The following is a 72,089-nucleotide window of genomic DNA, read 5'->3' as shown; positions in this document are numbered from 1 at the left end:
GACCTGTCTCACAGAAGATATTAGAATTGGGAAAAGCACAAAGGGCAACAAAAATGATAAGGAGCATGGAACTGCTTCCAATAAGAGGACAGATTAAAAAGACTGGGACTGTTCAGCTTGGAAAATAGATGAGAGAGGTCTATAAAATCATCAATGGTGTAGAGAAAGTGACTAAGGAAGTGTTATTTACCTCATCACATAACACAACAACTAGGGGGTCACCTGATGAAATTAATAGGCAGCAGGTTTAAAACAAACAAAAGGAAGTACCGTAGAACGTCAAAGTTATGAACACCAAAGTTATGAACTGACTAATCAACCACACACCTCATTTCGAACCAGAAGTATTCAATCAGGCAGCAGCAGGGACAAAAAAAAAAAAAAAAAAAAAAGCAAATACAGTACAGTACTTTCTTAAATGTAAACTACTAAAAATTAAAGGGAAAGTTTTAAAAAAAGTTTTGACAAGGTAAGGAAACTGTTTCTGTGCTTGTTTCATTTAAATTAAGATGTTTAAAATCAGCATTTTTCTTCTGCATAGTAAAGTTTAAAAGCTGTTTAAGTCAATGTTCAGTTGCAAACTTTTGAAAGAACAACCACACCCATTTCATTCAGAGTTACAAATATTTCAGAATTATGAATAACCTGCATTCCCAAGGTGTTCGTAATTCTGAGGTTCTACTGTACTTCACACAATACACACTCAATCTGTGGAACTCATTACCAGGAGATGTAGTGAAGGTCAAAAAGAACTAAATAAGTTCATGGAGAAAAGGTCCATCAATGGCTATTAGCCAAGATGATCAAGGCACAACCCCATGCTCTGCGTGTCCATAGCCTCTGACTGCCAGAGCTGGGGGAGAAGGACAGGATAAATCACTCAATGATTGCCTACTCTGTTAATCCCTCTGAAGCAACTGGCATTGACCACTGTCATGAGACAGGATACTGGGCTAGATGAACCATTGGTCTGACCCAGTCTGGACATTCTTATGTTCTAACATAACAGTGCTAATAACTTACATTTTTCTACAATTATAACACTAGATGTCCACTAGATCTGTTATAAATTGATGTCATTCTATTGGAATTAATGGAACTGATGGTTCTGATCCATAATCTTTTGACTTTGTTCCAGGAATGGCATTAAGGCCCTAGAAGTGTCAATTATTTATTGGCATTATAGCATCATTCTCAAAATTACCAACCATCAGAGGGAATGACACTGACCTGCCGTAAGCCAGCAGCTACAGTAAGTGGCAATTAGGAAAGTACATATAACAATAGAACTTAGCCCTATGTAGTAACTTTCACCTATATATTATAAAGTTCTTTACAAGAGGTGGGTAAGTGTTGTTATCCTTATTTTAATCATTGGTAAGCAACCCCCCAAAAGTTATGTGGCTTGCCCAAGGTAATACAGAAAGGCAGTGGCAGAGCTCAAAACAGAACCAAGTTCCTCAGAAGGTCAGTCTTTTGCTCTAACCACTAAGCTAGCTTGCTTGGGCAAAGGTACCAAACTGAGCAAAGGTACCAAATCAGACTTGCTTTTAGCTTCTAAAACATAGTAGATACTTTATATTTTATATAATGACATTGTGATATCCTGGTTTCTTTATTGGCTATGAGAATTTCATGTTTGAAACTAACACATGGAAGTGGCAGACCAACACATGAAAGTATCATATACAGGTGGGAATGGCCCTTCACCCTCATCCAGTCCTGACCAACTTGCTGATCCAATTGTGAGATTGTCATTCTCCCTCATTAGAGCCAAATTGTGCCATTGAGGTGTTGGCTGGCCTTGGGGGCAGTACAGGGCTGTACTACCTCAGAAATGCTCTAGGAGTGAATCCTAGACTGTATGGGAAACACGCATCCTGCATGGTAGGTACTGTGACATTGCACTCCATATGTTTTATGAAAATATGCTAATGAGTGTGAATATAATATAACTCAAATATGCTTTATGCAAAAAGTCTCTTGTAAGGTATCATTACAAAGCCTATAATCTATTGAGTGTGTTCATTTGATTTGTATGAATGTATCATTCTTATATCTAAAACTAGAAATATGAAGTATTACTCTGACGTCCTATTGTAATTATGCAAAGTGTTGGTCATTAATGGTGGCTTAGGATCTTGATGGCTCCCATTAACGAGAACAGTTGGTTGTAAATGGCTCTGTTTACTTGTAAGCCTTCCTGTGTTCCTGTGAGTCAGACGCGGACAGAATGGAGGCTTGGGGTCTCACAGGACATGTGATCATGTCATCTGGTACTGGAACCTATCTTAAACCTGGTGCTTTTCCGTTTAGAAGAAGGAGTGGGAACCCAGAGAGACAAAAGATTCCCACCTTGTCCCAAACCTATAAAAGGGGATGGAACAGAACAAAGGGGGCCACAGTCATGAAAAAAAACCTAGTTAGCACCTGAGACAGAACTAACAAGAACTGTACCAGGAGAAAGGATTGGGCCCAGACTAAGAAGGAGTATAGTCTGTGAAAGAAGCTTAATGGAACATCTCTGAGGGTGAGATTTACCTGTAGTCAGTTTCTTAAATGCATTAGGCTTAGACTTGCGTGTTTTGTTTTATTTTGCTTGGTAACTTACTTTGTTCTGTCTGTTATTACTTGGAACCACTTAAATCCTACTTTTTGTACTTAATAAAATCACTTTTGTTCATTGATAAACCCAGAGTAAGTGATTAATACCCAGGGGGGCAAACAGCTGTGCATATCTCTCTATCAGTGTTATAGAGGGCACACAATTTATGAGTTTACCCAGTATAAGCTTTATACAAAGTAAAACAGATTTATTTGGGGTTTGGATCCCATTGGGAAGTGGGTGTCTGGGTGCTGGAGATAGGTGACCTGCTGAGCAGTTTTGGTTAAAGTCTGCAGATTTGGGGGCGTGGACCAGATCTGGGTCTATGTTGCAGCAGACCAGTGTGTCTGGCTCAACAAGGCAGGGTTCTGGAAGTCCCAAGCTGGCAGTGGAAAATGGGCTCAGAGGTAATTCCAGCATGTCAGGTGACAGTTCCAGCTGGGTCTCTGTGACCGAACCTGTCACAGGTACCAACCCCATTTATAGAGGGCATGGACATACTCCCCTTTTCCATGACCAGCCAGATCTGTGGCTAGTGTGGAGTAGAAGGGCCTGGCCCATCCAAGGTCCCTTTGGGTTTTGTGTGTTTCTCAGGGCTTCTCTATGCTCTCTCAACTTCAGGGTCTGCCACTGTCTCTGTTTTGTGGCAGGATATGCAGGGGTAGGAGGAGAGATTTCTTTCCCATCCTTCCCCCAATATAATTATGCCAGAACCATAAATAAGCTGGCCCTACATTTTATTTGAGAAAATCTCCCCTAAATAGATTTTTCTGGACACTGTAGAGTATACAATTTATTACCTGCAAACATGACCATCTACCTCACAGCTAAGGTAGGGTAGACTTCTCCTTTCCTCGAAAAGCTGGTTTCAGTTCAATCATCTTCTTTCCTAGCTGTAAAGGTATTGCAGACGGCATGAATTGAGCATTTTTGGCAGGTGACTTTCATCCTAATATTCACAGGTCAGACTGTCAAACATGAACATTGAGTCAGCCAACTTCTTTTTCAACAATAATAGCTATATACATTTTTGGTTAATAAGGATTTGAAAGTTTTTGTTTTGTAGCCACTTAATTGCTGTCTTCCCCCCACAAGGAAGCTATTAAATGATCATTCATCAAAACAGGATGTGCTATTGTATTTATATTTAATATTTTTTCTATACTAATATTTTAATAGCTTTTTTTATTACTTTATTGTGCCCAAGCTCCTTCAGCCAGATCCTTAGCTGGTGTGAATCATTGGAGGTCTATTTTCACCACCTCAGGATATGGCCCAAACAAAAATATAGTTCTACATAGCAAGGTAAACATAAAGGCTGATATTCAGAGGAGCTGATCACTCGATACTCCAGTCAAAGTTAATATGAGCTGCAACTGGTCTGCACCTCTACGAAGCAGAGGTGAAACTGTAGCGCCACTGAAGTCAATGGCAAAAAATCTCATAGGCTTCAGTAAGGCCAGAATTTTACCCCAAGCTCTTAATTTTTAATTAGATTATTTTAGTCAGAAGTATAACACACATGTCAGTATGTAGATTTTGCTAGCAAATCTGTATTATTGCAAATGGTGGTTTGACCTTCTTGATGCCCAAAGTATTCCACTCTTCCCTTTTTCCTCTGAAACACTGTGTAAGAAGGACCAACGGCAAACACACTGATACATCTCATGGAAACGATGGCAATAGTGAAACACAAAATCTTAAGTATTGGCATGCTTTTGGAAATGGGAACCCAAAATTTCAGAAGGAGGCCTACAAGCTTCATACCAGGACAATATTCCTTATTGTAGCTCTGAGTTTGTAGATAGGTTTAAAGAATAAACCTTAAGGATACAAGAGCCTATTGAAAAACTGGTATGAAATTCTGGCTCCAGGAGAGTCAGTTGGGAAATGGGATTTCTGTCTTCCAGCAATCTGATGGTTTTGGGAGGTGAGGAATTGTCTGGCATGACAAGTAAAAACCTCAACATTTTTTCACAGGACAGAAATTCTGGGAAAAAAAATAAATTGGAAGAACTAAAATGGAATTTTTCAGCTTGCTGTGCAGTCATAAAGTGAAAATGGTAAGAGCCTTCCAGGCAGGCTACCAGAGGCTGAGTGACCTGGAAAAGCAGCCTGACTGTCTGGAGGAGAAGTGCTGAGATCCTCCACCTCCCTTCCTCCTTCCCACCCTCGCTGCCTTGCTGCAGGAGAGCCAGGGAAGCACTCAGCTTCCCTTCAGCCTGGCTGAAGCTCCTCTAGGTAGATAGCTGAGAAGTTCTCATTTCAATTTTCCCAATGGAAACGCTGAACATTTTCAGGACATTTCCTTGTGGAAAGTTTAAATTTTGCAGAAAGGGCACTTCCCATCTGAAAATCATATTGACAAAAATTTTCTGACCATCTCTGCTCAATAGGAGCTTTGCTATTGACATAAATGGAGACAGGATTTCACATTCACAACTTGGCTTCTGATAGCTTTGAGAGATGAAACTTGTATTTTCAGAGTGCTTACAGACAATGCCTGATCAAAACCTTTTAGCAGCAAATCGATAGTTTTACATACAAGACAGACAGGAGATATGATCCCCTGGTCTCGATACCAAAGGAAACATTTCTACAAGCTTTAATAAGTAGTAAGTACCAGATATCCTGGAATTAAGGACACAGCAATACACTTTTCAAAATCCTTTTTTCCTCAGGGTCATTTTGACTTTTCACAGATTTCCATATGGGTAAAGCAACAAGGGCTGTGTTCAAACAGCTAGGGGTCCCTCTTACACACCTCAAGCCCCCACTCAAAATTTCTTGGTCACTGAATACCTTCACAAGAACTAAGTCAATGTTTAAAACAGAGAGATTTTTATTAGTGGAAAAGGGTACACAGCATCAGCTTGGGAAATATAGCAACAATATATCTATATGAATGATAAGTAAAAACACTCCTCCATGATAATTTTGGCAATAGTCCATTAACTTTGCTCCCCACCCACTGGTATGAACATCCTGCAGAAAAATGTCTCTTTACCACATCACTTCCCCTTTCCCCATCCCTAACCCACTTACGGTTTGATGTCAGAAGGGATTGTAGTCCAAGAGCCCTGAAGTTCATTTCGGCAGGCCTTTCCCCAGTTTCTTGGGAAGTTCTGCTTCATCCTGGCCTGAGGCTCCACCACCTAACCCAACCACAGCAATTTCAACTTTGTTTAGTGAGTATGTAGGAGGGTCCTCAAAAGAATTCACTCAGCTCTGCTGCTGTCCTCTGCAGCTTCAGAAAAGAGTGATGCATTCCACCAGAAAGACACTTCTGTATCATCTCCCCTAGCAAAGTCCTCAGTCTACATTCTCTTTGTCTCTGCTAAATCCTCTCCCCAGGATCTCCAGTGGAAGGCAACCTTTAACATATACAAACCCTGAGCAGAGTCCTTGCCGCAAAGCAGCAGTCCTTTTCCCTCCTCTCCTCTTTCAATTCAGTTCATACTACCTAACCAGTTCTGAGTTTGTGTACAGTTATGATGGCGCTCAAAGTATCACTGAAAGAATTCTGTGTAGAAAGTTTATACAAATTAAGTTCTCTGTAGCTATCCTTCCCCCTGTTCACCAATAGGTGGGACAGAAAGTTCGTCCCATATGGAGCTTCTGTCCATCTGGAGTTCTAGGTAAATAGCTCTTGCAGATGGAGCAGCTGATTTCCTTAGCCCTGAGGAGCTTTGGCCACAGTGCTTACACTGATAATATCTCTTGGACTCATGCTGTTTTCTCTTTAACAGAGATTTGCTATAGGTCAGTGTAAAGACTGTGAGCTACAGTTTCAAAAGTGACCATTAAATCTGGGTGACTTGGTTTGAGACCTCTTAATATGTTTCAGCATATCAAATTAGGCATCTAAAAATTGACACACTCCAGCTCTCTACTCACTTTTGAAAATGTGGACCCAACCTTCTTGTGTGATATATGTGCTGAAAGAGCTAGGCACATTTGCATAAGGGAGCTGTTTGAGAACTCACTTTAACTTTGAATTTCCTGGCTTTCATTGGTTTTTAACATAGCCTTTCAAATATTGTAACATTGGAGATAAAAGTAGCTATTTAACAGAGGACCAATCATTCTTCTTTAAATGAATGGAAAATTTAGCAGTCACTTAATTTGAAACTGTATCATAGATTCATAGCATCATAGACATGTAGGGCTGGATGGGACCTCCTGAGGTCAACTATTCCATCCTACTGCTCTTGGTAGACAAAACTTTATTTTGCTGAAACAAAATACAGGAAAAGGCTATCCCACAGAAGAATTTAAAGATATTCTCTTTCTTTTAATGTCCTGTATCTGCAGGTCCCTTCCGTATCAACTTTTTATTTAAAGCTAAAATCTGCCATTAATGAGCTGGTTCCTCATTATGCTAAGTCATACTTATTATTTCTCAGGCTTCACTTAATTATATGGCCCACCATGTGTTACTTTTCACCATCATAATTGGTACCATCTTATTGCGAGGAATATTAAACAATGAAACCCAACTCTTTCATTTGGTAATACAGCTTGCCTTGTGGCACTTCAGTCTCTTTTCACATGTCCCTTAAGATTCTAAATGATATCCTTTACAAATGTTTTGAAGAAGTGCACTTACCACTGTGGTGCTTGCTCTGGAATGGTAGGGTTGGCATGTAGCTTTTTTTTGGTTATTGTATCCCCAATATTGCCCTTCTAAAGTCATACTGAAATAGAAAACTACAGAGTTACAGAAGTTTTATTTCAAGTTATAGTTTTCTTACCTTGACAGAATCACAAGATAGTAATGAAGTAAAGTAAAGAGGTATTGGGGAAAGTTGAATATCCCTAACGCCTGGATACCTTAGAGTATAAAGATGTTCAAAGATCAGAAGGAACAGGCAATGACCGAAACTTCCTACACACCACAGATCCATTTCTACTCCAGCTGAAGTGGATGGGAGTTCTAGTGAAACCTGGTACATATCACCCTTTTTCTCAGCATTCCCGAAAAGGCAAAACCTCCAAGTGTGATCCTGTGGTGTTAGAAGAGTTGAATGATGAAAGCGTGACCAGCTAATCCTCAAGTGCTACTTTTATATAACCAGTATTTTCAAGAAAGAAGGGGCCTGACCCTGGGAGGTGCACTCACAATGCCCCATTGATTTAGACTGGATTTGTGTGTGCCGTCAGGTTCCACCATAAAAAGTTTGAGCCACAACCCCTTGTAGTCCTTTGGGACCCTGCCATTGACATCAGTGAGCTTTGGATCAGTCCCAAAGTGAAGATATTTTAGCAATAACCATGGACCATGAGCATTCCAGCATATGCTCATTTCTACACCAATGAAAGTTCAGTTTCTATTTATTTTACTTCCTGTCTTGAATTGCATTGTATATTGTATTCCTGAAGCAAAACATCTTCATAGAAAGAAAATGTCCAAAACTGAATCTTATTACTAAATCAGCCTGCAGAATAAAGCAACCTATCAATCATTTTCAATCAGTCAATCATAACATTTAATCATAAGCCTATTCACACTTCAATGTGTATCTACTTCTGTCCTTAAGCTCCTAATTAATAATGTGTTGTCAAAATGCAGAAACATGAACAGTCCTTAAAGCTCATCCTGTATAGGAGATTACGAATTCTGGTACTGAACCATGAAATAGTTTATACACACATTGAAGACGATGTGCTTTTAAACTATGCTGAAATGTTCTGCATTGCAGGCCTAATTCCATTTCAGTTCTTCAATGTACATTTCATGGAAATTTTTCAAAATATACATTTTCCCTGTAGTATGCAGGGCTTCCACTCTTAATACCGCAGTCATTATATAATATGGTTTCAGAGTAGCAGCCGTGTTAGTCTGTATCCGCAAAAAGAAAAGGAGTGCTTGTGGCACCTTAGAGACTAACACATTTATTTGAGCATAAGCTTTCGTGAGCTACAGCTCACTTCATCGGATGCATTCAGTGGAAAATACAGTGGGGAGATTTATATACATAGAGAACATGAAACAATGGGTGTTACCATACACACTGAAACAAGAGTGATCACTTAAGGTGAGCAATTACCAGCAGGAGAGAAAAAAAACCTTTTTTAGTGATAATAAAGGTGGGCCATTTCCAGCAGTTGACAAGAACGTGTGAGGAACAGTAGGGGTGTGTGTGAAATAAACATGGAGAAATGGTTTTACTTTGTGTAATGGCACATCCACTCCTAGTCTTTATTCAAACCTAATGTAATGGTGTCCAGTTTGCAAATAATATGGTGTATTCATTTTTGCGGTCATTATGGGACAGATTCTGTTATTGTTACTCACAATGAGTAGTCCCTTACTTTGTGAGTAGTTCCACTGAAGTCAATAACCTTCAATGGGACTACTAGCAGAGTAAGGGTCTACTCGATGCAAAGAAAAGATGGTAGGATCTAGCCATATGGTAATTATTTTAAATGGAGAGGGAAGATTTAGCAAAATGCAAAGACTAGAGATGGTCACAAACATTCTTATGAAACACTTTTTTTGGTCAGGATGTTCCAGTTTGTCAACATCAAAAATGTTTTGGGGGAACAGATCAATTCTGACAAAGTTGAAAGATGAAAACCAGGCAGGGTTATGATAGGACCGTATCTGCCGGGCAGGTTCAAAACCTTTCTGCTGGGCAGGTTTACATTGGAAACCTGCCTGTTTTTCTAACAGCTTCCAGGCTACCAGCTGCTCAGCAGCATGGCAGGAAGACTACCCATGAATCAAACTGCCTCAGGGTTAGGGGTGTCAGAACTTGAAATCAGGGACTCACGAACTTGCAGGGTCTACAACGAAAGCTTGCCATGTGGACTGCTCTTGAGCCAGGGCCTCATTCCCTTTCATGGAGAATTTTGGCAGAATTGTTTTCAATCAGAACAAAAACAACTTTCAAGATATTGAAATTGTCTATGAAACAGCTCTAAAATTGTCTCCTCCCAGCTCTAAAAAAGATGAAGGAATACAGGATCTCTCTCTATCTATCCATCTATGTTTCATTCTTCAGAGCTTCTTTCATGCAGATTGACTCTTGAAACCAATACCGTATTTAAATTTACAAGACATTGCACAGTAAAACTGTATGAATTCAGAAAACATTTTTATAAATATTTTGTATGGTGGAAGGAATAAGGGTTTCATTAGACAATATGCCTGCACAGAGACATAAGGGGCAATAGCCCCTGCCCTTACATCCCAGTGCAGGCTGTCTAGACCTTGGGTCATGGTCCTCTGTGGTAAATAGCTGTTGTATGTTAGGGGCTTATGCCTTCACCCACTTACTTCCCTGGTCCTTCTTGCATGAACAGAGAGCAACAATACCCAAAGTCCAAAGGTGCAAACAATTCAATGTTTGTTGGGATGAACTTCCAGCAAGCATGATTCCAGTTTCCTTCCTCAGAGTCCCCCTTCCCAGCTCTGATACCACAGAGCGTTACCTATGTCCCTGTTCCCATTCTCCCCCCTTACCAAAACATGATTCCAATTTCCCCATTCCCATTCCCATTCCCCGTTCCCATCCCCCACCCACTTCCTCATTGACTGCAGACTATATTGTAAAACTTGAGTTCTGCTTAGCTATACTTTAACCAATCATTTTACTGAAATTTAACTAACCAATCCTAACATATTGTAACATGATTAGCCAACCAATTATATCCCACCACCTTAATTAGTTTACACCCAGCAAAATGAATTATACAGCAGACAGAAACAATCACAGAACCCGACAGAGATTATACAGACAAGCAATAGGGAAGTGGAGACTACAATGATAGAACAACAAAGAAATGAGGATTTCACACCCCTGCTATTGATAAGTGAGTTCTTGCCAGACAGGATGCTATCAAACTAAGTTTTCTTTAAATCTTTTAAGCTCTTCCCTTTCTCTGGAGGTGATAGATCAGATCACCTTCCTAACAGCCCCAGATTGCCTTATTTCATTCAATGTGACTAGTTTGGAATGTGAGGATGTGACCATACACTTCCTAGCTTATGGCTGCCTCTGCTGTTTAGCCAAAGATCTTAGCCTAAGAACAGGGCCTCAGACTGTCTCTGTAAGAGAAGGCCTGTAAACAGGCAGACTGTGATTTTGCTTTTGCTGTTATACCTCTATAGCTAGCTAAGTGATAAGAATACACCTAAATTCTTAAAGTATAGGCCTTTACAGACAGGCCTGAATATCTATCTCCTAACACTGTACACCTGCTACTTCCCAACCAAACAGGTGGGTGATGACTGAGCAGGGAGGGGCCTCGGTTCCTCCCATCCAGCGTATCAGCCAGAGCAGCTCAGCTAGCACAGAGGGAGGGTTAGTAATTTGTTACTGGATGCACCAGAAGTAAATTTTCATCTTCTATAGCAAGAGCCATACTTTGAAGAAATCCTGGCTCTCTGAGGTACTGTTTTCTCCCTGAACTGCTCCTGGGGCAGTGCAGCTGTGCCCTTGTGGCAGATCCACAATCTAGTCCTAAAACATTAGATCATAACACCAATATCCAAAAAGGGAGACATCAGGACAAGGAGGAAAAGATATGCTTTAAGATGAGTATGAAAAGAGACAGAGAGCGAATGAGGTAAGAATATACAGGGAAGCTACTCTGGACAACAGGAGCTTCAAGAGAAATGTCTCCTTTAGTGAGACTCAGGCTAAGGCAAAGTGATAGCAGGTGCTGTGTGGGTATAGAGAGTGATAGGTCCAACAGGTTCTATGAAACAATGCAGAGACCAGGAAGAGCTTTTAAAGAGAAGCCAGGAGAGCAATTTTAAACAGGATGTTGAACTGAATGGCGAGCTAGTAGAGTCATTTGAGGATGGAGTGTTCTAGTCATGTTGAAGCAGAAGGTATGTCTACAGTGAAGTTGGAGGTGTGATTGCAGCTCGAACAGGCATACCTGGGCTAACTTTAATCTAGCTAGCATGGCTAAAAATAGCAGTGAAAATGTGGCAGCATGGAGTCCAGTGTGGGTTAGCAATGCAAGTATATCACCAGGGCTCCAGCAGGCTTGTGTAGCCCACACTGAAGCCTGCACCACCATGTCTTTACCACTATTTTTAGCCATGTTAGTTAGATTAAAGCTAGCATAGGTTTGTCTGTCCAGGCTGCAGTCACAGCTCTGACTGCAATGTACCATTAGCGTTTAAAGCTATTGTCTCATAGACAGGCAAACAAGGTAAAATACTGCCCAAAGCCAGAGGCTGACAGCCACTGGAAGTAATTTTTTCTGTCTTGAGGAAACAGTTTCTTCTATAAACTAAAAGTGCCATTTTAGTGGTTTCATTAAACCCTATAAAAACTGTCACAAAAGAGATATATGTAGTTATAACTATGAAAAGAAATTTATTTACAGAAAGAACAAACAAATTGGTATGTAAATAGCTTAATCTTTCCCCTATGTTTTTTCAAAATTCTTTCATGAAGCTGGAATTTGTTGAAAGTACATTATATTAAGTCTGTTGTGTTTTCAATAGCTTACCTCAAGGAAAATGCCACAGTCATTGTTGACATAAACACTCCACTCTGTTTTGAAGTCCCCAGATTTGCTCTCATCAATAGCTTAGTAAAAGATTATAGTTTTAAGGATACAGTTAGTTATAAATAGACCTATTTAACTTTTAGCGCCACATATAGGTGTTTTCTGGGGTTGCGATTTTTAGAAAACAGCATAAATGCATTTGGGGAATGGCTGAAAGAAATTGACATTGTACAGATGAATAGCTCTGTGCGAGGCTCAGGCTTTGCTGGTTGGATACTCACAGCTATTGTCTGTGACCACCCTGTCTCGGCTGATCACAGACAGATAAATTGTTAGGGTCCAACTGTATCCTTTACAATCTGGATCTTTAGGGAGCTGTGCAGACCTGTACTAGCACAAACCCTCCTTCAGCATCTCAGCTCTATGAGGGGAGCCTGCAGATTGTACCAGCCCCACTTCTTATTCACCTCTCCTCTTGCTTCCCCTTGGAATTGTGCCTTGAAGGCCAGGCATGATGAGGCCCTGAAAAAATAAATGAAGCCCTTGTCTACACACAGAATTGATACCTGTATAACTATTTTGGTCAGGGGTGCAATTTTTGTTTGTTTCTTGTTGAAATAGCTATACTGGTACTACCCCACATAAGCACTGACTCCGTGGGTGATCTGGGGCTGGAGCACCCACGGAAAAAAAAAAGTGGGTGCTCAGTACCCATCGGCAGCCCCACAGATCAGCTCCTACTCCCTCTCCCCGTGCCTCCTGCTCACTGGCAGGCCCCACCAATCAGCTCCTCCTACTTCCTCCCAGTGCCTCCTGCCTGCTATGATCAGCTGTTCAGCAGCATGCGGGAGGAGCAGAGGCAGGAAGAGGCGGCAGTGGAGTGGGGTGGGAAGAGACAGGGTGGGAATGGGGGCTTGGGGAAAGTTTGGAGTGGGAGCGGTAGCGGGAGACAGAGAAAGGTACAGCACCCCTGGGGAAATCACAAAGTCGGCACCTATGCTACCCCATATCTGGATGCATTTATGCTGGTAAGATGCCTTTTTCCAGTATAGCTTATTCCTCTTCCCGTAGGGCCAGCAATGCCACAGTGCAACACTATTCTAGATTTTAAGGACCTGTGGGAATCCAATGAATTCTAGTTTACAATCAAACAGCCAGAGAGCTCCTATCATATGACAGTGCTGAAGAATCACAGAAATAGTTGGTTTATTGAAATGACTAATATGGAACTTCCTTAGAATAAGGAAAATGGTGTTTTCCCGAAAGCTACTTTGTATCTCTGCTTTGCTGTAGAGCTTCTGACTATAAGCTTTGCCAGCCTCCCTCCCGCCTGGTTTGCTGCTGCTGTTTTAAAGAGTCAATACGCATCTGGAAATGGATAAATCACACCGTGGGATGGTCAGCTCTCTAAAATTTCCTTTGTGGAGTTCTCCCCAGATCAGCCTGTTTAGGAGATGTGTATAGTATTTGCTCCCCAAACCCGACAGATCTCAGGGGATCAGGTGCAGTCTGGGAGCATCCCTACAGAGACTTTAGCCTCTGTTCACTGCTCGTGGACAACACAGCTCGACTGTTGCCAAGCTCTCCTTTGTGTCTTGTCCCTGGAATCCCCACCAAAAGCCAATTCTCTAGTATAGAACAGAACTCTCGGAAAAGCAAAATGGCAAAGCTCATTGACAAATGGGAAAACAACTGCACAAAAAAAACTGAGGAAATGTCTAGGTTGTTTGCATTTAGCAGGGTTTGAAATTTACTCATCTACTGTTAAAAAAATCCCACAATATTTCTCAACAGAATATTTACTGACATGCTTCTTTATTTAAAGGCTGGGTGTTGGATGGTAAATGTGGTTTTTGGTAAGTTACAATTTCTATAACAGATTTTAATGCACATTTTGGCAAAAATATGTCTGAAAAATTTGTGGAAAATGTGGATAATATCAACACCTTTTCACTATGTTTCATTTTTAAAGAAACACTTTTTTTTTTTTTTTGATGGAGAAGCCTTTACAGGTGAAAAACTTTGACACATTTCACTAAATGGCCACAAAATGGATTCTCTTTTCCCATTGAAATCAATAGGCATTTGTCACCTAACTGGCATAGGTGCTTTTGAAAATCCCACTAGTCACCTAGGTGCATCTTCGAAGGCTTAAATACCTTTAAAAAATGCCCTTAAGTGACATAAGAACCCTAATCTTGTCTTCAAAAATTATTTAGTCCTGAAACATAAGCCTAGAATAAGGGTCAAGATTCTGCCACTGAGAGTATGTCTACGCAGCCCCGGAAGTGAGCCTCTCAGTCCCAGCACTTTGGGGTTGTGGCTCAGGCTGGAGCTCAGGCTCTGAAGCCCACCCTCTGCATTAGGCGTAAGAGCCTAACCTCCAGCCCAAGCAGCAACACCTGCACAACTGTTCTTAGCTCGGTAGCGTTGATCCAGGCTGGCAGGCTTGCTTCTGCAGGCTGCATAGGTGTACACCTGGTGTACAAAACGTGTAAACGGCTTCAGGTGTGAACTAAACAAAAGGTAATGTTCAGAACAAGGACAGTGTGTTTTCTGGATGTGATTTTTATCATGTTTTATTTAAGCCCAGAAGTAGATATTGTGCTTAAAACAGCACATCAACATAATTTTCCTCTAACAATGACAAAGAGGAAAACAAGAGAGAAGGAGGATTTGGATTGATGCCCAAAGTACCATTTTAAGGCTTTTTGGTTTTTCTTATGTTTTCCCTCCCATATAACACTAGCGACAAAAGGAGATAAGTTTGGATTGAGCCATAAAATATTCACAGGACAAATCTTATTCATATTACATACAAAGTTACATTAAAAGAACAATATTAAGGTGGCAAAGTCAAGCACTCAAAAGTTGGCAAAACCAGAATGAAGGCTGCAAAAGTAACCTTAATTTGGCCCCCTGGCTCTTACGCATTATGACACAGTCTTTAATTACAGGATCACATACTATTTTTTCACTGGACACTTGCTTCCTTCAGTGAACAGGATTCACAGTGGTCAGTTTTTGTGCCACTGTTTAATCTCTTGTTTTATTATCATTGTTCAATGCGTGGCTCTGTGCCTTATCTACTGCACACTACTCAAACCCTGTTCTGATGACAGAATTATTAATGTCCTTATGGGCTTTTCTATGCACTCATCACTGTAGTATCTGTGTGCTTAACGGATATTAATTTATCTTCATAACATCCCTGTGAGGTGAGGGAGTATTATTATTCCCATTTTACATATGGGTTATCGAGACAGAGGGTATATCTACACTGCAATTAAAAAAGCTGTGGCTGGCTCGTGCCAGCTGACCTGGGCTCGCAGGGCTCATTGCAGTGTAGACACTTGGACTCAGGATGGAGCCTGGTCTCTAGGCCCCTGAGAGGTGGGATGGTTCCAGATCTTGCCTGCATAGCAAGTAAACAGTCCCTGAGCTGAAGCCCTGTGAGCCCGAGTCAGCTGGCACGGGCCAGTCACAGCTTTTCAATTGCAGTGTAGACATACCCAGTGTGATTAAGGTAAAAAATATCTACTAATTTTGGGTGCCCAATTTCACATGTTTTTACAGCGTTCTTAGCCTTTTATAGCACTTTATATATCCAAAGCACAGCTCCTAGTGATTTCAGCTGCAGCTGTGAGTGCTCAACACTTCTTCAAATCAGACTCCAGGGTCATACGTTGTGCACCCAAGAAAATGAGGAACACACAATTGGTGCCTACCTCTGAAAAGGTTGGATTAAGTGACTTGCCTAGCATCATATGGGAACTCGGTGGCAGAGGCAGGGATAGAATCCAATTATCCAAGGCAACATTCTCCTCCCTTAACCATGAGACCCTCCTTTCTCTTCCTGCAGTCCCCTGCCTTATTTATTACAGATCCTCCAACTTCTGCAATAAATGAGACAAGGGTGCCATAGACAACAGCCTCCTTTAGTACACAGGCCTGCTCCATCTCCAGAGCAGGTCCATCCTGAACATTAAATGAAGCTGAGGTCTTAGGGAAAATAGTATGTGATCATGTAATTAATAGTATGTGATCAGGTAATTATAGATTATCATAATGTATATTCATTTCCTAACTTCTGAGTGATAGACTTTGCAATCTTCTTTTAATGCAATTGTGACAGGCTGCTGAGAGCCAGCAGATGAATCAGCACTGTGGTCACTGTAAATTCAATTAGTTTCCCTGGAGAGGGCCTGATTAAGGGAAGGAATGTGCCCTGTCACAGCAGTTTTATTTCTCTGTGTGTAATTTCCTAGGTTTTTATAAAAACAAACTGAAAAGAACAGAAATTCCTTCCTGCCAGGTCATACTGACACTTCCATGGTTTGTCACCAGAGTTGGAATCTGAACCTTGAGGGCACAGACCTCTGCCATTTGAACTAACGGGGCAACTGATTATGATAACAGATTAGAAAGGGATGAGAAACACACTTTGCCAGTAGGTTTCATGGATACTTGCTGACAACTGAGGAATGGTGAGACTCAGGAACCTCTGTTCCTAGCTCTAGAAGGGAGTGGGCTCAGATTCTTCCCCACTTCTCACAACTTCAACTCATTCTGTCCATCCCCTCCAACCTGTCCCAGTCCCATCTCTTTACCACTCCCATTTTCTTTGTCTACCCAGACCTATACTCTGCTCCTCGGGCTCCTCAACTCAATCCCAGTCTCTTTACCTGGCCAGTCCGAGGGCTCCCCTCTGAATTTGTTGCTTGCATCCAGATCCCCACTCCCAATCTCTCCCTCTCCTCAAACACAGTCTTCTCTTTAATCAGTCCCACTTCCCAGGTCCTCATCCAATCTGTCTCTCCCCTGCTCCTACTAGGTGCCAGCTCCCAAAACTCCTCATCCAATCTCAGAATCTCCCTCATGTTTGTCTTTTTGCCCAGGCAGTCCCATGTCTCCCCATAGCTCAGCTTCTTGTCAGATATTTCTTCCCCTCCTACCACCATTCCCCCCAAAGATTCCTAATCCCAGTCCAGCCAGTCCCAGTAGCTCCAGCTCCACATCAATCCCACTATTTTCCTGCCCCCACTAGCCAATTGGCCCCCAGTCCCTCCTTCCCATTTTCCTTACTGGCTCCCAGTCTCAGTGTTCCCCACAGGGCTCCCAATCTCATCTCTTTGCACAACCAGTTTCAGCATGGCCTTCTTACTCCCAGTCTCCTTGCCCAGTGGTCCCAGTCTCCCCTTTTCAATTGTGAGGCTATATCTCCACTACAGCCAGGATCGATGCTCTGAGATTGATCCCTGGGTGGTTGATTTAGCGAGTCTAATGAAGGCCCGAAAAATTGACAGCAGATCGCTCTCCAGTCAACCCTAGTACTCTACCCCCGACGAGAAGAGTAAGGTAAGTCGACGGAAGAGTTTTGCCCATCGACCCCCCGTGGTGTAGACCCCTTGGTAACACAACCTAAGGTACATCGGCTCCAGCTACATTATTCATGTAGCTGGAGTTATATAGCATAGGTCGATTTACCGTGGTAGTTTAGACATAGCCTTAGTCACAGTTTCTCTCCCCTGCACACTACAGGCCCAGTCTCACCAACCAATTTTCTCAATCTACTTTCCCACTCCTCGGTTAGACTTTTTTCCTGTCTGCCCTCAAATCAGACAGCTTCCTCTTCCATGCTGCCTGATGGCAAGCAAGGGGGCAATTGAGAGCACAGGAGAAACAGGCTTCCTGCTCTTAGTGCCAGTGACCTACCTCACCCTGCCCCATAGAAGCTGGGATCCGCCATTACAGGAAAAGTCTAGCTTTGCCCCTGTAGATCTAGACAGGCGCACACTCAGTAACTATAAGGGTGATGGTATGCACCGTCTTGTCAGCACTAGGAGCAGTGAGAGGCTCAAGTATGCTCAGTGAGGATGGACTCTGGAGATTTTATCTGTTAAAAGCAATGAAGTCTCCACTGAGCATGTGCAAAATGTGATTTTACAGACATATAACTTGGTCAGTTTTAAGTGGCTATTCATGGGACATGGCAAAAAACACAAATGCCAACTCCCTGCCAAATTTCAACTCCCTGCTCCAAAGCATAGGGATGCTAGAGCATTTCAAAGCATTTTAACATGGGACTACAATGTATTGTTTCCTAGCCGTGTTCTTGGAAACAGTTAAACCATTTTGGCTGAAGATTTCCAAAAAAAGTTCGATCTAAGGCAGATACCTGGCATGGTAAATTTCATCCCAAAAGTTATACACAACGGAAGACAGAATGTTATAATGGAAAGTGTTGGGTAACCTTAATAATAGTCAGCTCTACAAGTCCCATCTATAATATTCAAAGGAAAGGTTCATTTAAAAATATATTCTGATTTTTGTAAGCTCCCCTATATAACACTTAAAAGCCTGTAAAGTTTTTTTTTTTCTCTGACGATGCTAATGATTTAATATTTGCATTGAAGTAGCATCTGGCAGCTTCAATCAGGGATTGGAGCCCTATCGTGCTGAACAATGCCCACACATATAACGAAAGGACAGTTCTTGGCCCAAAGAATTACAGCCCCAAACCCTGATCATGAAAGGTTTATGCATGTGCTTAATTTAGAGTTTGTGAGTAATTCTATCAAACCCTTTGAGACTGGTGCCTAAGTAATTAGTGCTTAGTTAGATTGGCAGTAGCTTTGATAAATTTGCAGCCCAGGAAACCTTGAATAACATTTTTTTTCTTTAAAAATGAAGTTTAAGTATCAGACTTGTATTATTTTTAAATTAAATGTTACCAAGATATTTAAAGCAGTGATATGCTGGTATGGACTTGCATGAGCCCCTTGTTAGCAGAGCCAGAAAGGCCCCATGAAGAAACCCAACTTCTTCTTTTTTAAAAGTTTATAGCTCAATTTTTTCTTGCAAAGATATCTTTGAAATGGTAAGTTGATCTCTAGGATTGAAAAGAACAACCAACTGGGCTCCACTTTTGCAGAATAAGCATGAGGCTAAAGATACCTATGCACTGACTGACACACATACACATTATTTTACACTTACATTTGTATAAAATGAGTCCAAAATTTGGGACGTATCCAAAGGCAGCACCTGATAACATTACCCCAAATGCTTAGGCTGGCTTGACGCACAGTAATGTGATAATGGTGTCTGGGAATAATTGATGATTGAGTCCCCAAATTGTTTTTTTTCAGGCTCATCCCAAAACACTAAAGCCAATTCTTATTCAGTCCTTTCTGATGTTGGGATCAAACCAACTCTGTTCACCCTGGTATTTTCTGCTTTGTGAGGACATAGAATCATAGAACATTAGGGTTGGAAGAGACCTCAGGAGGTCATCTGGTCCAACCCCTACTCAAAGCTGGACCAACACCAACTAAATCATCCCAGCCAGGGCTTTGTCAAGCCAGACCTTAAAAACCTCTAAGGATGGAGATTCCACCACCTCTATAGGTAACCCATTCCAGTGCTTCACCACGCTTCTAGTGAAATAGTGGTTCCTAATATCCAACCTAAACCTCCCCCACTGCAACTTGAGACCATTGCTTCTTATTCTGTCATCTGCCACCACTGAGAACAGTCTAGCTCCATCCTCTTTGGAACCCCCTTCAGGTAGTTGAAGGCTGCTATCAAATTCCACCTCACTCTTCTCTTCTGCAGACTAAATAACCCCAGTTCCCTCAGCCTCTTCTCAGAAGTCATGTGCCCCAGCCCCCTAATAATTTTTGTTGCCCTCCGCTGGACTCCCTCCAATTTGTCCACATACTTTGTGTAGTGGGGGGACCAAAACTGGACACAATACTCCAGGTGTGGCCTCACCAGTGCCGAATAGAGGGGAATAATCATTTCCCTCAATCTGCTGGCAATGAGCCTACTAATACAGCCCAATATGACGTTAGCTTTCTTGGCAACAAGAGCACACTGCTGACTCATATCCAGCTTCTCGTCCACTGTAATCCCCAGGTCCTTTTCTGCAGAACTGCTGCTTAGCCAGTCAGTCCCCAGCCTGTAGCGGTATATGGGATTCTTTGTTCCTAAGTGCAGGACTCCCCACTTATCGTTGTTGAACCTCATCAGGTTTCTTTTGGCCCAATCCTCCAATTTGTCTAGGTATATGCCATGACATCTGCCATGATTATGGTTATGGCAGCTGCTGCAAGATTAACTCCCCAACTTTTGTTGCCTACTAAGCACTAGGAATGTCCTCTACCCCTCCTTGCAGCACTTAAGGACAAGAGGCTAAAAATGTAAATGACTTCTCATATTGAGCATAAAGTTCTAATACATCATTACTATTCCAACTTAGTGAGAGGTTAACCTAAAAGCAAACAAATGAACAAACTTCTCTAGCCCATGTAACACATGTTCAAGGATCAAATGTATAATGATTTGTATTTCACCAGGGCAAGGGTCACAATCCAATGGTCAGATGTTGAAGCTAGACAAATTCAGACTGGAAATAAGGCATACATTTTTAATAGTGAGAATAACTAATTATTGGAACAATTTACCGAGGATCGTGGTGGATGCTCCATCACTGAGAATTTTAAAATCAAGAATGGCTGTTTTTTTCTAAAAGATATGAGGTAGGAATTATTTTAGGGACAGTCTATAGCCTGTGTTGTACAGGAAGTCAGCTAGATGATCATAATGGTCGCTTCTGGCCTCAGAATCTATGAAAAAGGGGCAAATGATTGGACAGAGAATGGTATTACACATTCTTCCATCACACTGAACTCTATTTAGTCTTAGCAATAGAGACATTTCACAGAAGAGGCTAAACAAATGGTTCCTGAGAAAGCCCTTTTTGTGCTGCTGAGGAAGCCTACATAACAGTGTGATCAGCAAAGCCCTAAGGTACTATTCTGCCTTCAGATGCCCTTTAGTAAGCCCCAATCACTTAAATAATTTAAAACATGAATTGTACAAAAGCATCCTAGAGTCTGCCTATCAGCATATACCATGACAAGTACGTCATGCAGCTATGACTGTATATGTATGTATACAGACCATGTGGCTATCATGTAATGTATTATGTGTGTAGCTATCTGCATGGTTAAGCATGGTACGTAAATGGAAAACATTGCAAAAGTACATGTAGCTATTTTTTTACTTGTATTTTATTCCTGGAAGAAAGGAATCATTTGCTTTACACAGAAAAAAATATAAAGGCATGGTTAATGGTGGCAGGGCTCTCATCTACGGAAAAGGTTGCACCCTTCTTGACAAGTGTATATGAAAAAGCACATTTGTCCACTGCTACTAACTGGACACCCTCAAGCAGCCAAAGATCCACATATCCTTTCTAGATTGAGTCTCAGCCAGCTAAATCTCACCTACATCTCAACCAGATGCTGGACATACTGATCAAATGAACTATCCAGTCCAAAGAACTAGATATATGGAGTTAGATGACATCTTCTTACAGAAGGCAACACAGCCAAAATAATTTCATTAAGGATCATGGTGACCTCACATAAATATTGAAGGGAAGAGGAAATATACTAGAATCTTGCCAAAACTCTGATGAGAGACCCCCAAGGACAGATGATCAATTGCTCAATACCACCCTCTGGGACCATTCCAAAGAAAGAAATTGAGCTAGACAAGAGCAACTTTGCCAACCCTTGCTAGGATCAGCAGACATGCCAACAATAGCTCATGGTTAGGAGTAAAAATAGTCCTCTGGTAGACCTAAAATAATTAGAAGGAACTTCATATTCCTCCATCTCCAAAAGGAGATTAACAGTGCATTGTCCATACAATACCACCACCTAAAACAGGAATGAGCAGTGTCACTCTGTGTGGAGTGGTTCATGAGTGAGAATAACAACCTCAGGCCAGACTGTTAAGAAACAGTGCACAAATCCGAAACTGGTTGTGAGTTCTTTACTTAGATTTCCCCAACCGAATAACAAATTTAAACTCCCCAGGCACTATGCAGCTTTAACAGAGTCACAGAGAGTCTCCTTCAGCATTCTGCTCTATCTTGCCACTCAGGCAAGCTTGACTCTGTGACAGATGGTCACTTTACTTCACAAAATATTCATGTTACTCCCAGTCCCAAAGGACCAGTCACTTACCCCAGGTCAATTTGCACCTTAGATCTCACACCAAATCTAATCTTGTAGCCAATCCTATAGTAAACTAACTATGGACCTTTTAACTAGGAAAAAGAAATGAGAGTTATTTACAAGGTTAAAGCAGGTAAGCCTATACACACAAATGAGTTACAGTCAGATTCCAAAAGGTAATCATAACTTCTATACTAAGCAGACTTTGAATATCCTTTAGGACTAACCCAGGCAAAACAGCTGGGGACTACTTGCATACACTGAAGGCTTGGATACGCTGGCGAGTTAGAGCACATTAAAGGACCCCCGGGCACACTAGCTCACTACCCGTCCACTCTGTCAAGGCACACAGAGCGCTCTGACTCCGTGGCTAGAGCGCTCCTGGTACTCCACCTGGGCGAGTGGAATAATGTTTTGTGCGCCCCCACTGGAGCATTGCGGTACCAGTGTAGACGCACTGGTCTGTTAGTGCGTTCTGATCGGCCTCCAGAAGTGTCCCACACTGCCTGTTCTAGCCACTCTGGTCATCACTTTGAACTCTACTGCCCTGCCCTCAGGTAACCAACCGTCAGACCTGCCCTTTAAATTCTCTGGGAATTTTGAAAATCCCCTTCCTGTTTGCTCATCCAGGCGTGGAGTGCTCTCAGCGAATCTTTCCAGGTGACCATGCCTCCATGCACCAGGCTATCCCCAGTATGGAGCAATGGCGAGGTGCTGGACCTCATCAGTGTTTGGGGGGAGGAAGCTGTCCAGTCCCAGCTGTGCTCCAGCCATAGGATTTATGATACTTTCGGGCAGATATCAAGGGACATGATGGAAAGGGGCCATGACCAGGTCACACTGCAGTGCAGGGTTAAAGTGAAGGAGCTGCGGAATGCCTACCGCAAAGCCCGCAAGGCAAACAGCTGCTCCAGTGCTACCCCTGCGACCTGCCATTTGTACAAAGAGCTGGACACAATACTTGGGGGTGACCCCCCCTCCACTCCGAGTACCACCATGGACATTTCAGAGCCCAGTTCAACAAGGCAGGAGGAGGAGGAGGAGCAGCAAAGCAGGAGTGAGGGTGCTGAGGCGGAGGAAGACACCCTGGAATCCCTAGATGCGTGCAGCCAGGAGCTGTTCTCAAGCCAGGAGGAAGGTAGCCAGTCACAGCAGCCGGTGCTTGGGGAAGGACAAACACCAGAGGAGATTCCCGGTAAGCGGCTTTTATTTTGGGAAGGAAGTTATTCGATGTGGGCTCTTCGGGTGAGGAGGGTTAGGGCTCCTTGCATGCCTACATGCAGAATAAGGCATTGATGTGCTCTCGCACATCATGGTAATCTGCCTCAGTCATCTATTCAAAGGTCTCATCCAGAACTTGGGCGATGCGCTTGCGCAGGTTTCTCAGGAGAGCCACTGTGGTCCTTGTCCCAGTAAGGCTAACTTGTCCGCGCCACTGTGCCGTGAGGGGCAGGGGACCATTGCTGCACACAGGAAAGCTGCATATGGGCCAGGATAGAATCTGTATTGCAGTAGAAGACCCTCCCTTGCTTCCCAGGTCACCCTCAGCAGTGAGATATCTTCCAGGATGAACTCCTGTGGAAAATGTGGGGACAGTGTTGGCTCTCCCCTAGGCACAGAAACCCAGAGGACAGTACAGCCGTGAAACAATCAGTCACGCTTGACCCTGTGCTGCTCACCATTTTGGAGCTCCCGTGGATTATGTGTGCTCACTTTGGGATGGGCAAATTATGCTATTGTGTAGACTGTGCTTGCCCTTAAGTACGGGGGAATCGTTGCTCTGTCTGGTGTGAACAACGCTGCCTCTGTTAAGTGTTGCATTTTGCCTTTACAGATGCAACCTTGACATCTCAGCCGTCCAATTATCACCGGCCAAAAGACTCCAAAGAATCAGAAAGAGCCCACATAGAAGCAAGGAAGACATGTTCCATGAAGTAATGCAGCATTCAAGTAATGAAAATCAAAAAGTGCAGGAGAGGCGGGACAGTGAAAGGAGGATCCACCAGCAGAATGAGGAGCGCCGGCACAAAAGTGCAGTGTTCCGGCAGCAAAGCACGGATCGGCTGATAAGCATAATGGAGCACCAAGTGGACTCTACCCAGACGCTGGTCACCGTGCAGGTGGAGCACTACCTTGCCCACCCCTCCCCTCCAGCCCTGTCCCAAAACTCTTTCCCTTGTGCCCCCATGTCACCTCCAACCCACTTTCCCCAACATCTGGGTTCTTACCACCACCAGCTGCCTCCAACACCTGAAGCTTCACTCCCTACCCCTGAAAACTACGACCCTTACCCACTGCACTCAACCCCCATCACCATGCAGTATAGCCATCCTGAAGTGCAGCACTCATTGCACAGCACTCCAGACAGGAAGGCTCAATACGATAACAGGACATACGCAAATCTGTGATTGTACCGTTCCTCACAACACCCCCTTGACCTTTCTGTTTCCCAAGCAGTTGTGTTTCTTTTCAATAAATGAATTTTATTTCAATAAATGGATTTTTTGGCTTTGAAAACATTCTTTATTATTGCATAAAGTAAGAGATACCTTTGCCTAGGAAAGAAACAGGCACTGCAAGTAAGCATAGCAAACAGAGATTCCTACTAACATTGGAACTACTGCACTTCACTCCCATGCAGGGCACCAGACATTACTGGTGGCTTTCAGCCTCAGATTACTCCCTCAAGCCATCCCTAATCCTTGCAGCCCCGCGCTGGGCCCCTCTAATAATATCCCTGGTCTCTGGCTGTTCAAATTCAGCCTCCAGGTGTTGAACCTCCGAGTTTCATCCCTGAATGAATCATTCACCCTTCCCTTCACAAACGTTATGGAGGGTACAGCGCACAGATATAGCCGCAGGGATGCTGTCATCGGCCAGGTCCAGCTTCCCATACAGAGAGTGCCGGTGTCCCTTTAAATGGCCAAAAGCACACTCCACAGTCATTCTGCACTGGCTCAGCCTGTTGTTGAACCGCTCCTTGCTGCTGTCAAGGCTCCCTGTGTAGGGTTTCATGAGCCACAGCATTAAAGGGTAAGTGGGGTCTCCAAGGATCACAATGGGCATTTTGACTTCCCCTACGGTGATCTTCTGGTCTGGGAAAAAAGTCCCGTCTTGCAGCTTCCTGAACAGGCCAGTGTTCTGAAACATGTGTGCATCATGCACCTTTCTGGGCCAGCCTGCGTTAATGTCAATGAAACGCCCACGGTGATCCACAAGCACCTGGAGAACCATAGAGCAATACCCCTTCCAGTTAACGTACTTGGAGGGTAGGTGGGCTGGTGCCAGAATGGCCCTGCAAACTTGCATCAACACTATTCCAATGGTCAACTTTCCCACTCCAAACTGGTTAGTGACCCATCGGCAGCTGTCTGGAGTTGCCAGCTTCCAGATTGCAATAGCCACCCACTTCTCCACCATCAGGGCAACTCTCAATCTCATGTCCTTGTGCTGCAGGGTGGGGGCGAGCTTCTCACACAGTCCCATGAAAGTGGCTTTTCTCATCCGAAAATTCTGCAGTCACTGCTCATCATCCCAGACTTGCATGACGATGTGATCCCACCACTCAGTGCTTGTTTCCCGAGCCCAAAAGCAGCATTCCACAGTGGTGAGCGTGTCCGTGAATGCCACAAGCTCGCATCATATGCGTTACTTGAGTCGATATCATCATCAGAGCCCTCACTGTCACTTTGGATCATAAGGAATAACTAGACTGCCAAATGTGACGTGCTGGTGAGACTCATCAGCATACTCCTCAGCAGTTCGGGCTCCATTCCCACAGACCGAAAGGGAAGACAGAGTGTGCAGTATAAAAAACATTGAAAGTTGGCGCCAAATGTGGAGAGAAGCAGAGGGATTGCTGGGATGCAAACCGATGCATCACGGGTTGTTGGGACAGGACCCAGAATGCCCTGCAGCCCCCGCCCCCTTCCCACAAGCCACAGTGCCAGAATGGGAAGAGGTGCTCTGTGGGATAGCTGCCCACAAAGCACCACTCCCAATGCCGCTGCAAGCACCGCAAATGTGGCCATGCCAGTGCGCTTTCAGCTGTCAGTGTGGACAGACTGCAGTGCTTTCCCTACTGTGCTCTCCAAAGGTGGGTTTAACTCAAAGCGCTCTACATCTCCAAGTGTAGCATGCCCTATTAGAAATCCTCACCCCTCAGAAGTCAAGCAACAAAGGAATCGTAAGTTCTTCTTAACAGGCATTTTTATTCTTTTCCCACAGTGTCCAAGCTGTGATGGGACAAAGGCTTGGGCATATACCCTCTTCAGTGCTGTGGACGAAGCAATCAACAAAGTCTTTGTTCCACAATGGCTCATTTGGATGCAATAGCCCTTCCTGATGGGCAGGAGATAATACCTCTTGTGAAGTATTTCACACTTGATAATGCTTCTCCCCTGACTGTGGGGAATTTACAGTCTTAGGCTTGGTCTACATTACAAACTTATGTCGGTATAACTACATCGCTCTGCAGTTTGGGAAATCCACACCCCTGGGCAATGTAGTTATACTGACCTAACCCCTAGTGTAGACAGTAGTTTGTCAATGGGATGGCTTCTCCCGTTGATATAGCTACCATCTCTGGGGGAGGTCGAGTACCTATGCCAATAGAAGAAGCTCTCCCGAGGACATAGGCAGCATCTAAGCACTACCACTGGTGCAGCTGCTTTACTGCAGTGCTGTAAATGTAGACAAGCCCTTAGCAAACATTTTTTTTATAATTACAGAGCAAACATATAGTATGGGATACAGACATTAGGGTGAGCCAGACTGGTTTCCAGCTATGCATTTGTCAGTGTTCAGTAAGGCCTGGAACCTTAGCATAAGCTGGCACCTGGTCTTCCAGTGTCACAGCTAGAATCAAAGAAAACTAGATGTTATTAAAGTTGACTTTCCCACAATTTTATTGATAACTTTCCTCAGAAATGAGAAATCTGAGACAGATCAATAAGTAAGATTTTGCACGTCAAGAAATGGTTTCTTGAGGAGGAACCTAATGACAGTTTCTTTAAGAGATGATGGTGCCCTTCCCTTCTTAAGGAGCTGACAATTTTCTCCAACAATAGATCTAGATAAAGACATACTTTGAATGAGATCAATAATTCACCTAGAAAATTCATAATCAATATGAACCTTGAAGTCACTCAGACCAATCAATAGAGGTATGCATTTCTTGTGCTTGTAAGCTGCTTGGGTTAGAGAACCCATCTTTCTATGTGTTTGAACAGCGTACAAGGACACACTGATCCTGAATGGGTGCTACAGTGATATACATATTAAACAATAATTATAATGAATGACCATTAGAAATTGGCTGAAACTGCAATATTCGGTTCCAGATCAATGGAATTTCTGCTGCTAAATCCTTAAGCACTTTTGAAAATGTCCATTATTGTGTGCAGATGCTCCAGCCTATGCACTGAGTGTCCACAGCCCCTCCTTGCCACTTATGCATGTCTGAGAGCCACTCTATTGGCAAAAACATCAATTCCGTAACTCCTCCCACAAGCCACCATCAGTGACCTTCACACCATATTATAGGGGTCAGCATAAAAACCCTTTCTGCAGCACAAGAGGAATGCAGAGACTCCCAGCATATCTGGTCCAAGTAATTCCCTATAGCCCCAATGTGGGATGTACATGATGCAGTTGACTCTGGGCAACATCTCTACATCAGAGTGCATTTTACTCAGACAGGCAGAAAAGGAATTGTTTTCCTATGTGAAACTGCTTAAAGGTAATCATTTCTACTAGCAACATTTGATGACATCATATAACACTATTTCATTGTGTGAATAAAGCAATATACTGACCATAGTCCAAGTTTTAGGATTCTTTTCCCTATTTCAACTTTCTAATAAGTGTATGCTCGCTATAAAATTAACAAGGATAGACATTATTTTGTATATTCAGTAAAGAGTCCCCTTGCTATCATGGTAGCACAAGTTTTAGTTACTTCCGCTATTATAAGACCTTTCTGAGAAATCTGTTTGCTTTCACGTGGAATTGCAAATTGCAAAAATTAAATTTTGTCTGGATTGGAAAAAGATTGCTCTATTTATGGTTCCCTCTTTCCCTCCAAACCAGGTGATGCTGCATAGAATCTTTTTTTCAATCTAGTTTGCATTCAACTTGACTGCTGATAACGTATGTGTAATTTGTAATTTACATTGATGACTGATGACACGTATGTAGTTAAACTGAAGCATATAATCAGTCGGCCTATATTTTCAAAGGTGACTAGGGATTTTTGCAGCTCTCCTTGAGACACCTGAAAGGTGTCTGACTTTTCACAAAATGCTGAGATCCCACCTTTGAAAAATTAGGCCCCTTTAAGGTGTTTCATGTTGGGTACTTAATAACTGAGATGCTCAAAATCACTAGTTCCTTTTGAAAATTCAGTCTCATGGTGTTTAAGAACTTGTTTTTCTCTTCCTTCTTTTTGTTGGCTTTCCTCTGATTTTCGATACATTTATCATGACCTCCATAAGCACAATTAAACCTCTATAGCAAAATAAACCCTTCCAAATTAAGTACTTTTGCTGTATCTGCAGTCATTTCTGAGTATTTATAATGTACTCTTTTTTATTATTATTAAAAACCATTGCTATACTTAAAAGGTGACATCAGTGGAACAGACCATTATCATGGGGAAATATCTCCTTCTGCTACATAAATAACGAGGGGACGTCTGACATTTGTAAAATAAATAAACGTTGAGGTGAAATCAAAGTGATCACTTTTAAAGTTGGAGACACTTTAGTCCCATGGTCAGGTTCTAAACAGTTATTTTTCTTCTGTCAAATGTCTAAGGTAGATATAATCACTTTATCTGTGAGAGACTGGTGCAGTGTGTAAAGCCAAAGTTGCTCCTTAACCATTGTGGAACTGCTGCATTTCCATTGTTTTAAAAGACAGACCTGCCCAACGTTTCACTCAATGGGAAAACAGTTTGTCCATATGGATAGAATGCAACTGTATGGCTACATTTCTTTCCTAACTGGCTGTAAATGATTTTTGTTAAAAACCTGATATGTATGAATGATATAAACGATCTGGCAGTCTGACTACTTGTAATATACCCACTCCGTATCCTGATTGTTTTCGTAGTCTTTGATATCCATGCAAAGGTATTTAGTGTTTCCTTAATGCAATGAATACTTTCTGGATGGCCCTTTCCTATAGGCAGCCAGATATTTTGGTCAGAGGGGTCTTTTTAAGAGTCTTGGAACACCTATTATAGTCAAGTGTTGCCTCTTGACTGCAATATGGTATCATAGTCCTATGAATCCCAGTCGATACAAGGAATGTGCAATGAATACAGTCTGGAAGGAAACATTTTTTATGTAGATAAAAATTTCTCTGTACTATAGATACATAAATTTAACTATGGCACATCAATAGACTGTCAAAGTGTCAAAGTCTGATGATTTTTTTTCTGGGCAAATCACACATACGCATGTATAAGTGTGTATAGGTATTTCCCCATATATATCCTAACATCTTATATAAATACTTGTATCCTATGATAAACTGATTATTTTTAAATCCTGTTAATCTATTTTGGAAAAAAAAGCTGATCAACATTTTGAAATAAAAAGATTAGGTGATCATAGTTATTTGGGGCAGTGAACAAGAAGTTCAACAGCATACTCATAATATTTAACTGTTTTCCCGTAAGCTACATTAGAGAGAGAGAGAGAGAGAGAGAGAGAGAGAGAGAGAGAGAGAGACACACTAAGAAACAAACCACTGCATTGCCCTCTTGGTCTTTGACCGATGCCAGACTGGAGATTGTATCAGTGCAATAAAGGCTCCTGGGTTCCACAATCATACGCAAAAATCGGCTTCATCCAGCATGTTACCCCGCCCAAGTAACAGCAGGTAGAAAGGTATAGAGAACCCAGAAGGCGTGAAGGGTTAAAGGCATCATCGTAGCCATTAGAGGGAAAAGTTGAAGCAATGCAAGCACGGTAGGCTCCTCTCCCTTCTTCCCCTCCCCTTTTCCAAACTCCCCACTTCCTAAGCCGGATCAGCGTTTAGGGAGGGCAGTCATCATCACGCAATCCTGAGCAGCTGGAGCTGACGTTGGACGGAGCTGCCAGGTAGCTGAAAAAAAAAAAGGCAGAGAAGGCAGCTGATACCCACTTTTCAACGATTCTTTTTTTTTTTTTTTTTTTTTAGTCTGGGTCTGGACTTCAAGCATCACAGCGCCCGAGCCAGCTGATCTGAACCCTCAGTGTATTGCAATACCCTCTCTTCCCAAAGAAAAGATTCCACTGAGTAGCAGAATGCTCGCAGTGTCGCAGCCAGGGCTACAGCTGAGAGCCTTTTTGTAAATTTGTGTGTGTGCGCGAGTGTGTGATTCCTTTCTTTGAGGGCACCTTTGGTTTTTGTTACCCTGATGTGACTTTTGCTTCGCTTTGGAATGATGGGGATCTTTCTGGCTTATGTTGGATGCGTTTTCTTTTCCGTTTTGTATATTCAACAAGGACTTTCTACCCAAGGTAAGATCGCGCTTTGTCAAATGTGTGTGCGTGTGTGTACTCCCTAAAATCCGAAGCAGGGCTTCCAAAAAGATGCAGAGGGAAATATAGATTCCAAGCCTTAGAAATTACAAACAAGCAGCAAAAGAGGGGAGAAGTTTACCCCTCGTGAGAATTAAACCGACTGCTTATCCTAGATTGCAAGGAGGAAAAATGAGAAACAGACAGACGAAAATGCTGTGTGTATATTTGTAATGAATGCATACATACGCGTGCTTGGGCTGTGTGTCTATATATGCTTACGGCGAATACCCACCCAGACATACATAACTATTACATGCACACATAATATAAGATGGCTAAATCGTGTGCATCCATTAAATATTGCAACCTATATAGGATCTGGCTCCCTTTCCACTCTTTTCCGTGTTCCTCAGTCTCAGCCCTTTGTTTCCCTTTAGTGGCTATGTATAGATCTCAAAAAAGATCGACTTCTTTGAAGACCCCACTGAAAAGGGCGTCTCGCATTCCAAGCAGCCCCAGCTCTGCAGAATCCAGTTGCTTGGGACTTTGAGGGCTGCAGTGATCATTTCAGCACCTAGGACAGAGCGTCTCAGGCTGCCCGCTGAACGCTGCATCATTTCTGCACAGGCAACTCCCGTCTTGATATTTTTTTGTTTAGCACTGACCAGGGAGGAGAACTTCTTTCCATCCCTGTGCATGCAGAATGAAGAGTCCCTTTGCCCGTTAACTAGCTGAATAGCTAGCACTGACTAAAAATAATGTCGGGGGGCGGGGGGGAGGCACTGCAAAATAAAAGAAATAGCAGCTTTATTATGCCTCTATTTCATAGTACAAGTGTTTAGAAAGCAAAAGGTGGTTCAGTATATTTCCAAATCACCCCACAAATAAACTTCAAATAACGAGCTTGGACGCATTAGGGATAAAGGGGAACACTGCAAATATTTCCTTCTAAGCTTTGTCAGCCTATAACAACACACAGCTTGGGACTGGATAACTGACTGTTGAATTCTTTGAGCAATGGGTCTGTGCCTGTCCAGTGTTTCTTAGATTTGAACCAGAAGGCTTATTTATATATTTTTCTTTCTCTGGCCAGGGTGGCGTCTACAAGATTTAGCATCAAGTTTGCTCAATTTTTAAATGACCTACACACGAGCCCAAGGAAAATATAGGGAGGCTCGATGGTGACTTTTAAGAAACATTGGTGTCTTGCATTGTGTACATTTGTAGGAATTTTGCTCAACCGTAGAATGGTGTTGTAAGATGGGAGTAGTCATATTTAAAGAGGTGGGATGTTTGTTCGCTTTGGAAAGTGAGTCTGCTAGGATGAAGAATGATAAGAATCACTGTTTATTCGTTTCATTGTGCGAGCATGAATTATCATAAAAGAATACGTGACTCAGTTAATGTGTTTGAAACGTGCATTTTGATGCGTGATCATAACCCACCTCTTAGCACATTACACATTCTGAATATCTATTTCAGTTAACCCCATAGTGTTTAATCATTCACAAGGTATACCCTCACCTAGCAAATGCAATCCATGAGGGGTGCTGATTTTCCAAATTGCCTTTCACTGAAATCCCTCAGTGTGTTTGGTGAAGTACTGCGTCCCACCCAGGGATTTTGGATCTAATTATATGTAACTTTCTTAACCCAGGGGAGCGATCAGAGGGGGTACATTAGCCGGACTTGAGTACAAGAGCGGGAGTTGTGCGGATTGGGGAAAATATGTAAATGTGTGAGACAAAGCGGGGAGGGAAGGAGAAGGGGGGGGGGGGGGAGAGAGAAGGAGAAAAGAGATGGGGAAAGGGAGTGAGAAAAGATGTGGAACAGAGAAATGGGAACGATACATAGAAAGGGAGACTAAATGAGGCAATGAGCAAATGGACAAGGAAACAGGGAGGGGAAAAGGTAGCGAGAAAGAGAACATGAAAAAAAAAAAAACAGACGAAAATGGGGGGTGAGGAGAGCGGGAAGAGGAGAGAAGAAGGAGCGGGAGATCCCAATAAGCTGTTTGCGTTTGTTTTGCAGCAAAATTCACCGAGTTCCCCCGAAATGTCACAGCCACTGAAGGGCAGAACGTGGAGATGTCGTGCGCTTTCCAGAGCGGCTCAGCCTCCGTGTACCTCGAGATCCAGTGGTGGTTTCTGCGAGCAGCCGAGGAGCAGGAGGCTGGAGGCGAGGTGACGGGCACTCAGGTACAGATGCGCCTCCACTGGGCTTCCCCCTCCCCCTCCAAGCGGGCAATCCACCCAAGCACGCCAAAAGGGGCGGGGAGGGGGGGTAGGGAGGAAGTGGATTTCGCCTAAGGCTTAATGCTACCCATGAACTAACCCAGCAGGCTGCAGGGAGAAATGCCCACCCCAGGGGATGGGATCTTCGGTGCCTGCCACTCCCCTAGCTCAGCTTCACATTTTAGGAAAGCGACATGGATTTCTCAAGCCTGATTCTCTCTTCAAACAACGCATATGTTAATACAGTTGCTGCTTGCAGGACTGTATTTCCCCAAGGTCAAGATACTACAACAATCCCTTATTAGCCATTGGGGCACTCGCATTTGTAAGTCTAATTCGGGGGGGGGGGGGGGGGGGAGGGGAGATGCCGTTATTGGGGATGCACACCTTCAAAACAAACAAACAAACCATAATTGTAGCCTTCCAAGTCCAGCGTCGAGGACTGTTTTCTGGGGAGAACCTCGGTTTTTCCCCCCTTGCGTTGTTTCTGGTTGATAGTTACACTGAAAAAGATTAAACATCCTTCTAATTGGAATCAGTTTAGGATTTCAGGACAACCAAACAAGCATCCACTGGGCTCAGTCCTTACTTTTGTAAAGAAAGGGGAGAGGGAGCTCTCCCTTTGCCTTGAACATTTTCCCTGAGATCGGACTGGAAAAAAAATTCATTGTCTCTAACATTTTAATCCTCCTATGCCGTCCACACGAGTTTTATATTAAGGATCCGTCCTGAAGCCTGATCGTAATAGGATGGAGAGTGACAGTTTAGTCTTACGAGAAGACGCTACGTATCTGTCCTCCTTTTCAATACAGTGTTTTTTTCAGTGTGCCACAATCCCATAATGCTGGCTGCCGCAATAGCACTTGCATAGAATTGAAGCTAAATTCAGTCTGTTCAACTCTCCCAATGTGGTTCTGCCTATAGGTGGCACACTCAGCATGCAAGTGTTCTCGGGGAAAGGCTGGCTGATACAATCTGCTTCGCGTTAGTGGTTATTTTGCACAAGGGCCAGTAGCCCAGCACTGCACGGCAACAGCTCCTTACAACTGTCATCCTTTCCCAATAGGTGGAGCTCTTACCAGAGAGAGACTTGGACAATGACGGAACAAAGATAAGCGTAAGTATTTGGGGGGGAAAAAAAATAGAGAGAGAGCATTCCTACATAGTTCATTACTTTACATTTGCCATCAATTTAACATGCACCCAAAAGCCTGTGGGCAACCAACTAATCACAGTCATGGAGTTTACTTTAGTTTCTCTGTCCCCCCCCCCCCCCCCCCCCCCCCCCCCCCCCCCCCCCCCCCCCCCCCCCCCCCCCCCCCCCCCCCCCCCCCCCCCCCCCCCCCCCCCCCCCGAGGCTGGTTACAGGATGAGAGAGACTCAGAAAAGATGCTTTCCTAGCCCTGTACACATTATCACAGAAACAATACAGCCCCGATGGGTTCATTAAACTGCATTGGTACAGATTTCCTCAACAAAAGCAAAATAAGGGTCCAGGGCATGCTTGCCCCAAATATTCCTCATCCTGCAAGGAAAGCTGGATCAGTTTCCTCCTGAGCACTGCTCCCCTTTTCACCTCACCCCAGACCTACTTTCCAAGACCCTGCAGAGGGCTCTCCATGGGGCTGGGATCTGCCAGGGGGGAATGGAGCATGCTGAAGGTGGGCAGTGGTTTAGGCACACTTTGGGTAGTGGTGAAGGCTGGAGGTCCCTGTACCAGTGCCATGCAAATCACCCCCCTCCTCCCAGAAATCCTGGGACTGTACAAGCTCTGCTTTGGAATCTCCTCTTGGCGGCAAGATCGCTCCCCCTCTCCTCCTTTTATGATGGTGCTGGGGGAGCCCTGTTACCACAGTTCATTGGAGTCATGGTGACAGGACAAAATGGAGGGGATGCAGGGCTGACAGAAGTACATGGATTTCCTTTGGCTGGCCCTGGCCATCTGGGGATCCATTAAATTGATGGGTGCACCCTCTGGCTTATTCAACAGGAGAAAAGCCCACTATGCCCTCTTCCACTCTGCAAATGGAGCAACTCCACAAGGTTATTCTCACCTGGCACAGAGTCCCACCCCTAATTAACCCCTCCTGTGGGATTGACCCCTGGGGAGCTTGATGCAGTCCCAGAATTCTAAATGAGGAATAAATGCTGAAAGTTTGCCCAGAAATGGCATATCCCTTCAGCTGAATATGTAGCTATTTAAATGGGTGATTTCAGAAATTAGTTAAAGCTGGCAGAGAACAGACATTGATGCTGCTGAGAGGGCATCTGACCTGAGAAGAGTCAGGATGCAGTTCTTCCTGTGTCAATACCTCTATTGATTTTATTGGGTATGCTCTCTCTGTGCCAAGCCTGCAGGATTGGACTCTATCTCCCATTTGGAGATTAAAGTTTTTACACAATTATGTGCCCTCCCCTCCTTGCTACCAGACCTGATAGCAGGGAGGGGAGGGCACAGTAGCTTTTCCCCTCTTTTGCTGTCCCTGCACTCAGAGGAGCTGAGGGACTTCTCCCTTCCAATGCCCCAGAGATTTAAGGAGATAGGACCATTGTTCATTCTTAACAAATACTGCAGTGTACACATCTCACATGATCTCCAGAGGGATTTTGCCTCTCAGACAGAATCCATCTTGAACTCTCACCGGGGCAGTGCAGCCCGACACAGGCACAATCTGGCCCTAAATCAGCAACAACCACATTAATCAGCAATATAAGATAATCATGTATGTTAAAGCCTTCACTCCCTTCTTCTCTGGTGCCTACATGTAATTAGCCAACTAATTAATGGTAGGTTGAAGGGCAGTTGGCTATAGTTGAAGAGACATTTTAATGTATATACATTATATCAAACACTGTACGTATTTTGACCACAGCCCCCTCACTCACATTTCCTATGTTGCTTGTCACCTTACCCTGTAAGCCCTTCATGGAATGGACCGTATGTTCCGGTGAGGATTGATGGACCCCTGATTTGGACCTTTGTGCACTATTGCAATAGAAATACAACCATTAACAATAAACTCATTAATTACTCAGAACATACTCATTCAAAACTCCCACCAAAGTCCATAGAAATGTTGACTGAATAAGAACTACAGGATTTGGCTCATCTTTGTTACAGTTCAGGCCTTTCACATTATACTTGTCTCTTATTATATGTGTCGATAATTAAAGCCTGGCCATTCTATTATACAGCCCAATATATTCATAGGCTTGTGTAATGATATTTTATATTTGTAATAAAAATGTTGTCTACATTACTTTGGCATTCTAAATCTACTGACTATAAAAGAAGACTACTTTTTCTTGGATGCCTGAATAGAATTCCTATTAGCATTAATGGAATGTATCCGTACCAAATGGAGAATAAACCGTGAACTGTATTTGATAAATCCTTATCAAGAGACAGTAACATGTAGGGGCTGGGTTTTTAACAATGCTGAATCTCACCATTTCTGGTGATCAATGTCCTAACAGATAAAGCACAATGTGGGACATGAGCTGTTGTCTGCTACAGACTACTAATTCACATTATGCAACAGGATGACCATCTCCTTATCAATAATACGTAGGAAAAAAAGTTGATCATGGGGGACTTCAATTTGAGTGACTGGCAGCATGAGAACTCCAGCATAAGCCATCACTGGAATTTCTAAACATTATAGATGACAATGTCCTAAATAAGCCAATATAGGGAAATTATATATTATAGCTTTACCTAACAGATAAAGAGGAACTGATCACAGAACTAATATTTATTTATTTATTTATTTGTTTGCTGGTCCGAACGTAATTCTTCTTGCACATTTTAAATGTGATCAAGTCATGATGACTTGTACTTAAGCTACCATTAACATATATATATATATATATATATAGTGCTTTAATATAGCCAGTTTCACAAAACTGAAAACAATTATGAACCAAATCAGCTGGGAGAAAGAATTTAATCAGAAAAATGTGATGATAATTGGGAATAATTTAAGTATACCTAACTAGATGCGTCAAAAGCCACAATCCCACAACTGAAGAAGAATGTGGTGGTTAAAAACAACAAACAACAACAACAAAAACCCTACCTGTTTTAATGGGAAATGAAGACAACTATAACAAATAAAAGAAACAAAATATAACAAATGGAAGAAAGGAGAAGTTGATAGTCAAGAATATAAATCAGAAGTTAGGAACTGAAGAAAATTGGTAAGGGGGAAGCCAAAGGACATTAGGTGAAATCTATGGCCAGCAGAGTTAAAAACAATAAGGAGTTTTTTCAATGTATTAGGAATAAAAAGAATTCTGACAATAGTACTGTTCCATTACTGGACGGAAATGCTAGAATTATCAATAATGATGCAATTGTTCAATAAATATTTCTCATCTGTATTTGGGGAAAAACAGATGATTCAGTCTCATCATATGGTGATGACAACACTTTTTCCATTCCACTAGTATCTCTGAAGGATATTTAATAGAAGCTACTAAGTTAGACATTTTAAAATCAGCAGATCCAGATAACTTGCATCCAAGAATTTTAAAAGGGCTGACTGAGGAGCTCACTGGTCTGCTAATCTTGATTTTCAATAAGTCTTGGAGAACCAGGGAAGTTCCAGAAGACTAGAAGAAAGCTGATGTTGGGCCAATTTTTAGAAAGGGTAAATAGGATGAACTGGGTAATCATAGGCCTGTCATCCTGACATAGATCACTGGAAAGCTAATGGAATGGCTGTTAAGGGTCTTGATTAATGAAGAACTAAAGGAGGGTGAAGTAATTAATACAAATTGACATGGATTTATGGAAAATAGATCCTGTCTACCTGGATATCTTTTTTTTTATGTTTGTGTGAGATTACAAGTTTTGTTGACAAAGGTAATAGTGTTGATATAAAATACATAAATGTTTGTAAGGTGTTTGACTTGGTACCACGAAACATTTGATAAAAAAAACTAGAATATAAAATATACAGCACACATTAAATGTATTAAAAAACTACCTAACTGATCGTTTTCAAAAAGGAACCATAATGAGTGGGTCTGTTTCCAGTGGGGTCCCACAGAGATTGCTTCTTGACTCTATGCTATATAATGTCTTTATCAATGACCTAGAAGAAAACATAACATCATCACTGTAAAGTTTGCAGATGACACAAAAACTGTGGGAATGATAAATAATGAAGAGAACAGGTCTCTTTTTCAGAATGATCTAGATCATGGGTTAAACTGGGCACAAGCAAACAATATGCATTGTAATATGGCTAAATGTAAACAGATACAACTGGGAACACAGAATGCAGGCCATACATACAGGATGGGGAACTCTATCCTGGGAAGCAGTGACTCTGAAAAAGATGTCGTGGTTGTGGTGGATAATCAGTAGAACACGAGCTGCCAGTGTGACACAGTGACCAAAAGAGCTAATGTGATCCTGGGATATATACACAGGGGAATCTTGAGTAGGAATTCAGAGGTTATTTTAGCTCTGTATTTGGCACTGCTGAAACTGGTGCTGGAATCCTTTCTCCAGTTCTGGTGCCCATAATTCAAAAAGGATGTTGATAAATTGGAGAGGGTTCAGAGGAAAGTAACGAGAGTGATTAAGGCATTAGAAAACATGCCTTATAGTGATAGACTCAAGGAGCTCAATCCGTCTAGTTTAACAAAGAGAGTATTAAAGGGTGACTTGATTACAGTCTATACAGGTGTGCTGGAACAATTTTTATAGTGGGGGTGCTGAGAGCCATTGAACCAAACTGTAAACTCTCTATATAATAGAAACCACTTCAAGCCAGGCACCCCCAGCATCCCTAGTTCCAGTACCTTTGAGTCTATAAGTCATGTATGGGGAACACATATTCAATAATGGGCTCTTCAATCTAGCAGTGAAAGGTATAACGCAATCCAATAGTCAGAAGTTGAAGATAGACACATTCAAACTGGAATAAGGTGTACATTTTTAATGGTGAAAGTAATTAACCATTAGAGCATATTACCAAGAGTCATGGTAGATTCTCCATCACTGGTAATTTTAAAATCAAGATTGGATGTTTTACTAAAAGATCTGCTATAGGAAATATTTTGGAGACGTTCTGTTGCTTGTGTTATACATGAGGTCAGACTAGGTGATTGCAGTGGCCCCTTCTGGGCTTAGAATCTCTGAATATATAATTTGGAAGAGGAACACTATATAATTAAGCATGCTCTCTTTGCATTTTAAAATTTAGAAATGGCTAAAGAGAAAACAAATTCTGCACTCAATTACTTCTCTACAACACCATTGACTTTGCTGATGTTGCATGGGGATTCATGAAGGCAGAATTTGGCCCACAGAGACAGTTTACATGCTGACTGCCCTTTCCATTTCTTTTTATTGTTTTTTTTTTATAACTGGATCAGTATAGGTGTTATATTGTTACTGATTAAGTTTAACTATCCAGCACTTTCTGTGGATTTAATGTTGATTACATTATGCTTGAAACATTTACTTTATACCGTGAGTACAGTTTGCCATATAAAATAATTCATATGGAGTGTTGGAAACAATAACATTGTATGCTTAAAAGTTTATCACATTTCTTGCTGCTGTCATGTATCCACAAGTTACACAGCAGGTTGGATAAGGGCTTTGCCAAAATGGGGACTATGATATGTCAAGCTGTCAGGAACATTATGTTGCATAATCATAAATAACACATACCTGATTGCAGTGTAATACTTTTCCTTTTCCAAGATCTGTCACATCTTCATTATCCGAATGTTTCTCTACTGCATATTGCCTTTAATCTTCTGTATTTACATGAAATGAAGCTACATTTGCACCTGAATTTATATAACAGATATAGGCAGCAGAATTAAGGGCACTCCCTAAAACTCATAGCTTTCAATGATGATGAACCCTCAAACTGGCTTCCTGTTAGGGTAATCCATAAATGACAAAGTGTTCTGGAATCACAGATATAAAGTAATATACACTTAAATATAAATGACTATATGGAAAGAAGCGTACAGGGGGGGAAAAATCTGCTACTTTTGCTAGTGTTTCTTGGTACCTTTCACTTATGCGTAAATTGCAATGTCTTGTTATGTCTTCAAAAATAAACAATTTGTGCTTTTAAATTAATTACACAAGGTGAAAAATGCGTTATGCTGCCTTAGGATAGCAAAGGTTACATTGCATGTCTTGGTATTAGCTGATGCCTCACAACATAACACAGAGTATGAGCAATTTTCTATTGTCAGATCACTGTCACAATATTTTAATAAGCACATGCTTCTATAAATAAAAGGGGGGAAATTGGCTACATGTCACCAGATGCCTCATCATTACTGTTAACAAATGAATGCATAAAGCCTTGCACAAACCTGAAGGAGACACATTTAATGTCAAGTGGTACTTTTTAAAACAAGGAAGACTACAAGATAGCCTAATAAAGTGTTAAAGAAATGTAAACATTGGCAAACATCTTCAATAAGGCTGTTAATGCAGTGGTTCAAAATCTCAATGATTCAATAAAGTTATCTAATTGGAAAGGTTTAACCAAAGAAATACACTATCAGCAGTTTCATGCAAGAAAGCTCATTAAGAATGCTCATGATCTGAAAGAATTAATTAAAGAGCATAGGAGACTGGGCTGTTTGTCTGAGGCCAATTAACATTTCAGAGCATACCATCTAAGCAGATTTGTAATTAAGTCACCAGTTGTCCATATGCCTACAGAAAGCAAAATTCATCTTTGGTGTAACTTCACTGAAATAAGAAAAATTACACCACATTGGTTTGGCCCATGGTCTTTTAGGGTATGTTATATGGCAGTTAGACACTTCCAGCCGGCCTCTGCCAGTTGATTCAGGGTCGCAGGGCTTGGGTTTCAGGGCTGTTTAATTGAAGTGTAGACTTCCAGGATCAGGCTGCAACCTGAGCCCTGGGACCCTTCCACCTTGCAGGTCCTAGAGCCTGGGCTCCAGCCTGAGCCCAGAAGTCTATGCTGCAATTAAACAGGCCTGCAGTATGAGTCCTGTAAGCCCAAATCAGCTGGCACAGGCCAGCCCCATTTGTCTAACTGCAGACATCCTCTTAGGATAGCTGCATTCTGTATGTCAGTGTATTCTTCATAGAGAAAGAATATGAGAATGGTAATGTCTGATATTTTTTGTTCCTGGAAAATTTGCAGACAGTGAAAGTACAAGGGAATGACATCTCCCACAAGCTGCAGATTTCAAAAGTGAGGAAAAAGGATGAAGGCTTGTATGAGTGCAGGGTGACAGATGCCAACTATGGAGACCTTCAGGAATACAAGGCTCAGGCATTTCTCAAAGTCAATGCTAACAGCCACTCTCGGCGAATGCAGGCCTTTGAAGCATCCCCAATGTGGCTGCAAGATATGAAACCTCGCAAGAACATCTCAGCAGCTGTTCCCAGTAGCGTCCATAACTCTTCCAATCAGCGTCTGCGCTCTACCACCAGCCCCGAAGCAGCAGCTAAAATCCCAAAACAGAGTCCACAATCAGGTATGGTAAGCATTTTGAGCATTTCAATGTCTTGCTAACCAGCGTGCAACATGAGGTTAACCCAGACGGGATCACTGTGATAGGGAAAGGTTGGTGCCCAATATATACATATATATGCTAAGAATAAGTAATTGAAACTAAATATTATGGGAAACATTTTCAAAAATGTGTAAGAGGCTTAGGAGCCTTAATCTCATTGGAAGTCAATGGGACTTAGGCGTCTAAACCCAGATCCTCAAACATATTTAACACCTAACTTCCATTGAAATCTGTGGGAGTTAGGTGCCTACGGATGTTTGAGGATTTGGGCCCTAGTGCCTATCTCATTTCTGAAAATGGGACTTAGACTCCTAAGTCACATAAATGCTGTTGAAAATGTTGCACTGTTTATGCTTTAGGAATGGTTGCACAGAGAATATGTATTTGCCATTTGTCAGTCGTCAGACTGAAGACACTAACATGGTAATGCCTCATTTTCTGTCACACAGAAATAAACCTCTGTTTTATATGGAAGTTATGAATAACCTACACTGGAGTGAGTGTTTGCCATCTAATATACAATGGTGAATGCTACAATTACACAACAGTGTGACTCTCCACTGTTACATGATAGTGATGGTGAGAGTGAGGAAATGAAGAAATAGAACACACAAATGATCAATACAAGCTCTTTGGAAATGCAAAACGACCAAAAAAAAAGTTTTGAAAAGTCAGCTGTGCAAGTTAAAGCTTCTGATATTATCTCACATGACCTTTTCTTAAACTAACTAGGGAAATATAGCCTACACAAACCTACAACACATGGATGTACTACTGGTTGGAAAAAACATTCTTAGAGAATAGTTATCAATGGTTCACAGTCAAGCTGGAAGGATATATTGAGTGGGGTCCCACAGGGATCTGTTCTGGGTCTGGTTCTATTCAGTATCTTCATAAACAATTTTGATAATAGCATAGAGAGTACACTTATAAAGTTTGCAGATAATGCCAAGACGGGAGGGGTTGCAAGTGCTTTGGATGACAGGACTAGAATTCAAAATGACCTTGCCAAACTAGAGAAATTGTCTGAAATTAATAGGATGAAACTCAATAAGGACAAATGCAATGCACGACATTTAGGAAGGAATAATTAATTGCCCAAACACAAAATGGGAAATGACTGCCTAGGAAGGAGTACTGCAGAAAAGGATCTGTGGGGTATAGTGAATCACAAACTAAATATGAGTCAAAGATGTAAAAAAAAAAGGTGAACATAATTCTGGGATATATTACTGGCAGTGTTGTAAGCAAGACACCAGAAGTAATTTTCCCTCTATATTCAGCACTGATAAAGCCTCAGATGAAGTACTGTGTCTAATTCTGGGCATCACACTTTGGGAAAGATGTGGAAACACTGGAGAAAGTCCAGAGAAGAGTAAGAAAACAATTAAAAGTCTAGAAAACATGACTTATGAAGAAAGATGAAAAACAGGATTTGTTTAGTCTGGAAAAGAGAAGACCGAGAAGGGACATAACAGTTTTTAAGTATGTAAAAGTTTGTTATAAATAGGTGGGTGATAAATTGTTCTTTTTTAACCACTGAGGACAGGACAAGAAGTAATGGGCTTAAATTGCAGCAAAGGGGATTTAGATTAGACATTAGGAAACATTTCCTAAGTGTAGGAGTAGTTAACACTGGAACAAATTACCTAGGCAGTTTGTGGAATCTCTATCACTGGAGGTTTTTAAGAACATGTTAGACAAACACCTGTTAGGGATGGTTCTTAGTAATACTTACTCCTGCCTCTTTGCAAGGTACTGGACTAGATGAACTATTGAAGTCCCTTTCAGTCCTACATTCCTATGATTCTCTGGGTTACTTCCAATTTACCAAAAGAGAATGCAGTTGAGCAAGGCACTTAAGCATGTGCCTAACTTTAAGCATGTAAAAAGAGCTGCTCAAAAATTTTCCAATTGAATGTTTTGCCATCAGAAAATGTCATTTAATTGAAACAGAAACTTCCTACGGAAATGTGTTGATTTCCAAAGAAATTCCCTTTTGGGAAATAAAATGGGGGTGGGGGGAGTATTTTGATAAGTCAATACAATCCACTGTGACATTTTTGGAATGGAATGTTTTGATTTTTCATGTCAAAATGACCTTTTGTTTGGAAATTTATTTTCGTTTATATTGTAAATATGTATGTGTGTATATATATATATATATATATATATATATATATATATATGTAATCTAAAAATGTCAAAATTGAAATGCAATGTTTCAATTTTATTGAAACAAAGTGTTTTCATAGATACTAAGGTCAGAAGGGACCATTATGATCATCTAGTCCAACCTCCTGCACAACGCAGGCCACAGAATCTCACCCACCCACTCCTTCGAAAAACCTCTCATCTATGTCTGAGCTATTGAAGTCCTCAAATCGTGGTTTAAGGACTTCAAGGACCAGAGAATCCTCCAGCAAGTGACCCGTGCCCCATGCTACAGAGGAAGGCAAAAAACCTCCAAGGCCTCTTCCAATTTGCCCTGGAGGAAAATTCCTTCCCAACCCCAGATATGGCAATCAGCTAAACCCTGAGCATATGGGCAAGATTCACCAGCCAGATACTACAGAAAATTCTTTCCTGGGTAACTCAGATCCCACCCCATCTAACATCTCATCACAGGCCATTAAGCCTATTTACCATGAATATTTAAAGATCAATTAATTACCAAAATCACGTTATTCCATCATACCATCTCCTCCATAAACTTATCAAGTTTAATCTTAAAGCCAGATAGATCTTTTGCCCCCACTGCTTCCCTTTGAAGGCTATTCCAAAACTTCACTCCTCTGATGGTTAGAAACCTTCGTCTAATTTCAAGTCTAAACTTCCCAATGACCAGTTTATATCCATTTGTTCTTGTGTCCACATTGGTACTGACCTTAAATAATTCCTCTCCCTCTCCGGTATTTATCCCTCTGATATATTTATAGAAAGCAATCATATCTCCCCTCAACCTTCTTGACATGATTGCATTTTTTCCTGTAAATTTCATGTCACAGGAATTTTAGAAATCCTTTGTTTTCATTCAAAACAAAACTAATTTCAAAATCACAGAATTTCCTTCAGATAAGAACCTGAAATCCTCGAACAGCAATATCTGTGAGTAATTCTACTTAAGTCAATGGGACTAGTTAGAAGCTTAAAGGTAGACACATACTTAAGCACCTTGACCAGAATTTGGACGCAGCAGGTAGTCCATTAAACTATTCTGGTAGCATTACAGGTATAAAAGATTCACTAATTCAATAATTTATCCAACATTTTGCCTTATAAGGGCTGTGTCCTGCCAGTGATCTGGATGCAAACCTCTCATTGATTGTTACAGGCATTCCAAAATCAAAATAACATTCAGTCATAGCTCTGAGAGGGCAAGACATATGCTTATCTTCATGCTTCAACATTTTCTCAAAATGATATTTATTGTAGGCCAAGTACAGACAGTCCTAAGAATAAAGTATTAGTAATTTAATCTCTTACATTCATGTGTGGTTTCTGATGAAGCAAAGTTTCATGCTCCATTCACAAAGCCAAATTCACCTACTGAGGAAAACTGACTTTCACTAGTACTGATTTTGACTCAATATATTGTATGTTGATTTCTCCTAATCAACAGTCAAATGCCATAATGTAACTGACAGTGGAGTCTGCACCAATAGTTTAACTTTTGAGGCTCAAGATTGATTTTCCTCATATTGAGAAGACTGGGGGCTTAATTTTTACTTTCAATCTGATTTGGTGATATTTTAGACCCACTTTGAATTCATTTTACAGAGGTGTAAATGCCTACAGAAGGTATCAGGCAGTGGAGAATTTGGCCCACATGTCTAGTGATTCCAACTGAGGAAGAAGAAGCATCCAGTTTTGGGACATCAGAATGGCAGAACAGAGATAGTAGTCATAGGCAGGCACATTGTGTATGATCTTTCTTACTAATGTAATTAATCAACATGTGTCTGCCCTAATTTCCTTATGTGGTTCAAAAGAAAATCAATCTCTTTTCCCATATTTCAACGTAGTGCTCAAATACAGAAACTAGCAGGAGACAGACATTTTCGTGTTTCATTCAATTTTATGCAGTGAAGGAACCTATCCTAGGGAATGGAAACATTGTTAAAAATTAAAATATACCTGCATAATTCAAATGTTTGTGATTATATTTCATACAATGGGGTAGACTGGGATATCTTTACTTTTGTTGAGTAGTACCTTGACATCAGTGGGACTGCTTGCAGAATAAGGTTTCACCCAGTGTGTCAGAATTTAGTCCAGTATTAGAGTTGGGGTTGTATTACCTTATGACCAACATTAAATTTTCTCATTGCATTGATCAGCACATTGCAAAGAAATCTGGGTCCTATAATTACAGGAAAGAGACTTGGGAATTAGGAAATTTTAAATCTATATATTTTGCAGGGTATAGCTATGAGGTAGGCAAGATCAGTTCCTTCTGATTGTATGATGTTTTCGCCGTACAATTTATATTGGAAAGGTAGGCATCACTCTGTTGAACTCTTTCACTGCTCATGTTCACCCAACATTCTTTTAAGTGTCAGTTTTCAGTTGGCAATAGAGATCTAAAAAGTACCACTAGAGAATAATTTCTCAACCCAAGGGCAGTCGTTAACATAAAAAAAAAACATTTGCCAGCTATTACCATTTTAAAGTACCCGAGGTTACCATAATTTCCCACTATACTCAGGAGAAAGAATATTTGTGGTAACTGTGAGGGAACTGTATAGCAATGGTTGGTAAATGATAACTTTTTGATGGCTTATTCTGTATGTATAGTTTATGGGCTTTAATATATCTCTGTGGCTCTTGTATATCTGTTATTTACCTCACAGGATGTTGTGAATCTTAATTCATAAAAGTCCACACATCACTGTGAAATGTTTAAATAAAAATGCTATATAGACTTGCAAAGTATTCTAGTTATAGAAACAGATACAGAATAGACAGAGAGAGTGTGCACCAGAAAGAACAAAAACATGTATTCCACACCAAAAAAAACAAAACAAAACTGAAGAAGTATTAAGTTCTATTTTAAAATAAAAACAAAACAGGGAAGCAAAAGTCAGAGCTGTCATAGTTTGACCCTTTGATTTCATATGCCTGGGCTGCTGCAAATGAAGTTTGCCATCACGGCATAACAGCAGTCTGACTAATATGACAGCCTAATATGCATATATTCAGAAAAATGTCTTATGTAGGTGGAGTGACAGACATTTTCTCTGCATAATTCATAAGAGTGTATCATATTCCAAAGGTAATACTACACATTTCATATATCACAAGGTCTTGTAAATATAGGTAATGGTATAATTTTCTAGGGGCAAACTGTGAAATTAATTTGGTCCTATGCAACATTCCCTCTAATTTTTGACAGGCCGTGTGTGCAAAAAATGTCTTCTGTTCAAATTTTTGTGCTTCTGTTCAAATTTTTGTGCACGCGGTGTTTCGCCATGTGCATGGGGTTTAGGATCTGTGTGCATGCATACATGCGCACAGCTTAGAGGGAACAGTGGTCCTATGCAAAGGGGAGCCAAATGAACTAGAGGGGACTGGGCCAGATTTGTCGTTTCATTGCTGTAAATCCAGGGTAACATCACGGACATCTGTAGAGTCATTCTAGATTTACACCAGTATGGCTGACCCACTGAAAATGTGTGCATCCCAGATACTACTCCCATTCCAAAAATCTGGGACAACATTCAAAACCATTACCTGCAGCTCTGTTTTTTCTCATTGAGTCTGGGCTGACAGATCACAAAGAGGCCACAGCTACAGATAAAGAAATCATTTCAGGCCCAAATTCTGACTGCTTAAATTCAGATTTCTCAGAATCCTAGGAAACCTGTGTGCTTCTCAGGATTCACTAATTCAAACACAGAACTGGCTACGTCTTAGTAACCCTTCTGCCATCTTAGAAAAGAGATATCTGAGGAGCAACTCCTTTGATGGCTTGGGGTTCAGTATGTAACCTGGGAGGGAGCAAGCAGGGGAAGATGGGTCTTTGCATCTTGTAGCACCAACTGAATTCCTTGAATCAGGAAGACCCACAGCAAACTTCAGTACCAGGTAGGAGGACAAAGGGAGGAAATTATAACATTATTGGAATCTATTGATTCTGGTAAATGGATGTGCACCCCCCCCACCCCCAGCCATTTGGGTCTATTTAGTCTGTAGTTCTGAATCTACCAGCTTTGAATGCAAGACACACTTTTATGCCCAGATTGTAGTGTTATAGAATATTCACCAACATTTTTTTCTTTCTGTCTATATATTATAGACTATATTATCATATATAGACTGTCTATATATTATAGACTATATTATATATAGTCAGCCTACAAAAAGCCTGCAGCCTTCACTGAGGTCACTGGCAAAATTCTCACTGGTGTCACTGGGAACCCCTTTGGGGATGATTTTTGGAAGTGTTGAGCATCCACAGTGCCAGCTCAAGTCAACATATCTTTGGGTGCTCAGCACTGCAGAAAATCAGGATCATAAGTATTTGGTGTTTAAAATAATAAAAAGTTTCAGAGTAGCAGCCTGTTAGTCTGTATTCGCAAAAAAGAAAAGGAGTACTTGTGGCACCTTAGAGACTAACCAATTTATTTGAGCATAAGCTTTCGTGAGCTACAGCTCAGTTTATCGGCGCTGTAGCTCACAAGAGCTTATGCTCAAATAAATTGGTTAGTCTCTAAGGTTCCACAAGTACTCCTTTTCTTTTTTTAAAAATAATAAAGAGCACCATTGGTTTTGTTTTCCTTAACCTTTTCTAGATCTATTTAATAATTCCATCAATAAGATAATGTGTAGGTAATAGGCTATCTACTATCTATTACAATTAGATATCTTTACATACCATAATCTTTAATATTTTTTTTACTTAAAAGGACTTGCATATTCAACAACAATTATTTTTCTGATAACAACAATTATTTTTAGTTAGTCTCAAATAACAGAATAAACTGTGAAATTATTAGTTGATACTCAGTAAATGTGAACCTCAATCTGCAAAGTGCTAAATGCCTTCAGCTCCCATTGTTCTCACTTGTGATGCAAGGAGCAATAATGATATGAGAAAACAAGAATGAGCAACAGAGGAGAATAAACACCTCTCTCAATCAAGGAGTGATGTGACAGACTCCAAACACTTCTACACACTCTTTTCTATTAAATAAAGTGTGGTCCAGGGAATCATATTTTTCTACTTGAATGGTATACCTTGATCACCTTCAGCACTCATATAGATTGAGATGATCACAACACGTCTTCCATTCTTCTCTTATCTTGGCCTTCCTTCCCCATGTGTGGCCATGCCTTTTCACAATAAAATCTTCCTATCTCTATGGAGGTTGGCTGAGTGGTCATTTCAGTTCCCCTGGGTACCACTCAGTGACAGCTGCAGTCCATTGATTGTCAGTGAGCCTCGCTATATGACCAGCCCATCACATTTGATTATACCTGCTTTAAATGACTGTATACCATTCATTTTGACTAAAGCAAAGCAGAATGGTAGATAGTAATTAAAAAAATTGATAGAACTGTCTATACATTGTATTATAAAGCTGTATCTGGGGTGAGATTATTTTTGTTCCAAGTTCTACCTTAAAGTAAATTTTGATGACAAAACTTTGTTAGGCTGGGATTTTCAAAGGAAAGGAAAGGAGTTAAGTTGCTAACTTCCTTAGTGTTCTTTGAAAAACCCAGTTTAATTTATTTTGTATATATGCCTATTCCAGGCTTTGGGCACCCTGGGGGCAATCCTAGTCCTATTGAGGTCAATGACAATACTCCCGTTAACTTCAGTGAGCCAGGAATTCATCTAATTTTCTAAATGTTCTAGTAATTACAGGGCTCAGTCCTGACAGGTGGTGAGCACTGTGACCAGATCCCATTAAACACATAAGCACATGTTTAACTTTAAGCACCTGAGTAGTCTCACTGAAGTCAATGAGCGTATTCACATGCTTTAAAGTTAAGCACATGCTGGATGTGGGCCAAAGCGCTCAGCACCTTACAGGGTTGAGTCATATAAGAGGATTACTTTTCTGAGGCAAGCGTGGAGAGTAATATTAGTTGCTTTGTTCTGTGGGCTGAGCGCTGGGTAGTTGCCTCCCCTAAAGTCAGCTCAGTATGTTGGGGTCATAGTAGAGCTGAAAATGGAAATGTTCATTTTGAAATACCTTCCCATGCTCAGAAATTCATCTCATCCTTTCTGTGACTACAGTACTATTTACCAACACACACCTATATTTAGATCTGTCCTATATATGTACATACCACATTTAGCGATCCATCTACCTAACTAGCTATAGATATTGCCATGTACGTTCTTAAGCCTATCGCTTAATTTTTAGTCATTTAAAAATGCTTTAACCTCTATGGGTTGCCTCGCATCCAGAGCCAAACATGATAAATTTCATGGGGGAGCCTCTGAGAAATCTCCTTAGCAGAGGGAGCATAGAGCAAATAATTCAGTTCCACATGTCTGGTACAACTGCTAATTAACCACTGGGAAGAATCCACATAGGTCATGCAGTTTTGTTTGTCTGTTCATCCAAATTACTTCTCATTGCTGCTCAGTCTGGTGCATTGCACCGGGACATTGGAAATGGCAGGGCATGTGATAGAACGCTCTTAGAAAACAGATGGGGTTTCCTTGCTTCAGAAACCATCCCATTTGTTACCTGACAAATACACAGCATTTTTGCCTGGTTTTGGATGTGAAACAGGGAACTTCCTTTCTCTGATAGAAAAACCCACTCCCTTCACAACGGTTACAATGTAAAATGAATGGGCCAAATTCTCTGTTGGCTTAAATGGATAAAACACTACTGAAGTCAATAGAGTTGCATCTGCTTATGCTAACAGAGAAGTAAGCCCCTGTAAATGGCTAATGGGGGTGAGAGTGGAAAGTCCTGGCTTTTACCAGTTCATATTAGCTGGGGAGGCATAACAAGCTGGCTGGGAACTGAAAGAAGAGAAAGAAAGACAAAAGAACACAGCTATTTGGAATTATTTCAGGATTAATTTTTTTCCCCCGGATGGAATCTTTCCTACACGATTCACTCTGAAAGCTTAGCCCTGGTCTGCTCTAAAACACTGCAATCTTAGTAATTAGTCATTCTCTGAGATTTTTCATTGGACTAAATAATTCACAAGGCATAGCAATGCTAACATCAGATACCCTCCTCTGGGTGTGAGTAGTAGCTATAATAAAAATAATTAATCCTAGTTGGTTGTTTAGAAAGTTGGATGTCATTTGAAGAACATATGAGGATCTCTCTCCGCACCATGCACAGGGTGTTGGGTTTTTTCCCTTTTTCATTTGACCATTTCATTCACAAACTGTGTCTGACACACTTTGTTTTTGCAATTTGCTAGAGAGAGAGAGAGAGAGAGAGAGAGAGAGAGTTTGTGTGTGATACATCTCATTGAAGTTTGACCCCCACCTATCGGTAAATACTACTTGCCTGCAACAAAGCTGTCTAACATAATGAAAAGAGTTAAAACACAAAAGTGAAAGATAATGGCCACAGACTGTATTGTAGATACTACTCATACAGACTCTACATGCTCTGCAACAGTGACCAAAACACAGTTAGGAAACTATTTTGTTGCTGCTGTTTCTTCTGCTGCTAATGCTGTTATTACCTTGGCTGCTATTGTTGCTTCCACACACAGTGTCACTGGGGAAACTGTCCAGTGAACTAATGCCTGCAGAAGAGCAGTGCCCATTGACACAATGAAAAACAAAATACACTGCTGAACACTGCAATAGATCTACTGTATTCCCCCTCCTCCAATTCCCCGTGCCACTGAACAAAATGTTAAAATGATAAGATTTGTTGGAGAGAAGGAAAAAAATTAAGAACTGAGGAAAAGGCAGTAGGTTGTCACTAAATCATTAAGTGCCTGATTCTCAGCTGATGTAGGCCCATTACCTTAAATGGAGCAATGTTGATTTATACCAGGTCTTAAATATTATAGTACTCTATTTGCCTGAATCTTCATCTGCTGAAATAAGAGCTCACACTTTTATTTATTTCTTGAAATATATACAAAAATATATGTGGGTGACCATGCTATGCGCTAGGTGCCTACCACATAGAATACTGGCAAAGGCCTGCCCATGGTTCTAACCACCCCTACCCTCACCGCCCTGGGGGAAAAAGTAAAAAATAGATGTAAAGGGAATGGTAGAGAAGCTCAGTGATTTAGAATTTGTGGGACGATGAAATTAAAACATTGAGAGAAACACTCTAGGCCTGATTCTCCCATCACTCGATTTTGACACCAATACGACTTAGTGGATTTTCATGGAGTTACTTCCAATTTACACCAGTGCAAATGAGGGGACAATCAGGCTAACCACATCTAAAAGATGAGGCTGAACATTGCCAGCTGGGTGCAAAAGGTGATATGTAGCATAGAGATTTCTCTGTAATGAGCAACAATTCTTCAGTGTCTGTGACACACACAAGCTTATTTTTGCAGATGTTCTTTTTATGGAAGTGCTTCTGGAACACTTGTGAGATAGTATTAGGGCCAATCCTAGTTAGGATTTTATATATATATATATATATATATATATATATATATATATATATATATATTTAATAATTTTTTTTTGAGGAATGGATGAGTGGTATGTAGGAGAAGGGGACTGGTGCAATTAAGTTTTGAAATGTGACTCACATTTTTGTGGATAATTTGAAAGTCTGTTAACCAGCCAGAAGCTGTATTGTTATTTTGGGTTTGGGTTTAAGGAATAAGAAGGTGTGACAGCCATGCTTATTTAAGATAAAGTTTGAGAAGCTGATCAGCCATACAGCTGTCAACAATTAAAAATGTCAGTTCAAACAAATTCTAGGGCATTGGTAATCAAGCAGCATTAAAGCACTGGTTTATTCCTTTGTCTATCATGCATTTTAAAAAATGTCAAAGATACTTTAAGACCACTGTTCCCAGTGGGGAAGCAAAGAAGAACACTGTTCAGTGCACAAGGAATCAAATATGAGTATTCCCAGAACATGCTGCCAATGTTTTCCAAATATTAGGAGTAAGTACCAATTTACTGTTTGGGTTTTAGCTGGACTACCAGAGCCTGCAACCTGCTGTGCCTATTCTTACCAACACTGGATCTTGCGCTCCTCCTGAATCCAGTGTGAGTAACCAGCAGTAACATTTCAGAGGCCTGTATACAAAGGCCCCTTATATCTCAACCCTTTCCCTGAAAAGTATTTACTCACGCAAGTAGACTGTTGAAATCAATGGGAATAGTCATATGAGTAAAGAATATTCAGTGTGAGGAAAACATTACAGAATCAGGCCCTAAATTAGGGAAGGGAACTCAGATATGGGTCATAAAAGGCTGAAGTACGAGCATCCCTACTCATGACTGAGAACTACTGATACACACAACCTCATACTCTGAAGGGTTAGTCTGAAGTGGGTCAAGAAAGTTGTAAGATCCAGACAAGAAGAGAAGGATAAAATAAAGAGTGACAACACACTAAATATATAGCTTGGAATGTCCATGTCGAAGTACAGTGGTGACTAGTAGATTATACAAGAATTGAATAGATCCTTTGCTCAAAATTTGGAAAGAGCTCAACCCATTACCTTGTGCCGGGGCTGATTCACACCCCACCTTGAGGCAAACTAAATGTTTATGTAGACAAGCTGTTAGCCTCACAATATTTCCCAAGACAGCTTAAGTCTATAAGTACCAGGGAGAGAAAAATATTCTTGTTGTTAGAGTACATGGCTTGAGGACAGGACACTTGGTCTCTAATACTGACTTGACCGCTAATCCTTGCTCTTCCACAAACTCAGGCAAATCACTGGTAATCTCTCTGTGTCTCATTGTACTACTACTTACTTTTCTCACAGGATTGCTAGGGGTCTTTCATGTTTTTATATTTGCTTTGAGATTCTCAAATGGAAGGCGCTATAGAAATGCAAAGTAGTAGTATTCTCATGGGAAAAAAGCTGTCCTTGCAAGATTTCTGGCCTCATTTCCAGACCAAAACAAAGTTTAGATAAGCTTCTCATAAGTATTTGAACAGAGTGCTGAACCTAGTGAGTTCACATCATTAGCAGCAACACACATGAATGCCACATATCATGGGGTAAATGAACTTCCATTAAACAGTTTCATGTCAAGATCTCCTGGTCATGCTTATGGCAAAAATCTTGGCTAGTCATATATGTGTATATAGTAATATAGTGTAAAACAATTTACACTTTAAAATGAAACAGGCCAAACAGTTATTTTTGGGTTCAACGCTGAATGGATATAGTGAATTATAAAATAATATATGTTAGACACAGAACAGCCAATTAGATTGTCCACCCCATCTTCCTGCAAATACTTGATTGCACCCAGCATCTTTTCTGGGGTTTTGTCCAGTCTAGTCTGACAAGTCCCAAGTGATGAAGCTTCTACCACTTACAAGATTACTACACAGCCAGAGCCTGTGGGATGACACAGTCAAACTGATCTGCAAGAAAGATTGTTTGAACAACAGTATTTTGTAGGGACTGGAAACAGGGACTGGAAGAGGGCAGGGAGAAGTGTGTGACTGGAAGTCCAGTTAGGAGGATACTGCAATAGTCAAGAAGGGAAATAATGAATGATGAACAAGAGCTTTGCTTGAAGGGGTAGAAAGAAAAGGATGCATCTTTAGGATGTTGTGGAGGAGGAAGCAGCATGATTGATTGTGGCCTCCATGCATGGGCTAAGGGCAAGGGAGAACCCAAAAATAATGCCAAGGCTGCAATCCTTCCAAGCCTTTGGTCAATTATGTTGGTCTTCTCTGATTTCCTTTTGATGTCCACAGAACTGAAAGTAATATTCAGTGTGCGGTCATGGCAGTGCCACACTGAGGTCTACTAACTTTATGTCTTGCATCTATAACCAACATTGCACTAGCCTTATTTGCAGCCATAGCAGATTATAAATGGATGCCTTATTTTCTAGCCACAATCAGTCCTAGCTCCTTTTCATCATTACCCCTTACATAGGTTTCTCCTTGCCAGTTTTGGACCATTCTGCTCCTCCTTCCATTTCAGCAAAGTGAATCTCATTTTATTCTTTTCTGTGCATGTTTGTATTTTCTCTCTGTCTTTGTCCTTACAAGTGTTTTCAAATCCTCCTAATTTTGGGCTAGATTGTAATTCTAGACACAGCTCTGAGCAAGATGTGGCACCAACCCAGGAAGGCATCGTGACTCAGAAACATAATGCAGGCACAGTTCCCTCCCCAGCTTTCCCCTTTGCTTTGAAGGTTGGTGTATAGTAATTTGTTATTGTCCTCCACCAGCAGCAAACACCACCACCAGCTTGCACTGTTTTGCTGTACTAGCCAGCAAGTTGTGGAGACAGAGACAGAGTTCTACCCATTCACCTGCCCCACTATTCAGAAGAAGGAAAGATAAAGTGAGCAGAGAGCACCTGATTACACCTACAGGCTTGGACTAAGTCTAGGTAGCTTGCACAGAGGTTTAAGAGGAGTTCTTATGGAGTAGTCCCTGTCATGCTCCTACCCTTAACATTTTCTGATAATTTAACTAATGCTCTGGTTATTCCTTCTTCCAAAACACCAAAGGTCAGAAAATGACAGACCCTTTCATAGGTGTGCAGAGGAGGGGCACACTGATGTATTAGCAGGAGTATTGTAAGCAAAACACGAGAAGTAATTATTCTGCTCTACTCTGCGCTGATTAGGCTTCAACTGGAGTATTGTGTCCAGTTCTGGGCACCACATTTCAGGAAAGATGTGGACAAATTGGAGGAAGTCCAGAGAAGAGGAACAAAAATGTTTAAAGGTCTAGAAAACATGACCTGTGAGGGAAGATTGAAAAAAAAATTGGGTTGTTTGGGACATAATAGCAGTTTTCAAGTACATAAAAGGTTGTTATAAGGAGGAGGGAGAAAAATTGTTCTTCTTAACCTCTGAGGATAGGACAAGAAGCAATGGGCTTAAATTGCAGCAAGGGAGGTTTAGGTTGGACATTAGGAAAAACTTCCTAACTGTCAGGGTGTTTAAGCACTGGAATAAATTGCTTAGGGAGGTTGTGGAATCTCCATCATTGGGGATTTTTAAGAGCAGATTGGACAAACACCTGTCAGGGATGGTCTAGAGAATACTTAGTCCTGCCATGAGTGCAGGGGACTGGACTAGATGACCTACGAGGTCCCTTCCAGTTCTATGATTCTATGATAGGTGTGCAGGGAAGGGGCACACTCAAGGATTCTCCTCCATTCCATGGCTCATCTTGTGCAATGGCACATCACAGTTCCAGTCCCGAAGTTCAGGAATGGATGATACATTGTAGCTCTGTGTAGCTCCCCGAGTCACTAGGTTCCTTAAGAAGGGACAGCTCATATATAGGCTGAGGTAGCCCTGCACCACCACCAGCTCAGACCAGAATGTTACAGTCTGGTGGCAAGGATCTGGAATCTTTAACTCCTCACAGACATACATTAATAATGGGCACTGAAGGCTAAGGGTAGAAAGATTTCTTTCCCCAAAATACAATTCATTCTCAGATTAGTTTAAGGTGAATTTCTTCAAAGTACAGCATGTGTGCACATTTTAGTTGCATACGAGAGAGAAGGAATAGAACAGGTCAGGAATTTTTTTTTATAAAGAATGCTTTTTTTTTTTTTAAATTGGAAAATGCCTTGTTGTTGAAACCAAAGCTGTTTACAAACCAGGGTCAGTTTTGATGAGTTCTTCTTACTCATAAAAACTATTGGAAGAAAGTTTTGAAATTGTCACAATATCAAAACGTTTCATTGTAAAAAATATAGAAACATGTTTTTTCAAGTCCAAGTGACCTTTTGGCTTGAAATTTCAGTACATATAGATTAATTTTTTAAAAAAAAAATGAACAAAGGTTGAAATCAAAATGAAAGACGCTGAAATTTTCAAAATAAAATGATTGTTTGACCTGGACCAATTTTTTTTCCAGATTTTGGTTCATGAAAAATTTTATGATTTTTCACTTTCAATGCACTTTAGCAGCTGGAACAAAAGGAAGACCCAGCACCATGTGACCAGCCAGCTGTCCTCTCACTATGAGCAAGTGCTCTGCACCAGTGGTTCAAAGACCACAGTTTGAGAATCGCTAGTATACATATTAAGTAGCATTTCTTTAGTAATGTAGCAATAGTGCACACACATGTCCATTCTTTCTTCAGACCACTATCCTGGATCCTAACAATCATACTCAAGCTTTTCACAGCACTTGTGTTGTGCAATAAAATCTCTTTTAGCTGTTAGTTTGTTAATTATAGGGAAAAAAAACCTTTAGAAATAGCAGGCATATGAGTGATAAACTTTGGAAATCCACAGCCAGATAAACAGTTTGTAACTAGCATTGCTGTGCTCACAGTTCCAGTGGTGCTACTCATGCTCTGGCCAGACATGTACACTAGAAGTCCATCTGAACCAAAACCCTGGATCTGAACATCCTGAACTTTGGGAACATTTGGATCTGGATCCAGATATGAAGTTTGCATCTGGCTTTAGTCTATATGAAGTGTTGAACCAAAAGGCCAGATTTCCGCCCCCCCCTCCCCACCCAACCTTTTGGGAAATCTAGATCCGGGTTTGAAAGGTGCACCACAGTCTATTTCTGTTACATAGTGCTTTATCATATCATAAAAAGAAGAAATTGAGAGGAATAAAAGATAGCTTCCATCAGTGACTTCAAAAGAAACAGGATGGAAACTTAAACAGTTGCTTTTTGTTTTATTGCTTTAATGTGGTCTGTACTTTGTATATGCTTCCCACTACCCGCAAATAGGGAAGAGAGATGTTTGAGCCAGTATGAGAATGAAGAAACGTATTCAGTGCTTCAGTGAAAAATCTGAATACATTTAGATTCCTACAGTATTTCAAAGGTATCTTTGAAAAGATAAAAGTTCATTTAATCTTCACCGTCATTCATACTCACTCATATTCATTGTAGCTTAGAAATCAATTTTATTTGATGGGACATATTACTAGGAATGTGGCTTTCATGATTGGATGAGCATTTTGAAAAGAAATAAAAGTACTTAGAACAAGTAAGACTCCAATATTGCATTGGGATGCTACTGGGTCAACCCCTGAGACTGCTTAAGGATTCTGATGCAGGTCCATGATGACCCTGTTACATAACTAAGTAACCTCAGATATTCCTAACAGCCTCTTTTTATTAAGAAATTTGAAATATTTTAATGGGATTGTTCCCAATAAGCTCACTTAAGCTTTAACGTGCACATGCTGTATAAAACCTGATCTAAAAATCTTTGAAAAAACAAACAAAACCACCCCAGCACAAACAGAAGAGCCTGCAATTTGTGTGCTGGAAATGATATAATCTGGAGCATACATTTATGCAATGGTTGAGAGAAAAGGATGCCATCTTGATTATTCAGTGCATCATCATTTCTGGGTTCTACAAAATGGTAGCTGAAAAGAAAAGATTGGTTGCAAATATTGATTGCAGTTTTGCCTTTTCCAAAATTGAAACACTTAGGTCAGTTTCATTTTGTAAGGTAGTAGTTTCCTTCAACATCATGCTACGGTTTTCAAACTATCAAGTTATGTTGTCATTAAATAATTGTTCAAAATAGGCCCCTTTAAAAAATATCCACATGGGATTTGTGAAAATTTGTGCATAAACTGTGCTGTAGATCTCATGCAGAGAAGGTGTGATTCAAATGACTGTTTAAAGAATTTGATCCATCAATTCAAATAGATTTCTATGGATAAGACAAAGATCACAAAATGATAGTAAAAATACTTGCAAATATAAAAATAACATGAGCTAGTCTAACTGTAGATAAAAGTCCTCATTTAACTAAGGAACAGAGGGAAATCTCCTGAAAATATGATGAACCATAAGCTTGATTTAAAATAAGGTAAAGCATATAAAGAAAGGGTACGTTCCATGATAAAAAGAAATGATGTACATAAGATACTACAAGCAACAAATAAAACTGAGTTGCAGTGGCATTTGGGTCCAGTTTGTCAACAGTTGTGGGTGTGAGCAATTATCCATAGCGAGTACATCCGTTGCAGTCCTGTGAGCAAATTTACTTATGTCCAGAATCAAGTCCTTAATATCAGATAATATTATATTCTACTGTACATTAGACTTTCAAATGAGAATAAAGAAATTAGGCTACCAGCTCTTAAGCAAAGTAAGCAGTCATGGGTTAAGAGGGAAGGTGCTCTCATGGATTAGTAACTGGTTAAAAGATAGGACACAAAGGGTAAGAATAAATGGTCAGCTTTCAGAATGGAGAGAGATAAATACTGGTGTCCCCCAGGGGTCTGTCCTGGGCCCTGTCCTATTCAACATATTCATAAATGATCTGGAAAAAGGGGTAAACAGTGGGGTGGCAACGTTTGTAGATGATTCAAAACTACTCAAGTTAGTTAAGTCCCAGGCAGACTGCAAAGAGTTACAAAAGGACTCTCAAAATGGGGTGACTGGGCAATAAAACGGCAGACGAAATTCAATGTTGATAAATGCAAAATAATGCACATTGGAAAACATAATCCCAACTATACATATAAAATGATGGGGTCTAAATTAGCTGCTACCACTCAAGAAAGAGATATTGGAGTCATTGTGGATAGTTGTCTGAAGACATCCACTCAATGTGCAGCGTCAGTCCAAAAAAGCTAACAGAATGTTGGGAATCATTAAGAAAGGGATAAGTAATCAGACAGAAAATATAATACTGACTCTATATAAATTCATGGTACACCCACATCTTGAATACTGCATGCAAAATAAGTATTTTTTTCACACAACACACAGTCAACCTGTGGAACGCCTTGCCAGAGGATGTTGTGAAGGCCAAAACTATAACAGGGTTCAAAAAAGTGCTAGATACATTCATGGAGGATAGGTCCATCAATGGCTATTAGCCAGGATGGGCAGGAATGGTGTCCCTAGCCTCTGTTTGCCAGAAGTTGGGAATGGGCGACAGGGGATGGATCACTTGATGATTACCTGTTCTGTTCATTCCCTCTGGGGCACTTGGCATTGGCCACTGTTGGAAGACAGGATACTGGGCTAGATGGACCTTTGGTATGACCCAGTATGGCCGTTCTTATGTTCTCAACTCCCTCTGACTTTCAATGGGAGTTGGGCACACAGGTTCCTTAGCTCCCTTTGAAAATCCAATTTATGGACTGCAGTGGGTGTCATTACAAAGTCCTCATTTGTTCTACCCCTACAGGGGTATTTTCAATACCTCAGTTAGTTCAGATAGCCTCATGTGTTTACAGTGGGTAAAAATTCTTGTAATGGCAACTTCTGCCTATAAAAGTTACAGTTCGGCCAGTTACTCATATTAATTCCATGTACAATGAGCCACATTTTTTTTTGCAAAAGGAGGCAGTATATTGAGATCTGAAATTTAATTTGATCTCCATTCTAACAGGGAAAGGAAAGCAAATATTTTTAGCTTTACCTAAAACTATATTCTCTAGGCAAAAGAGGACAGATATTTAACTGGACAGACATCTGTAAACTGAAGGGGAAAAAAACCCACTTGTCCTAGCATTTTTGATATCACTAACTTCCTTTGTCTTCTAATAATGCATATTATAGCTTTATGAAGTGATACGTGCACTTTTTTTGTGATAAGAAAATTCAGGGTCACACCTGATGTTGAAGTTCGATATGTAGATAGGTTATAAAGGATTAGTAGATGTTTTCCTCAATGTTAAATCAGTTATTAGGATTCAAAACCACAACAGGTTGTTTATAAGCATTGACAGCGCTATCTACAGGTGACCTGACCACCATCTATAAACACATGGTGATCGTATTTGTAACATCTAATCAATCATTTATTAACCCTTTATTAACAGAACTTTAATGAAGAGTATGGCCACATTCAGTTTACAACTTTCCCCTAAAGTAATGCAAGTCCTTTATGTATTTATGATGTACAGCAGTGGTCTCACACTTTAACACCTAGCATGTCACACATCTAGAACTCCAAAATACTTGCTATGCCACCTTTTCAATTTTAATTAGCATAGTTCTAAGGGATCTTACATTAAATCTAGTGCCACAGTTTAAGCATCATTCTCTTAGCTTTCTGAAGAGAAAAAAAAAAACACCAGAAGATCTGATTACTCAAAAATAAATATACTCCAAACAGTTTAGCATACATTTCTTCCCTTACACTGCACTGCCATTCTCCCAGGTTCCTTAGCATTGCTTTTATTTTGCAAGCAAATATTTTGCTGTCAACAATAGACTGTTTTGTTAGTAAGAAAATACTCTCATTACAGAGCAACTTTAGAAATTATGTTGTAAAGAATGCTTTGAGGTGGAAGGTGTTTAGATCTGTTTCTCTCTGTATATCATAATTAGATTACATTGTTTAAAAAGACATACAAAAAAAAAAAAAGAACCTCCCTGGGACTGAAATACTTTGTATGTGTTGTTATTTGCAGTGCATGCCAAGACATTCATGGGCACCAGAGCCAAGCTGGCGAGCTAATTAAATATATAAAATGTATGTGTTTAAACAGCCTTATAAGGAGCATTGGAAATCTGCAAGATGAGCGAATATCTTATAACTTCTTCCGCAGGTGCGAGGATAGCTACAAGCCATGGACTTTCTGTCCTGCTTCTTGTTTGTGGCTTTGTGAAGGGTGCTTTGCTTTAATCTAAAAGTGCTGACTTTTTCCAATATCACTTTCTCTTCTTAAAGCAAAGAGCAAATCGCCTGTAAAATCCACGGAGCGGACAGCAAAGTTGACCCTAACCTCCAACCACCACTCTGCACCCAATGTACTCTAATTCTCTACACATGGAGCACCTTCAGGAAGTACAAAAAAACAAAACAAACAAATATATATATTGTTTAAACATATAAATATATATATGAAGAGGATACCACATTTTCTTGATCTATATTATTTTCTTTGCTGTATCACTGATCATTTATTTGAAGAGAACTGGTGTGATGTAACGGGACATTTTGTAACAGCAAGCCCTAGTTTCCTTTTCTTTCAGCAAGTAGAAGCATCAGATCCTTGACTGCTCAGGGGTTGGCTTGCAAGTCATCAGTATTATACAAATTCACTCTGGATGATATTTGGTTTCCTTCTTTGAAAGAACTGTTGCAGCCATGAGGCAAACAGTGGCCAAAAATAAATAAATAAAACCAACAAAAAATCCCAAGAAAACAAAATGACTCAGCATCACCGCTGATGACAAAAAACACCTCAGAAACTTTGATGAAAAACTTATTTTTTTGTGGGGGTGGGGAACGCAAAAAAAAATACCAACATTGCAAGCCAACTAACAGGACTAGAGGACATTGTTTTTGAAGACAAGCAAGAAGCACTATTGAAGGGGTTTTTATTTCACTTTTTTGAATTTTTTCCTCTTTTTTTTTCCCCACCCCCTTCCTTTTCCTCTCTTTTCTCTTGGTTTGTTTCTTGTCCAATGGTGGCAGTTGCTGACTTAGGCCAACCCCTACTGACTGTGTGGTGGTTATATAAATACACTTTTTTTGTGTGTGTGTTCTATATTTCGATGTGTTTTCTCTAATTTTGCAACTCCTGTATATGCAAAACTAACTTCAATTCTGTAAATTGCTTACAGTATGTGTGATATAACTTCACAGTAGACATACCATGGTCCTCATGCAAGACAGTTTTTAATATTATCTATATGTCGTGCCACCAACAGACATTTTTGTTTCCTTTTTTGATGAAGCATTATTTTTTAATTTGTAATTCAGTACTGTGTGGATTTTGTAATACATGCATTCACTTCCACTGGTTTGACCCCTTGCAGATGGCAATGCAGCCCTCTGTTTACTCTGTAAAATGCACATTAAAATTTGTTATGGTCTCTGAACAATGAATTATTTTACTTGTGTGTATGCTATGTTGTAGTCTGGTGGCTGAAAGCCCTTTTAATTTATTATGTTTATTGAGGATGAAACGATTTTATCATCAGAGAATGTAAAATGTCTCTAGGCAAATACTGCGTGCAAGCAGGGTCAGGAGAAAAAAAAAAAACAGAATGTGCTCCTGGAAGATTTTCTTTTAATGATGAGTTTTAGTCAAGTGAAATTTCTACAGTGATTCACTCAAGAACTCTTCCTGCTATGGCTAAAGAGGTATCTTTTTTCTCCCTTTCCATAGGTGGCTAGCCATTGTTCTTTCATACTCTTCATTACATTTCTTTATGCCTATGAAGTGAAAATGAAAATGTTTCTGTTGGCTGGAAGTAATATACATAACATGAATTATATTAATTAATGAAGGAAGGGAAAACTACAAATATTTGTTGATTAAATCAGCTAGGTAGCGTTTAATGTCCTTTCCTCTTTTCACCCCAATTGAATAATCCAGATCCTTCCTGCTGTTTCATATACTAACACAGACAAACATGTTACAATACTTTACATGGTTCAGTGTACTGTTTACTAGAGGACTCTGTAACTATGTCTGGGCAGCCTTAATAGACTGACCTCTCAACATATTTTTTCCCTTATAGAGAAGAAAAACGAGCTTAGCTACATTTAACATCCTACGAGGATAAGGACTTTATATTAAATTTTAAAAGACTCACAAAGGCCCTATCCTTTCGCCCTACTGTCAATAACAAAACTCCCACTAATTTCAATGGGAGTAAGATCAGACCATATATCTCCAGGATAAAAGAGCTATGCACTAATGCTTTGTGTCTTAACATATTCATAAATGATCTGGAAAAAGGGGTAAACAGTGAGGTGGCAAAATTTGCAGACAATGCAAAACTACTCAAGATAGTAAATTCCAGGCAGCCTGTGAAGAGCTACAAAAGGATCTCTCAAAACTGGGTGACTGGGCAACAAAATGGCAGATGAAATTCAATGTTGATAAATGCAAAGCAACGCTCATTGGAAAGCATAATCCCAACTATACATATAAAATGGTGAGGTCTAAATTAGCTGTTACCACTCAAGAAAGAGATCTTGGAGTCATTGTGGATAGTTCTCTGAAATCATCCACTCAATGTGCAGCGGCAATCCAAAAAAGCGAACAGAATGTTGGGAATCATTAAGAAAGGGATAGATAATAAGACAGAAAATATCATACTGCCTCTATATAAATCCATGGTATGCCCACATTTTGAATACTGTGTGCAGATGTGGTCACCCCATCTCAACAAAAGATATATTGGACTTGGAAAAGGTTCAGAAAAGGTCAACAAAAATTATTAGGGGTATGCAGCGTCTGCCGTATGAGGAGAGATTTATAAGACTGGGACTTTTCAGCTTGGAAAAGAGATGACTAAGGGGGGATATGATAGAGGTCTATAAAATCTTGACTGGTGTGGAGAAAGTAAATAAGGAAATGTTATTTACTCCTTCTCATAACATAAGAACTAGGGGCCACCATATGAAATTAACAGGCACCAGGTTTAAAACAAACAAAAGGAAGTATTTTTTCACACAACACACCGTCAACCTGCGGAATGCTGTGAAGGCCAAGACTATAACTGGGTTCAAAAAAGAACTTGGTAAATTCATGGAGGATAGGTCCATCAATGGCTATTAGCCAGGATGGGGAGGAATGGTGTTCCTAGCCTCTGTTTGCCAGAATCTGGGAATGGGATACAGGGGATGGATCACTTGATGATTACCTGTTCTGTTCATTCCCTCTGGGTCACTTGGCATTGGCCACTGTTGGAAGACAGAATACTGGGCTAGGTGGACCTTTGGTCTGACCCAGTTTGGCTGGTCTTATGTTCTTATGTCTGGATAATATAAAAGTGCAATCCTTTTTGGGCTGTTCACAAAGGCATTTCTAATTACTTCATTTGGAAGATTCACAAGAGTAAATCAAGCACAATTTGGAGCATAATTTTTGCTTGAAAAAAAATATTCAGTGCATTCCTTATGTATCCTAACATTAGGCTCTTTGACTGCCAGTGCACACTGAGGGAATATATTTATTGAGCTAGCAACATGATTGTCCAGTCTTTTTTCAGAGCAGTTACAGTTAATTTAGAACCCAAAATATACAATTAGTAGTTCAATTAATTCCTTCTAACATACATTACTTTTCCTTTGTCAACAATGAATTTCACCTGTTATTGTACTAGCTAGCTGTATTAGGCCCTTCTGAACTTCCTTCCAGTCTTCTCTAGTCTTGACTAGTGCTGGCTAGAGAACAAGAAACTGAGGAGTTTTGCTTTGTTTTCTTTCAAAAGAGGTTTAGAAATTTGTTTTTTTGTTCTGCATTGGAATGATACTGAAACCCTTCAAAGATCGAGAGAGAAGGAGAGCCAAGTGGCACGGGCACTCATTTAGGCTGTGACAGACTTCAGTTCAAGTTCTCACTTTGCCTGTTTTGCTGGGCTATTGGCTCCTCTAGGATCAGCTGTTATTTGCTTTTCATCAGAAATTCCATCTGGAACCTAAAAAGTGTCACCAAACCAATGCACTTCCACAAAGTTTCAGTTTTGACCAATCAACATTTTCCAACCCCCCCCCCCCATATAAATAAATTAAAAAAAATAAAATTCTCACACACAAAAAAATTCCTGACCAGCTTGAGTCTTGACTAGCCTAAATAACTGTGTCATCTGCACATTTTGCTTCCTCATAGTTTATTTCCTTTTTGCTTTCCCTGATAAATATATTTAACACCACAGACCTTAGCACAGACCTATGGGGCTCACCGCAGTTAACTTTTTGCTGTGTGAAAATTGACTAGGTGTTACTCTTTGTTTTATATTTGATAGACAAAAGTTAAAGCCACTCAAAAAATTCAATACCCAGGTATTTAAATGCTTGATTGGAAGGTTTATAATATTCATTTTAATATACAGTACCGTTTCCAGAGTATATTATAAAAGAAAAACATTACAAGATATTTTAATTACCCTTACTTGGTAATCATAGAGTCAAATCTGTCATTTCAGTCTATCAGCATCTCAGCAACCAGAAGTCCCATTGATTTCCAAAGGAGTTTTTTTTTGGTGTTCAAGTTGACTCAGAGTCAGGCACTTGCAGTAGGCATGCGTCATAATATCCAGCTTAGCTTGCTGTGCTCTACCTCTTGGTCCTGCTTTGAGCAGGGGATTGGACTAGATGACCTCCTGAGGTCTCTTCCAACCCTAATCTTCTATGATTCAATGATTCTATGTGATGGAGATTAATTTGCTAACGATATTTTCATACCATTTTGCAAAGTAATAATACCTCTACCCTCCAATTTTCCACTTCATCAGCAATTAAATATACCAAAACAGTATCTTCCAAACCCAGAAACACATAGCAAACTGTATGCAAACGAGGACAAACTGTATGCAAAATAGAAAGAGCTTGATGTATAAACACATGGAATTAAAGAAAAGGAGAAAAGTAGAGAAAGGCAAGAGGCAAAGCTACAAAATAAAAAGTGGGAGGTAGAACTGAAATTAAAAATGGGGAGGGGGAATCTGCAGATATATGGTATTCCAAGAAGTGTGTCCATTTGTGGCATATGCTGTGGTAACCATTATCCAATTCAAGTTCATATAAGACTTCATCCTGCTAGGTACTGAGCACTTCCTGCAAGGTCCTCTTCCTCAGTGCCCTCAAACCCTATTGGATGCATTAGTAGCTGAGATAACTCCACATCCCATAAAAAGCTCCACATTTTACAAGATGAGGCCCATAAAGCATTGTTTCCCTGGGAAAAGTAAAACATGCACTACTTTGTTAAGTGCACATTTTGAAAAAAATATTTTTCTGAGGGATTAAAATCCCAGTCCTCTGGAGAGGGGAAATGGCTAATATAAGGAACTCCATCAATGGAGCATATATGTTTCAGGGGAGGAAACAGTGGTGCTACTTTTATATAACACTATTTCATCACTGTTCAGTAGTTGTCATTTCGTTCATTTCTTGATCAGTAAGAAGAGTGTAAAGAAAACATGTTATCCTTCTGCTGAGGAAAAGGAATGCCTTACCTTGTGCAGATCCATTTAATGTACAATTCTTTGCGTCTTGTGTGTCCACTCAAGCTGTAGGTCTAGACATTTTTCTTCTACATAGTAAATAAAGTAAACTAAAATATCACATACTAAATGATTAGGTCTCTTATTTGAACCAAATTTCAATGAAAGAATAGAAATTTCAAACTTCTCTTAGGAGAGTATTATGGCAATGCAGTAATTTCCTTTCCTGTGTAAAATATTAGGATTTTGTAGATTTCAAATTAGTTACCCATATAAAAGCTGGTGATGTTTCCTTCAAATAATTTTAAACATGGGTTACGGTTCAATGTACATTTCACTTCATTCATCAGATATTTGTTCTGTTCAAATGTGGACATGTACTTCACGTATTAACATAACACAAATGACAGAATGAAACCACTGGAGATAGGCTGAATGATTCAGAAAAAAACACTACTCTTCTATGTCTACCTACGGAGGTCCTCCTAGACAATATTGTTGTTAGCCACATATAACTTCTTATCAGTAGGGCAATCCCCAAAGATACAAAATCATGAGTCAGACTTCCAACATCACAAAGGCAGCTTAAAAAAATTAGATTAAAAAAAACCACACGATTATTTTAAGGTTCTTGTTATTTCCCTTATTAGTTGCTTCTGAAACTCAGACTGCACATTGGTCACCCAAAATCTGAAGCACTCAAAATTAGTAAACAGTCTCTACCAGGTAAGAAAATGTTGGTCTTCGTGTTTAAAAATATCACAAATCAAAGTAACTCTTAAAACAGTTAACAGTGAAAAAAGTCAGATTAAATTAAATGAGTTAACCCAGTGCCTTTATGCCTGAAGTAACAAAATAGGTCAGTTGCAAATCCTGCAAATTATAAACAAAGGTTTTATATACAGTGCACTGAATCCTGGTGAATTCACTTTTAAGACAAATTTATTACCTTCTTTTCACATATTAGCATATGGGTTACAGGAGCCTGACTTTCGGGAATGTGCATTATTATTTTCTCTGGCATTCATACTGTAAAGATATTTCAGTTTTATCTTTCAGGGCATTGAGACCAATATGCTACTTGATAATCTCTTACAAAGGAAATCAATATAATACCTTACTGACTGAAGCACAGTCAGTTAGTTACAAACAAAGATTCCAAGCCAGCATGGTACTTTAGTACCATGGTAGCTTTAAGCATGTGAGCCGTCATGCCATTGACTTCTGGAGGACTATTTGTGTGCTTAAACGCACACATTTGGTTACGTATGCGGCTGATTCAGGACACAAATGGACACTAAGATGAAATAACCAATTTCTTATCTTCATGTTGCTTCTTAACACATATCATAGAGTGGTCACAGCCAAAAAGTCAGCATTAGCCTAAAATTGCCATGTGGCAGTTTTAAATAGTTGAACTTCTTAGTAGTAATCTCTGCAGTTATGTCATCATATGCTAAAAAATAAAGAAAATGTTCCCTCCGTCACCAACCAGCCCCAAGAGGGGAAAAAAAAATGCCAGCCAAAAACTTTGTAGTGGAATGTTTGTGCCTGACATTACTATTGGTAAATGTCAAATGTTGTTCATAGAGCTAAAAGTATTAAGATCCAAGAATGGGATCAAATACCTTGCAATATAAATTTTTAAAGGTTAATCTGTCAAGATTAGCTTTGCTAAACAATAAGCACCCAGAAAATTGTTTAATGCAGGTCATCAGAAACTGCATCAGTCTCTTGTTTCAAACATCCCAAACATTGTTTTATTTGATTTCCTAGATATGAAGTTTTGTTGAAGACATAATGGACAGAAAAGGCTATATAGTTTGTCTGGTACTCTTAATGTCACCAATTTGAGACAGCACTAAAAAAAGAAGAAAGCTAGATTAGCAAATGGAAGAATTACAGGCAAATAAAAGACAAAGAGAGGGATCAGTATTGTTTAAAAAGAAAGAATGTTTAAAAATAGACATAATAGAAATGTAGGCCTGGAAGGGACCTCAAGAGATCATCTAGTCCATCCCCTCATGCTTAGGCAGAACCAACGATACCTTAAACATCCCTGACAGTTGTTTGTCTACCCTGTTTTTAGAAACCTCGAATGATGGTGCATCCGTTGAAGTGAGCTGTAGCTCACGAAAAGCTTATGCTCAAATAAATTGGTTAGTCTCTAAGGTGCCACTAGTACTCCTTTTCTTTTCTCGAATGATGGGTGTTCAGTATTCTATTCCAGCTCTTAGCTATCCTTTTAATTAGAAAGTTAAGTAAGGGACCTTGTCAAGCATATGTTAATATTTTAATTCATTTTCTCCATTCTGCAATATTCCTTTCTGTTGATATTACCCTCTCAGACATGACAATACTGCACTTCTCTTCTACAGCATAAGGCAAAATTTCCTTTCTCGTTTATGAAAGGAGCTACAATTAATTAGGCTGTTTCTGTTTAACAACAATATAAATCTATATAGCATTATATCATGTCAAAATATCTTTGATGGAGTGGTGGGTTTTTTATTTTGGGGGAGGGGAGAAAGTAGCTTTATTTTTTACCATCTTCGGAGGCAGGCCAGTCCTCGCCCCCAGACAGCCCGCCAACCTGAAGCGTATTCTCACCAGCAATGACACACCACACCATAATAACTCTAACTCAGAAACCAATCCAGGCAACAAACCTCAATGCCAACTCTGCCCAGCAACACCATCACAGGACCTAACCAGATCAGCCACACCATCACCGGTTCATTCACATACACCAATGTAATATACGCCATCATGTTCCAGCAGTGCTCCACTGCTGTGTACATCGGCCAAACTGGACAGTCTCTAAGCAAAGGGATAAACGGACACAAATCAGATATTAGGAAAGGTAATATACAAAAACCTGTAGGAGAACACTTCAACCTCCCTGGACACACAATAGCAGATTTAAAGGTAGCCATCCTGCAGCTAAAAAACTTTAGGACCAGACTTCAAAGAGAAAATCATCTGCAAATTTGATACCATCAGCTCAGGATTAAACAAAGACTGTGAATGGCTAGCCAACTACAAAAGCAGTTTCTCATTCCTTGGTGTTCACACCTCAACTGCTAGAAGAGGGCCTCATCCTCCCTGATTGAACTAAGCTTGTAATCCCTAGCCTGATTCTTGCTTGCATATTTATACCTGCCTCTGGAAATTTCCACTACATGCATCCGACAAAGTGGGTATTCACCCACGAAAGCTCATGCGCCAATACCTCTGTTAGTCTATAAGGTGCCACAGGACTCTGCCGCTTCTACAGATCCAGACTAACACTGCTACCCCTCTGATACGTGATATCAATCATATTGTCAGTGCAGTTCTGGAAATACTATTATTTAATTGTAGCTGGAGAGCTAAGCACAAAAGCCCAACAAAATGTATTTGGTAAGCTTTACAAATGTAGTTTTGAAAGAGATTGTCAGCAATGGACTATTCAGAGTGTTAAAAATAACAATTTTTTACATTTCAGGGAAGTTCCATGACCTGTGTTATGCAGGAGGTAAAACTAGATATCTAATAGTACCTTCTGGCCTCGGAATCTATGAACTATGAACCCAGAATACTTTCTCTATAGGATAAAAACAGTTTCAAGAAGGCCAGAAGTAAGGCCTAGAAAAAAATTTGAGAGAACACTTTAAGCTAGAGATTTTTGAAAAATCTCAACATTTGAAAATTTTCAACAGAAAAAAAAAAGAATTTTGGTGAAAATATTTTTCTCCCATTTCTGCCTGAAATTCTGTGAGTTTGAATCTCATTTACACCACTCAAGGAATGTCAAAGAGCCTTAAAGTGGGAGCAAATGAAATGTATGCCCATTTAAAAGCACCTTTCATTGGAGATATTGGTGTGTGAAGAGGTCTTAGTATACATGAGAATCATGCCTTGTATATATTGATGGCTCACAATGAAGCTGGAATGTACATAATAGACCACTAATTCCTCTGTACTCTTTATATACCATGTAACTTGAGAAATACCACAGATGATTGGGTTTGACAACTAACTACTTAAAATAAACTGCTTAATATAAATCTCAGAAGGAAGAAGAATCTCAAGTATTTCTTTGACAAAAGTCACCCACAACAATAGCCCTTCCTATGATTATTTTATTTTTCAGCTTTTGAAGCAAAATTCAGCGCAGTTTACATGAAACTTTTGTTTATAATTTGCAAGATTTGCAACTGACCTATTTTGTGACTTCAGGCATAGAGGCAATGGGTTAAAGCATTGAATTAATGCTAACTTTTCTCAATGTTAACTGTTTTAAGAGTTACTATAATTTGAGATATATTTAAACACCAAGGCCAACATTTTCAAAAGTGGCTATTGCTTTGGGGTGCCTGAGGTTTTGGGTGACCAATGTGGGGCCTGAATTTCAGAGGTGTTGATCACCCACAGCTGTACTAAAAGAAAAATACCCACCCACTTTATTTCTGTAATAAAATAAACTCAGTTAAAATTTACCTCACCATTATTTGAACCGTTTTAATTTAATTTAAACCAGACATTAGAGCAAAAGCTGTTTACCCCGTGTGCTATCTGCTTACACAGAAGGAAAAGAAGTATTCTACCTGGTTCGCCTACTAATTGGAGTCTAACACAACACACAGAAAATGGAGGACTCAATTCCCTCTAGTATCCTCAAACAGCTATTGAAAATGACGCTGACAGGCCAAATCTTTACCAAAGCAAAACATCCACTGATGTCAATGATAGTTTTCTCCAAGTAAAGACTGAGCTCCGCATCCTGTAACTGACGGTGTGTGAGTGGACTGCTGCATTTGGCAGAACCCTATTGAGAGTGGGGTCCCATGCATATCAGATGCAGAATCAGGGCCTACTAATTCAAGCCTTGTGTAGGGGAAGGGGTCTGCTTGCCTAGGGCAGCAGTTTGACAAGACCCTAGAGGATTCAGCCCCTCCAAAATAATACCTCTGTAGTATACTTGATTGCCAGTGATGAGGGTACTTAGAGAAGGAAAATAAGGATTGTGTAACCCAGTTCAGCTCATTTCAAATTAATTAAAAAATATACAATTACGTAACTATGTTTTATTTTCAGCTTTGACCTAACTATTTGACGGTCCAGCACTTCAAATCCTTATATCAGTGCTCAAGTTTATGCCTGGGAACACTCCCACTGAGTTCAAAATGGATTACTTTTGTGCAGATTCCTGTGAAGGACTGAGACCTAAAACAATGAGGTTTGGGTTTCAAAGCTGTTGCCAACATTGTTGCCAAATCATGTGATTTTCTCACAAATCTTCCAATTGTTGTACTTTTAGTTAAAAGTTTATGTCCTGGACTCACGTGAAAATCTCAGCTTTCTTTTTTTATTTAGAGAGAGTTTCTATCACTCACAATTGCAGGGAAAAAAAGGTTGAAAATGTGACCTGAGTGCCCCGTCAGGGCTCAAAAAGCAGAAGGGAAATAAAAAGAACTCCAAACAATTGCTTTTTTCAAATCTACTTTTTTTAAACTGCTCATGATGTTGGAAATGTGATTGCCCTACTGATAAGGAGTTGTGTGGGTAACAACAATAGCCTGGGAGTGCCTCCGTAGGTGGACATAGGAGAGTAGCATTTCTGTTGAATCATTCAGCCCACCTCCAGGGCTTTCATTCTCTGTCACTTGCATTATGTCAGATATGAAGTATATGTAAACTTTTGAACAGAA

The 72,089-nt window shown here is 40.4% G+C and overlaps 1 protein-coding gene across 5 annotated transcripts; it reads left to right on the top strand.

Annotated features, from left to right (window-relative positions):
- Positions 1-29,818: 29,818 nt before the first annotated feature.
- Positions 29,819-68,988, top strand: VSTM2A (V-set and transmembrane domain containing 2A). 5 transcript variants are annotated; one of them, XM_007060608.3, is made up of 5 exons: positions 29,819-30,620; positions 32,655-32,821; positions 33,924-33,974; positions 41,023-41,359; positions 61,038-62,316. In XM_007060608.3, exons 1-5 carry the CDS (start codon positions 30,542-30,544, stop codon positions 61,112-61,114), a joined length of 711 nt encoding a protein of 236 aa, XP_007060670.1. In that variant the 5' UTR covers positions 29,819-30,541; the 3' UTR covers positions 61,115-62,316. The 5 variants fall into 5 exon arrangements, with proteins under 5 accessions (XP_007060670.1, XP_027678843.1, XP_007060671.1 ...); XM_027823042.3 differs by having other exon boundaries at positions 30,019-30,620; positions 61,160-62,316; XM_007060609.3 differs by having other exon boundaries at positions 30,055-30,620; positions 60,900-68,988.
- Positions 68,989-72,089: the final 3,101 nt, after the last annotated feature.

This window comes from Chelonia mydas, chromosome 2 (genome assembly GCF_015237465.2).
Source record: "Chelonia mydas isolate rCheMyd1 chromosome 2, rCheMyd1.pri.v2, whole genome shotgun sequence".
Taxonomy (NCBI): Eukaryota; Metazoa; Chordata; order Testudines; family Cheloniidae; genus Chelonia; species Chelonia mydas.
The sequence above is the reverse complement of the archived record's forward strand: the minus strand, read 5'-3'. Positions and strand labels throughout refer to the sequence as shown.

Bases quoted from the DNA above. Each gene is read 5' to 3' on its own strand.
- VSTM2A (XM_027823042.3), top strand. From the start codon at position 30,542: ATGATGGGGATCTTTCTGGCTTATGTTGGATGCGTTTTCTTTTCCGTT. The intron at 30,621-32,654 runs GTAAGATCGCGC...TTTGTTTTGCAG, and splicing joins ACAAGGACTTTCTACCCAAG to CAAAATTCACCGAGTTCCCC. The intron at 33,975-41,022 runs GTAAGTATTTGG...GAAAATTTGCAG, and splicing joins ATGACGGAACAAAGATAAGC to ACAGTGAAAGTACAAGGGAA.